Here is a 72,089-nt window from a genome sequence, read left to right as displayed (position 1 = left end):
TTCTTCTCATCAGGTTCCTTCAAAGACGCTTTAGCTTTGAAAGTAGATTCAATACTTTCAGATTTGTAATTATCAAAATTGGATAGCTCAAAAGTAGTGAGTCTACCTACCATACCTTTGAGTGATAGATCATTCCATAGTATGAATCTTAGTTCTTGAATTGCAGAGACTCTATGTATTGCATAAAATTGTAACCAAGATTATGCAAACCTCAAACTATGAACATAACAATGGAGAGTATGTTCGGTATGCTCTTAGGAACACAAAAATGGATGAATCTCTTAGATGTGTGAATGCAAATGGAATGATGGAATATGTACCTAGAATAGATGATGTGAGAAATCAAAATGGTAGAATGATGATGCGATGATAAGAACTTATAATGGACTTCGAATGACTCCTAAACCCTGCCAGTATCAGGCCATTGTCTCTTTCTTCCTTTGCTTCTCTCTAGGAAAAGCTTGAGACAAGACATCTATTTAAAGTGGATGGAGGAAGCATCTAGAATGTTCTTAGAAACCACTAGGAGATAAGGATAGGGATTGACAACTAAGCACAGGAGATAAGGATAAGAATTGACAACTAAGCACCTTATCTCACATTCTAGATAGATAGATAAGACTAATGAGATAGCATGTGTGTGTAGAAGATTCCTATGGTGTAGACAACATGTGCTTAAAAGATGTGATGAAAACTCATATGAATGCACATACTTCTAGGTAGTTTGAATAAAGATTAAATTAAATAAAATTTAATTTAATCAAAGTCTAGAAGAATTAATGGGAATATGGAGGATTTTAAATAAATAAAATTTATTTAAAAAAGGAATATGTGGAGAATCATGTGTTAATTTAAATTAACACATTAGAACTAGGAAGTATTTAAATTAAATTTAAATACTTAGGCAAAAATGAACCTATTTAATTAAAATAATTTAATTAAATAAGTAGAGGAATGTGACTAGTATTAATTAAATTAATAAAGTCATTCGGGACAATTTTTAGTGTATACATTTTGCCCCTCTTTGATGTGGTGTCGGCACGACATCATATCAAAGAAAATACAGGTTGCCCCAGAGAAGATAGGAGAGGACTGGTGATAATGACAAAGGAGAAGGGTGATGGAAAATGATAATCTAAATGCAACTTAACTACATGAATGCAAGAGATTCAATTGTGTTCATATGGAGAGCAAACCTTATTTTAATATTGCAAGAGGAGTTATGCACAAAATGCTATAGAAGCATAGCTGACAAGATTCTTTTGTGTATATTAGACTCTTAACACAATGGATGCAGGCTTCAGAGTCATGAGGGAACAAATGACATATACGCACTGGAGAGGTCTGGGCACACCCAAAGTCTTTTTAAGGAGCTTGGTGGAAAGTGTGCTAACCCGTTGCCCCCAATGAGAAATGCATTAACATAACTTGAAACTCACATAGATGTGCTAAAGAATCATGAAAATAGATCAAATTTCAAAATAACATGTGTAATCAGGATAAGTCGTTCAAATGATACCAGGATATGGAAGATCGAGGCACACTAGAGGAGGCTATCACTGACACACAAAGATAAAATTAACAAAAAGACATTATAACTAAGTAGTCATTCAATTCACCATGCCTGCCATGAACCTGATAAATTTGTTAAATTTGTTAAGCCTGTGTAGGAAGGATTCATCCTGTAAGGCAAAAACTAATTGATTGATTGAACTGAAATGAGATATTTGTGATTGGTTGCTGGCAATGACAGTAAAAGGAATGATATTCTCAAATCATTGAATCTAAATGTGAATTTGTGTAAGCTTGTTTGCAATCACTATTTCATGAGGTTGGTTTTATGGATGGAAGCTTAGTGTTGTGCGAATATGGATATGATAAGATAATGGATGGATCTAATTTGAATGGAATGGAAGGAATCGATTATGAAAATAATAAATATTCTGTTAAAGGAAAATGTGTTGAATGGAAGACTAGAAATTTGATCAAGGTAGATGCAAATAGAATGAAGGAATTGATCATGGAAATGATGTGAATGAAGTGATTGGAAGAAGAGAATATGATGAGATTAGAGGATAAATGAATTGATTGAATAGATTGGGAGACTTGGATTGAATTTGATATGAATGAATAAATAGAATGGATAGAAATGAATTGATTGAATGATTGCGGAATAGACATGAATGAATGTGGAAGATTTGGATTGAATTTGATTATGAATGAATGAATAGAAGTGAATGAATGTGGAATAGAATGGATCGAGACCAATGAAAAGGGAGAGCCACGGTATTTATAAATGGATAGGAAGGTTGGGTAGATATATGAATGGAGGAATAATATGGATGACCAACGGATATAGTGTCAGATAATGGAGAACCAAGAACCATATTTCAAAGGAGTAACCAACAATGCCCCATTCTAAGGATATGAAAATGGAAGGAAATAATGGTGGGGAAGGATTGCATGAAAATGGACAGATGGTATGAAAGCTTGCATATGGAGGAAGAAAAGGCATGTGCTCTTCTTAAGCATGTATGAGCATTTTTGTTGTTGTGCCTCTAATATTGATTATGAGCATGGGTATGAATGTGGAATGAAGGAAGGCATGAAAAAGGGATAATGATACGAAGGATATGAAGAAAATGCGTGATAAGACATGGTTGAAATGAAAGGGATAACCAAGATCAAGGGCATATGGAAGAAGGATAGATGTGCGTAGGATTATGGATGGAAAAGATATGAATGAACATGAAAAGAGGATGGGAATATGTATGCATATGGATGGAAAATGGATGCATGAACATGAACGTGACAAGGACTATGGAATGCAAGATAGGGATAACATGTAAGGATCAAACATATGGAAGAATGTAGGAAGTATATAGGATAATGTATGGATAATGGACATCAAAGGATAATGAACAGTAAGATGGGAGCATGAAGCGCAAGGGAAAATGGAAAGTGTAAGTCAAGATCAAAGATGGGTATGACAATGGACGATAGATGGAATATGGAAGATAGGTAAGGAAGAACAATATGGATGGAACTTGCCCCTAGTGTAGAGTGCAAGTGGAAAAAAGGGAAGTTAATGGATAGGTAAGTGAAAGTGGAAGACATAGTAGAAAATGAAAGGAGGACTCAAGCATCTAGGCATATGGATGTATCCCTTAATATTTATGCTTCTTTAATTTTTTTTTAATTTTTTTAATTTTCAAGGAATTGTTGGTATTTTCTTGTAGATGTTGATAGGGTAAGGAAAAGAATGCTAAAGTGAATTGGGGAATAGAAGACAATGACCTATGAAAAAGTTTGGATTAAGGGAGTTGAGTAGGTAGGAGGAAGACGTGGTTGATGGATACTAGATTGGAAGACTTGTGAAGGAAGTGGAAAGATCTTCATTGGCACACACCTTGAAGGGTGGTGGAAAGGAGTAAATTGTGAAGGATGTGTAGGAGAAAGTTGGAATTTTGGGATATAGGGACCCAAAATGGATGAAGGAGATGATAGAGTTGGGATGGCAGATTTGGGTGTATAAGGATCCAAAATGGATTTGGAAAATGGAGGTTAAGAGAATTTATGAAGGAGGGAGGCCTTTGAACTAGCATTGGATGTCATTTGGAATCTTTCTTTGAGATTCATTGCTACATTAAGTAGCTTTGGTATCCACATAACATTTACACTTTTGATTTTTAGCCTTTGTGGCTTTTTGATTGCATTTTGGATCTGATTTTTCTTTTCTTGAACATGTCGCTTAGATGGGACATGTTGATCCTTACGCTTTTGTGGATTTTTGACTTTGTTTTCTTTTTGTTTGGCATCCAATTTTCTTCCATTGGCCATGGTATGGGTGCATGAAGGTAAATAAGATGGAGAACGTATGGAAGGTGAACGTTGGAAGGAATTCAAGGACATGCGCCTTTGTTGATCTTTACCAGGACTATGAGGGGATAAATTGGAAAACATGGATAAGGTAGAAGGATGTATATAAGGACCTAATATGGAAGGAAGGGAAGAAGAGTTTGATGATGGAACATAAGGACCTAGAATGGAAGGACTATAAGAACCTAGAATGGATGGACTATAAGGACCTAAAATGGACTTGGAAGATGAAGGAGGAGAAGTTTTAGGTGTGGAAGGAAGAGTTTTGGAACTAGAAAAAGTGGAAGGTGTACCAACATCTTGAGGAATTATTTTTTTAAGGGGATACTTAGTATTCTCAACCCAAGATGCGAGTCTAGGTGTATGGGGTTCATGAGGAGATTGGATAGGTGTAATAGGATCAAGTGAAGGAGTAGGGTTATGAAGGGGATCATGAGAAATAATAGCATCATGAGATGGAGAGGGATTGTGAGATATGGATGAAGGTGTGTATTGATCTTGACTTGGAAGAGGATCATTGAGTGGAACGAGTGGATTGTGAGATGGAATAGGTTCATGAGATGGAATGGAAGGAGTGGAACTATGAGATGGAGTGCTTTGATCTTGACATGAAAGAATATCATATAGCTCAAGGAGTGGATCATGAAATGGACTAGAATCATATGAGGATGTGGAAGGAATGGAATCATGTGTTGAAAGAAGATCATATAGCATGGTAAGTGGATCATCATATGTAGGCATGGAGGAAATGGAATCATGAGATAGAGTAATTTGATCTTGACATGGATGAGTATTAGTGAATGGAGTGGAAGAAACTTTTTCATGAAGGGGAATATCTATGGATGCTAATGCTGGAGATGGAATGGAATCGGTAATGTGCGTGGTAAGTGTAATGTGTTGATCTTGATTAAGAGGGAAATCAGAAGATGGACTAGGAGGGATGGATGAGTGTTGAGGGATAGTGGAATGATGGGATGGAGAAGTGCTCAGATCTAGAGGACTAGAGGAATCAATAACATCATGCTTTGAAGGAAGGTCTTGAGATGGAACTGGTGGTGTGGCTTTGGGTGTTTGGCTCATAGTATGCTGAATTTTCAATCTAGCCAAAAGTGATGTGAAATACCCCTGACGAGGTGGGGATGACATTTTTGGAGGCTTAGGAGATGATGTTGTTGGAGGATTAGTGGATGATGTAGTTAGAGGACTAGAAGATAATGTTATTATAAGATTAGGATTTTGTGGAGGTGGAATTATGGATAAAGGATTTAGATTAGGTTCATAGTAAGGGGGATTACATGGAGGATTAGGTTTTGATGGGACATGAGAACTAATGCCTTTGAAATATGAGAGATAATTCTTCATTTCCTCCATTTTCTTGGCAAGTGTATTTACGTCTGAGGCATTGTATGGGCCATGAATGGAATTGTATGGAGGGATATGAGAGCTAGAAAATGAAGGACACATAGCAAAGAAAATGACCTTTTCCTGTGGACTTATTTTGTCCAAGAGTGTATTCTTTAGTTCCTCAATTTCTATGGTGAGGTCATTTATGACGGAGGAATTATATTGGCTATGGATGGAATTGTCTACAGATTGAAGGATAAGGAGATAGATTTCCCTTGTCAAAGGTAGGAGAATGATGAACATGAGATAGATTAAATTGAAGTGTTGAGAAGGAATTTGATATGGAGGAGATACGAGACCATGTTGTCGTGCAATATTGTCAATCATTAGAAGAAGTAGATTTGAATCCATGGATGCAAGATGAAAGTGATGAAAAGATTTGAAGAGGGAATATGAACTTGGAATTAGGAGCTTATGCTGATTGGACTTTGATTTGATTTGATTTGAAATTGATTGCACTTGATATGATTTGATTTGAATGAATTTGAATTGATTTGATATTGATTTGGTTTGAATTTGGATTGGATGAGGGTTCGATTTGATTTGATAAGAACCCTATGATGGTGCAAAAAAAGTGAATGTTTTGATTTGAATGAAAGTCCAATGATGAGGCAATGCTCCTATGTCTGAAGTAGAATATGTGATGTTAGATTGAAATAGAAGAAGATGTGAATGAAGTTTTTGAAAGATTGATTATGACTTGGATGACTGAATTTGACAAGGAATTGGATTAGAAGAATGTTGATTTGAAGGATCGAATTAAGAATGCATGATGAGCTTGACTAGGGAAATTGAATATGAATAATGATGAATCATGACTAGGATGAAGATTAGGAATGTGATTGAATGACAAGAAAATGATTTAGATAAATAAAGAGGATGAAGATGTCAAGCAACATTTTGAATGATGAAGGTAAGATATGTAAGAGGGAACGATGTCTTGGATGGAAGGAATATGTTACGTGAAATGATTTGGTATGATGATTAAGAAGAGGTGTTTTTTTTTTTTTTTTTTTTGAAATGTTTTTTTTTTTTTTTTTTTTTTGAAATTTTATGATTTTTTTTTTTTTTTAGGTTTAAGATGCAAAAGAAAACAATGAAATTTATACAATACAAATGTGTTTCAAACACACTAACAGTCCTATAAGGTTGAACTAGGTTGTACAAGGCTCAACTAGGGGGTGTCCTCGATATACGCAAGGTACGTGAGGCCCAAATCTGTAGATGAAAGGAAATACTACCACACAGCTGGGGGAAGACAGTAACCCAATCTCCTCCTTCACTTCCCAAAGGTATAAAGTTCTTTGGGGCTTAGCCAAGAGTGACAATATTTACACTTCCAAGAGAGGTGTCTTTCGATTCACCTCCCAATTTTTATACTCCGCCAGAACGCTGGAGTTGAGGTCATCCCAAGGGGTGATGAAATCCCCAAGCAGGCCTCCTAATAAAATGAAAAACAAATCCACTTATTTCTTGTGCACCCAAGATCACCCAAAGGCGCGAGGGGAAAGAATACGTAAGTGGACTTAGGTTTAAAAAACACACATTCGTTGCCAAAGAAATTTTAAGTTTTCTAATCTAATTGAAGACACATGTGATTAAAATGTACAATGTTTGTTCAATGTTGTAAAAATCAGGCACATAGAAAGCAAAAAAATTTTTAATTTTTTTAATTTTTTGGCTAAAAGGAAAATAAAAATAAAGATCTAAATGCCTTTATGCACAAAAAAAAAAAATTGATTCTAAAAGGCCTATTTGAAGGAAATAAAAAGCAATTTTTAAAAAAAAAAAATTCTTAAATTTTTATTTATTTATTTATTTATAATTTTTTATTTATTTATTTTTTTAAGCAAGCCGGAGGAGGAGGTTGTCGAGGTAACAGTGACGGCTGTGGGTGGTTCGGGTACCGGCGGAGCTATGCATGGGTGCACAAATGCCGGCGGAGCTGTGCACGGGGTTCGATTTTGAAGAGGGATCCTAAGAAATGGCTACCACATCCAAGGATGGCAGCAGGCAGACCAAGCGACGCGATGGCCGCGGTGAACGGGGGACTATCGACGGCAGCGGGTGACCATGAACAGAGGAAAAAGATGGGGACGAAACCAACAGGCCGCGATCGTGGGAGAAAAATAGCACCGTGAGAGGAAAATAGCGGCCGTGAGGAGGAAGAACAGCGCCGCGGGGAGAAAGACAGTGGCCGCGAGGAGGAAGAACAGCACCGCGGGGAGAAAGACAGCAGCCATGAGGTGGAAGAACAGCGCCGCAGGGTTTAGTGGTTGGAGGTGGAGGCTAGAGTTAGCGCCCGAGGGCAGAGCAGCACGATCGGCAGTGAGGGGCGCGAAGGTGAGCTTGGCAGCGGAGAGCATAGGATGCGGGTGGAGCCGCTGGCAGAGGCGACGGCGCCGAGAAGAAGCCGCTGGTGGAGGCGACGATGCGGGGAAGGAAAAGAGAGATGCTAGAGAGGCGACAGTGCTGGAAGGAGAGGGAGCCACTGGAGAGGCGACAGCGCCAGAAGTAGGGGAGCCGCTGGAGAGGTGGCGCGGGCCAATGAAATTCAAAAATTTTTTTTTTATATATATTTTTTTAAAATTTTTTTTTTAAAATTTACATCCTCCTTATATATATATATTTTTAATTTTCTTCTCCCCTCCACATTAATATGCACTAACAAAAAGAAAATAACCCCCCTATTAATGCAGAAAGTAAAAGACAATAACCTTTTTTCTTTTTTTTAATAACCTAAATGGCATAAAGAAAAATGAAGAAAACCTACCCCAAGCCCCTATACTTTATTTTTATTTTTTTCAACAAAGAAGAACAAAAATAGGGTACTCACCTCATGTGCTCCAAAGATGGTGACTGACCTCGTGGCTTGATTAGACGCTCATTATGCAAGTTAATCTCCAACCGCAAGCCTCCAACCTTAGCTTGAACCAATTTGAACCTGCGAAGTGGGTCCCACCGAGCGTGCCAAAATGTATTGCATAAAATTGTAACCAAGATTATGCAAACCTCAAACTATGAACATAACAATGGAGAGTATGTTTGGTATGCTCTTAGGAACACAACAATGGATGAATCTCTTAGATGTGTGAATGCAAATGGAATGATGGAATATGTACCTAGACTAGATGATGTGAGAAATCAAAATGACAGAATGATGATGCGATGATAAGAAATTCTAATGGACTTTGAATGACTCCTAAACCCTGCCAGTATCAGGCCATTGTCTCTTTCTTCTTCTGCTTCTCTCTAGGAAAAGCTTGAGACAAGACATCTATTTAAAGTGGATGGAGGAAGCATCTAGAATGTTCTTAGAAACCACTAGGAGATAAGGATAGGGATTAACAACTAAGCACAGGAGATAAGGATAAGAATTGACAACTAAGCACCTTATCTCACATTCTAGATAGATAGATAAGACTAATGAGATAGCATGTGTGTGTAGAAGATTCCTATGGTGTAGACAACATGTGCTTAAAAGATGTGATGACAACTCATATGAATGCACATACTTCTAGGCAATTTGAATAAAGATTAAATTAAATAAAATTTAATTTAATCAAAGTCTACAAGAATTAATGGGAATATGGAGGATTTTAAATAAATAAAATTTATTTTAAAAAGGAATATGTGGAGAATCATGTGTTAATTTAAATTAACACATTAGAGCTAGGAAGTATGTAAATTAAATTTAAATACTTAGGCAAAAATGAACCTATTTAATTAAAATAATTTAATTAAATAAGTAGAGGAATGTGACTAGTATTAATTAAATTAATAAAGTCATTCGGGACAATTTTTAGTGTATACACTCTAAAAGCATATAAAGGTAGTAGTATTCTTAAAACATTGCTTAGCACTATATCATCATCTATTTTATGATTGGGTCCTCTTATTACACTAGCAACTTCTTTTATCCTTGCAACATACTAACCAATATTTTTGCCTTCTTCCATTCTCATTTCATCAAACTTACCTCTGAGACTTTGAGCTTTGGCTCTAAGAATATTGGTGTCTCCTCCATAGATAGTGGCTAAGGCATCCCACATTTTCTTTGCACTATCAATACATTTGATATCATCAAATTCAGCATAACTTAAGGTAGAGGCCATCTCCAACATTTCTTGGTTGTTTTCTTTCTTATCATATCCTCAATAGTTGGGGCTCTAGTAGCATCAACATGCTCAATGGTAATGGTAGATTGTGTATGATCTCAAAGTCCTCCAAGGTATAGCTTCATCAACCATTTTCATGCAGGAAAGTTATCTTTGTTGAGATTAGGTACTTGTCTTTTTGACATCTCAATCTTTGTGCTTCTAGTACCTTCAAACTAGTCCTCTTAAGTAGATGGCTTTGATACCAATTTTTGGAATACTTTTAGAATAACTGGGATGAATCAGTTAGCCAAGGTCTAGATGTATAAAAAAAAACTTTTTATATCTTAGTGAACCTATAAAAAATTTATCTTATGCATGCATCCATAAGATTATGCAATTACTTAAAATTTATAGGTTACTATCAAATCAACTTGCATAAATGTAAACATGAAACAAAATAGATTCATCAACACACTTGACACAATGATTGTTGAGATAATGGGTGTTGCACACATTGCATAATATTGTTATATTGTATTATTTTATTTTATTATGTAATTTCTTGCACCTAGATGGACATGAAACATATAAAGATTCCCATGGGATATACTTGATGAGTTGTATTGTAACATTGTGATAATATTTCATGTAATTATTTAATATTGAGAAAAATAATTAAATTTCCAATATTAAATGTGAGGTCAATGGGTTAGGTAGCACATGGTTTTAGCATATGGTTTATGTAATACCACTTGGTTATTTTGTGGGACTTGCTACTATATAAGCAGCCACAAGGGTAGTTGTTGGTGTGAGAAGAGTGAGAAGGAGAAGACAAAAGCCAAGAGTTGAGAAGGACAAGGCTTGATAGGTTAGCAAAGGGAACATTTGTGAAGGTTGGAAGCATAGCATGGGATGTGTAGATTCATGCTTGTTCACATAGATTTATTAGTTGTGGCTATGGCTTTGAAGGCCTCCATGTTTATATTGCAATGGTATTTTTGCTGAATAATACTTGGTGATGGATGCTTCTGGAGGTTGGATTTTTCCTCAATGAGGGTTTCCTAGGGTATAACTTGTGTCACAATTTTTGTGGGTATGTTGTCTATTCTCTTGCATGTGGGTTTTAATTACATATTTATTTTAGATCTATTCTAGGTTATGTGGAAATAGTTATATTCTTTGTTGCAAGTTTCCTTACAAGTGGTATCAAAACTATGGTTTTATTATTGTAACCCTAGATTGAGTACAGGAGAATGCATGAGAGGATAAAAGAAAGGGAAAGATATGTGAATTGTTGATTACATATCTAATGTTTTTGGGTTTTCTGTTATGATGGGAAATTGGTAGATTTTTGGGCATGTGAAATTGTTTGACAAATAGATTTTTCAGATATTTCATTTAAATGAGGATTTTAGGTGGTAGCTTACAAAAATGACCTTCTAGGAAAAAAAGGACCTCACCATTGGATATGGGTTGATGTTTCCATAAATTTTGATATATAATATACCCTAGTTTGGCCATGTTTAAAGGAAATGAAAGAGTTTTTTAGTTTCAGCCCGTGATAGCCATCAAATTTAATCCCATCAAAATTATCATCACACAAAAAAATTGCACTAAAAATGGTAAAAAGACTATATTATTAAAATGGCCATAACTTTCTCTTAGGATATTGGATTTCAAACTTCTTATAGGCATTGAAAAAATAATTAAGGGTACTACAACTTGGTGTAGGTTTGGTTTTGTGGTTTGGACATTTTATCAAGTTTTAAGAGCCTGAAATTTAGATGTTGTTTATTTTGAGTATAAATTAGGGCACAACTTGGGCATATAGAGTCAGATTTTGGACTTCAAGTAGTCAACAAAAAGCTCTTGGAGAGCTCTACATAGTTGCTAAAATTTGGTGTTGGTTTGGCATGATTTGTTTGGTGATATATTAATCTAAATAGTTTATGATATATATTGATGGGGACACAACCCAAGCACAGAATGGACACAACAGAAAAGGGGAAATTATATTAACTGAAAAATAAGCTAGTACATTTAGTATAGAGAAAATAAACTTCAAAATATGCCCTAAGGGCTTACAATAGCATAAATGTGGAGATAATTTCTCCTTTCAGTACCTCCTCCCAAACTCCACTCCCAACTGCCTTCTACAATGCCAGGAATCTCCTTAAATAGACCCTAGAGGGTTAAGGACTAGGAATACATTCTAGAAAGTGCTAGTAGGCATCCACCGACCAAATAGAAGGTTCTAAAAGCTGCGTTAGAAGTTGGCGCAAATCTAGAAGAATCCAAAAATGGTAACCGAACTTTCGAGAGGCATAACTTTTGAATCGTAGCTCCGATTGACAAACTGTTTACATTTATGAGAGGCGCTCTATAGCCCTATGGACAAGCTTTGCTTGTCCCCCATTTTTTGGCCCTTTTTGAAGTCATTTAATGCCCCTAACCTGACTTTGAAGCATTCTTAGGAGGTCTCCAAAACCCAAAAAACTGCAATAACTTTCAAACCGTGGGGCTTTTTGACTTGATTCTTTTTTTGGAATGCTCTAAATCATAATTACATTCATCTGGCCAATTCACACCTTCTAGTTTACCAAAATGATGGCCCAATTACATACTCCTATTTTTTCAAGATTTACTAGCACACTGATAGTGGAACTGTGAGAGTTGGAACCTTTATTTGACCCAAATGGGTGTCCAAAAATGAAAACACATGAAACAGAAACTAAGTCTAAGTACATTTTTTGGGTGACACAGGATTGCCCTTATACCTCTGGATGTTCCTGCATCATATATTGACTATGGTAACATTGTGAGTTTATGACATTGTATGTTTGGAGATTTAGGATTTGATGTCATTGTATACTTAGTTCATATTTTAGATTAGCCTCATGATGATATAGTTATCGATATTTTGATTTGGATATGTATGATGACTTGTTGGATCTACAAGTTGTGCAATGTTGTAAGCAGTCTATACTTATAGGTTGCATTTATAGCTTGGTTATGGGTTGTCTTTGCCCATTGATCTTTTATTATTGAGACATATTAATATTTGTGGCTTGGATTTGGGTTTTCTATGCCCTAAGTCACATGATTTGATGATTTTTCTTCATATAGAAGCAATGAGATGTTGTTACCAGGTATAGTCATGGTGGAGGATTGTAGTTGACTATTTTATGCTAACAAGTTAGACACTATTGAGAGTTAGATGCTCAGTTCATGGATGTGATCATGGTGCCATGGATTTTGGCATTACATGATTAGATATATAGGTACATTCTTGATGTTTATTCATTTGGATTCCTAATTTGGTTATGGTAGTATATCTTCTTGGTCGAGGATCATAGATATTCGACTTCTTTTGAGGAGCTCATGATGTGCACTTTGAGTTCTCTAATAGTTTGATTCTTTGGTTGATTTTTTTTGTTAGAGGATGGTTTTTTCATCATGATGTCATGGATAGCTTGGATACATGGTTTAGTGGGAGCTTATGATAGTGATGGGGTGATAGTGCAAGATTAACTCCTAGTTTGGTTTGTATCTTCTTGGTTTGGAGATCTTCGTTTCACTTGGTATTGACACTTTAGTTGTGTGAGTGTAGACTTGGAGGATCTTCATGTATGAGATGGATTTATGATGCCATAGGTGACCTAGTACCATAGTTGCATGAGATTTTCTTTTGGCATTGATATACTTATTGAGTATTTGCAGATGTTGGAGGTTTTTCTTAAATCCTATTGCTACAAAAGAATCTTTGACATTTTCATGGTGCACTTTTTATGTTCTTGGTGTGTGAAGATGGTTAGATCTTGATAACTAATGGGTTTCTTAGTTATCTTCATGGTGTGTGGAGATGGTTCTTCATGGTATGTGGAGATGGTTTTCTTCATGATGTGTGGAGATGGTTGCATCTTGAGGACTACTGGAGTTCTTGGTAAGGTCTGGTTTATGCTTTCATTTGACATATTATCTTTAGTGTGAGGATGGTTTTATTTTCATTATTATGTCATGATATACTCTTTAGTTATGTTTAGAGTTGTGACATGTTATAGTATTTTCATATTGAGCATGTTATCTCTTTAATTGAGATGGTTTTAGATCATGTTGTCATGTTTATGTCACTAAGGCCATGATTAGAACTTTGAAAATGATCTTGGTTTAGTTTCTTCATATTGAGTTCACTAATCATAAGTTGCATACTTCATTTTATTGATATGTTTCATTTGGAGTTGGCATAGATTGATTCATTATAGGTGCTCATAGATACATAGAGACAGTGGTGGTGTTGATTTATCTTGGATTAGAGAAGTGTTTTTTGGGATGGTTGATGGTTTTAGTAGAAAATTTGAGGGGCATTAACCTAATATGGACTTGAGAGGATATTGTTCTTGGATGAGTCTTGTTTGGAGACTTGGATATCTTGATAAACATTCTCATTCCTCGCTATTGGTCTACTTGATGGTTTGCTACTTGAGAAGACATATGTCCCATTGTTTCTCTTAGTTGCATTATATTTATGCATGTCCTTCATGGATATGGATCTTAAGCTATAGTACATGAGTTATTTCTAGAGGGTTCATTTGATAGATGGTTTAGCATTGGTTATCTCCATTTTCATATGTTGTTATGTTGGTTAAGTTTAGGAGATTGTTTTATATTAGGCATATTTCTTGGTTTAGGAATAGTTTTATGAGTTTGATCTTCTTGTGAGAGGCTTACACCCATGATTAGTTATATGGTATGGCTTGGGTGTTGTTGAGGCTTCTTATTTGGGTTTTATGGAGGAGATCATACTTGCATAGTTTACATTTGGAAGTGTGTGTAGAAGGACATGATACAGGTTATGATTTTTGGTCTTGGTTATCTTCCTGGATGTTCAATTTTTCTTACATTGGATTTGAGATTGGTTAGAGATTGTGATCACTAGTTTGTGCTCATGTATGTCATGTGAGAGATGACATGGTTATTCCTTTTATCTCTTTTCTCTATTGGTTATGGAGAACTTGGAAGAGTGATGGAGACTTGATATGGGAATTGTTCTTGCAGGTATTGGTGTATGTGTTGTTGATGTCCTTGAGACTACATGGATTCACTTCTCTGAGATGTTGTGAGTGGATTGGTTACAGATTTCGCATTATCTTTTGTAGTGGGAGCTTCCTGGTATATATGTTGTAGGTATTACTCTTGAGGCTTGTGATTGCAGGTTACAGATTGGATATGTTGTTGATGTGAGATTCGCTATGATATCCCCATTTTGACATATAAATTAACTAATAAATAAGTATTATACATAAAGAGTATAATATTAATAATCGATGATTTATATAAAATATTATAATTATACTAAGATTCAAATATAAATTTTTATTTATTATAATAATATAATTATAAATATTAATTATTATATATATATATATATATATATTATATCTCTATATATAATTAGATATTTAAATGCCATGCTATAGATAATTAATATATACTTGTATGACAATAAGTATATGATATTATATCTTTGTTATATATTAAAATAATATTATAAATAATTAAAATGACTCATATATAATATATAGTCATATATAATTAATATAATAATATATAATATAAATACCTTATTAAATATAAGTAATACTAATGAAAGGACACATCTCTATGAAATGTTGGATATATATAATATCAAACATTGAAAAGGATATCATAGAGAATATTATAGAACTCATGCAAATTGAAAGGGAAAATAACTACTATTCTAATATGAGACATTACAAGTGGTATCAAAGCTGATTTTCCTACAAGCGTATGAAACTTTATCAGAAATAAATTGCAAAAAGTTTATGAAAAGGAGTTAAATATTGATAATTGTCTAAGATATTTTATGGAGAAATGAAGATGATTTAACTCCTGCAACATGGTGTATTGGGTATCAAAACTAAAGAAGGGGGAATGTTTAACATGATCCAATATTTTGAAAATGACAATAGTGTTCGACAAATATTGAACAATCAAGATTCTCATGTTTTATATGACACATATATGATCAGGCCATTTAATTTATATGATTGCTTTGGTATGAATTGGAAATGGGTTTGAAAATAATTAAATTTTTGTACGGAGGTATAGCTTCATGTTTAGAACATGCAGAATCAAGAAAAATAATTTTACCTTAGTAAATGAATGTAAGATAATGGTTATTTGATAGGAATAGTACATAGACACAGTAGCAGTGGCATATAAGACCCATCCTAGATGGATAAAGCAATTAGAACCACATCTGAAGGAGTTCACATAGGCACCACACAATGAAGTAGCAATGTTATTTGTATCTCATTGAGAAAAGTATCTAAATGTGAGGAAGTTCACTAATTAATCAATTAATAATGATTCAAGAGTTGTTCACATAATAGTAGTGACTTTCATATTGATATTGTGGTTATGGGGCACTAAGGAATAACATGGCAACCCAAGGTAGATCTTTCTATTGCATGTAAGAAATTACAAAGAGGTTACCTTCTTAGTAATTGATAAATCATTAACTATTGGCACAAATTCATCACCACTTCATGACCTTCCAACATTGTTGTCAACATTACAATTTTGATAATGAAACATTAATTCATTAATACTTGTTGTCAGCATGAAAATAATATTGAGAATAACAATAAGGTTTATTGTTTGTCATCTATTTCATTTGAGTGTTTGATTTGGTCTAAATAGTTTATTCAAAAGATTCAACAAAGGTTGAGTATGAGATGTCGTTCTCCCTGATGCAAATTTTTCTGGTTCTTAGCCTTCCTTCCAACAAGTCAACTACACTCATGAGTTGCAAAAATATGTTCCACATGAAGAGTGGAAAATATAGTTGGAGCAAAAAATATTCTGACTATTCTCACCATGTGCTACAATGCATGGGAATACCAAAATGAGCCCAAAGCCTGGCAAAGTCTGGTTATGGAAACACCAAAGGAAATAAAAGGATTTTAGTATAGTCTTCATTGTTGCTGATCATAACACCATATACCTAAATATTTTGCAACATGAAAGGAGTTTAACATTCCAAAATATTTTTTTTGGCTTATTTAACACTGCATTTAATATTCACCCTTCCTAAGTTGACATTCATCTCTACAAAATACACTATTGTTTTGTGAATCAGATTCATGGAAGAAGTTATAGAGTAACATACAAAATGGAAACATCCACCTTCAATGTCCCTATCTTTCAAAGAATTATTGCTATTGGCCAACAAATTTGAATTTTTGATCTATTTTTGTTCCCTCCTATCATAATTTTAGGAATTGCATCATAAATGTTGCCTAATTGGTAAATGAAAAAGGTTCAGACCCTAGATCTGAAGAATAATAGAAAAAAAAAAAGCCAAAGAACTAGCGTAAAAAAATGACACATGAGGAGACAATTACAATTAATCAAGAATGAATTGGATCATAGCATGAAATCGAAGTAACAAAGATCCTCAATCAATTTGAATCCCCATCTTTTCCCATGGCCTCCGAATAGTGTGTTCACAAATCATTATATGAAAAATGATTTTATAACGTTATAAAATATAAATTCAAGTAAAAAAAAAAGTCCTAAAAGGGGACATTAGAAGTATGGGATGATTCCAATGTATTTCAATGCATTCCATGTGATGACATCAGATCAACATTGGATAAGGGACTTTGGTGTAGAAAGGGATATGAAGATCACTTCATACTCCTAAATCACCACTTCAACACATAAAGGTATGAGGTAAGCTATATATATATATATATATTTCATATATAGTTATTATGAAGTAATTGTTAGTGTCTTTCTTATTATTGACACATTTTGTTACCGTGAATAATATTGAATAGTCTAATACCCACTATCAATGATTCTAATCAAATAATTACAATTAAATGAAATTGATTTTTAAGTTGATAAATAATAATCAAAGAATGTCATTAAGTAAAAGTAATTAAATTATCTAAGACCATCATCTTCCAAGAAAAGATAAAGCTGGTAGTGGAATGGGTTGGGTGACACCACTTGAAGGTACTAGGTAAGGCCTGCGATAAGATAGGCATTGGGCTACATCATCCAAGGGTACTAGGTAAAGCCTACAGTGGAGTGAATACCCTGGGGTACATCATACAAAGGAACTATCTTGGAGATGATGATCGAAGAGAAAATACGATAATGAGGGAGAATGGTGAGGTCCATGATTGGGTAACAAGGAACCCTATTATAGTTTCTCCTCCCATACTTAGAAAATGATGAGTTTATAATGAACTATACTTTTGATTGATAAATTTCTATGTATTCTCTAATTAAGACTATAAATATATTGTTAGGAGATTAATATAGGGAAATCCTAAAAGGGGAAATTTATATATAAATGTGTACTAATGATTTTGTGGTTGCAGGTTCACAATCAAGGAATTGCATAATGTGTGTCTTCATCTATCTACATCGTGTTTGCTTTGAGTCTTCATCTATCTGCATCATGTTTTCTTTATGTCTTCATCTATCTACACCATGTTTGCTTCGTGTTTTCATTCCATATGATGTATATTTCATTAATCTTTTAGGCCTTTTGTATGTAAATATGTTTTGTATCTCTGAAGGAGTTTGTGTGTAATTGATTTTGCTTGAGGAAAAGAAAATTCGAGAGGGGAGGACTGTGATATCCCCATTTTGGCATATAAATTAACTAATAAATAAGTATTATACATAAAGAGTATAATATTAATAATCATTCATTTATATAAAATATTATAATTATACTAAGATACAAATATAAATTGTTATATTTTATAATAATATAATTATAAATATTATTTACACACACACACACACACACATATATATATATAGTTAGATATTTAAATGTCATGCTATAGATAATTAATATATACTTGTATGAAAATAAGTATATGATATTATATCTTTGTTATATATTATAAATAATTAAAATGATTCATATATAATATATAGTCATATATAATTAATATTAATGAAAGGACACATCTCTATGAAATACTATATATATATATATGTATATATATATATATATATATATATATATATATCAAACATTGCAAAGGATATCATAGAGAATATTATAAAACTCATACAAATTAAAAGGGAAAATAACTAATGTTCTGAAATGGGACATTACATTCACTTGGTATACCTTTGGAGGTATGGATAGTTGGATGGTTTTGACACTTGCTATGAGTGTTATTTCAGCTATGGATATTTTGGCAATGACATATACATGTGATTACCTTTAAATCAGGTTTTTTGTGCTTGGCATTTTAGTTGGTACAAGATTTTAAGATCTTCTAATGTGGTGGGTTGGGTGGCTTTCTCTTTGGATGGCTTCCATGTATGTCCAGTAGTAGTGGCATAATAGGAGGTGAGATCATTCATGTTTTAGATGCTAGATACTTTGATTTTTTTGTAGGTATTGGGATGGAGCACATGGTGTACTTTGATCCATGATGGTGATGTGCTAGGAGGGATTGTTCCCTTGTTCATTTATGTGGATACAGATTGACCCTATGCAACGTATACAACAAGTGGGAGATTGTTGAGATAATGGGTGTTGCACACATTACATATATTGTTATATTGTATTATTTTATTTTATTATGTAATGTTGCATCTAGATGGGCGTGTAACATGTAAAGATTCTCATGGGATATATTTGATGAGTTGTATTATAAAATTGTGATAATATTTCATCTAATTATTTAATATTGGGGAAAAGAGTTAAATTTCTAATATTAAATGTGGGGTCAATGAGTTAGGTAGCACATGGTTTATGTAATACCACTTGGTGGTTTTGTGGGACTTATTACTATATAAGCAGTCACAAGGGTAGATGTGGGTGTGAGAAGAGTGAGAAGGAGAGGACAAAAGACAAGAGTCAAGTGGGACAATTCTTAATAGGTTAGCCAAGGGAGCATTTGTGAAGGTTGGAAGCATGGCATGGCATGTCTATATTCATTCTTCACATATATTTCTTAGTTGTGGCTATGGCTTTGAAGGCTCCCATGGTTGTATTGCAAAGGTATTTTTGCAGAATAATACTTGGTGATGGATGCTTTTGGAGGCTAGGTTTTTAGCTCAATGAGGGTTTCCCGAGGTATATCTTGTGTCATAATTTTTGTGGGTATGTTATATATTCTCTTGCATGTGGATTTTAATTGCATATTTATTTCAAATCTATTATGGGTTATGTGGAAATAGTTATATTCTTTATGGCAAGTTTCCTTATGATGATTTATGTGGAAATACAATTTGGGAAAAACCACCAGTAACTTACTACTCTTTTTCACTATTCTAAATTGATGTCCTATGAAAGGCCAACCCTATTAAAGGTTACAATACACATAATTAAATGTGACCCTATTAAAGGATTTCAATCACCTTGTTAGGAGTGAGCCTTATTAGAGAACTTTAGACCATTCACTTGGAATGTCACTCAGTTAAAGAATTTACAAATGATTTCTAGGTTAACCTTAATCTAAAGGATTTACCCTAGACCAATACAATTGTTAGAGGGTAACAATAAGGTTTGATCTGATAACAACTACCAACTTCATTTACAGATTACAGATCACTATTCAGTCCTCCATTCTACTTGGCCTTCATACATTGCAACTCTGATAGCTTGTTCACCCTTCAAGCATTCATATCCTTAAGCCTTCTTGCTTAACATGCCAATGCAATCTCTAGTCTTAAGTCACTTGATGAAGCATAAACCTATGACTCCTTATCTTCCTTAAGTTATTGCACATTAACTCTTTTGCTTCTAACTAGCCATTCCTATATATAGGAAATTAAGATCTTTTCCTGGTCATTTTCCATCATCCAAATTGGGGTTGGGATAGATTAGGTACGATATAATGAATCTATCCCATAGTCCATATCTCTTCTAGAAACTTCTCCTTGAATCCTCTTTAAATTCACCTAAAAATTGTTTATCTTGAATTCTGTGCATCTAGCTCATCAATCTTATCTTCTACTTGGTTCACAAATTCTAAGAAAACAAACTTTTTGGCTTTGATCCATCAAATTCATGATCTTTTGAATAATGCAATCACTCAACATTATCTTGTTTTTGATGCTCAGTACATACTACATTGCTCAGCATCCTCTATAAAATCATTCTACATGAACTAAAGTTATTTGGTGCTTGGCATCAACTAAACTTTACTTGGCATCCACTATTCTACTTAGCATATACTACAATGAAATTTTACTTGGCTCCAAATGATTTTTTTCTTGGCTTGCACTAGCTTTGCTCAACACCTACTATCCATTCGGTCAGGCTTGGTAGACAACCTTTTTGCAATTTTTTCTTCTAAACTTTCTTAGTGTAACCAGCGTTTGTAACCTTAAGTAGATTATCAATACATCATGTTATCACTATCTTAAATGATTCTTGTACTTCATTATATAATCATAACTTAACCTTTTCTCTAGGTGCTATTGTTACATCTTTTGATCAAATCCTCTTCATCAATCAACTAAGTGATAGTACTTAAATTGTATAAGCAATTATCTTACTAGAAAATATTAGGTTTTACATTAGTGACAAAACAATGATTGAAACATGCAATATTCTTCAAATATCTTCTTCTTGTAATCTAATCACAACAGTCTCCATCAGTAATGATCTTTTTCAGTCTGATCTCAACAATTACATAGTTACTTTTGGATCTTACCTTAACACTTTGTGTTAAAGATTTATTTATATTCATTTCCAGATCTTATACTTATCATATCTTTTCTTAAAAACTATAATGTTCTTCCACTTTACATTAAGCTGCATTTACATAATCCTTTAGATTATCAGCAAATGCAAATTGGAATATAATTCAAAATGAATTTTAACTTAAACTTTAATAAAATTTTACTATTAAATCTTAGAAAACAATACAAAAACATGAAAAGAGACAAGGTATAGGATGAAATCAACTCTTTGTAATTGTATTAATTTATTTAAAACTATATATAATTTAGTTATCATCTCTATTTAGACAATAACACATATAGACTAGCAACTATTAACTTTTGTATTCAATTCTAGAACAGATATATAGTATGCATGGACCAACTCAAAATTTGCATAGACTAATACAATAAAAGAAATTCAGACCATCCTATAGCCTTGGGAGCTCACTTATAAAGTGTGATTTTCAACAAGATTCAAGCATAAAGGTAAAATGATATATTTCCTTCAAAAAAAAATGATTTACAAAAGGACATAACTTTAACAATCAAAAGTTACAAAAGAAGAAACAAAATTGGTGATCTTCTACCTTGGTAATAGAATAGCTTCTTCATTGGTCACTTCATGGTGGGGCCAATTCTATTTTGGAAGTTTCTTGTGCATCCACTATACTTGATGATTGATTTTCCTCATTTTTTTGTTCCTTAGGCTATGGGACCACTTTCTCTTCTTCTATTATGCCAGGCTCTAACATTTGGACATCTGTTATAAGTTTTTGATCATTTTTCAAATCATCAATTTGGGTGGCTATATTAACTATTATAAATTGTTGATCCTTTCTCTAGCATCTATGTTGATCTCATTTTGGTTTTGACAAGGTAGTGACAAAATACTTAAGTCATTACTTATCATAACTCTGTATGTGTCAAATAAGTAGTGTATGCTAAACAATATATGCAGTTAGCATCGTGCACTAGTATGTGTCAAGCAGATTGTATGTACCAAGTCACTAAACTATCAAGAAAGACATTTATGTCGAATCATACATATGCCAAGTAAAATAGTGGATGTTGAGTCACTCAAGAGTCGAGTCCCAGCATTGAAGATTTAGTGAATGTCAAGCATAAGAGCTTGCAGGTGTCGAGTAAATAGTTTTGGACATAGTTGTTTGTAATGGCACAAACTTCTATGTAAACCATTTTTGGGCCAACTTAAGGATATTTTTATGATTCTAGAAGATATATATGAAGGTATATTGTGAATCCCTATGTTTTGTACACAACCAATTAGATTAGGGATGTTTTAAGTGAAAAAATGGGTGAATCAAAACCGTTGATTCCTACCTAGCCCTAGCTCACCTAAGTCTTCTTAAGGAGGGAAAAACCTAAAGAGTTTGTGTGTGTGGATGAGAAGTCAAGGGTGAATGATAAGTGTAGAGAGCATTCATGGTGGTTATGGAGGTTATGATCATCTTATAACTACTAAATTAGTTAAAAAGAATAGAATAGAGAAATTCAAGGACAAAAGAGATACATCTAATTAGGAGGATCAAGGACACATCAGGAAAGAGAAGATCTGATATCTAGTAGAGTGGTGCTAACCAAAGGATCAATGTTGAAACATTCTGATAGGTGAATTAGTGAAAATATCTTAATAGAGTAACCTTGATAGGTTTCAAGTCCTAATATTATTTTGTGTAAATCTCTTAATCAAGTGCTTGATTTATTGCAAGTTTAAGTCCTCTAACAAGGCACACTTCTAGTAGGGTGTTTAAATACTTTAACAAGGTAGACCTTTCATAGGGTAGATCATAGTTTATGGTCAAACTTATTGTGACCTTCGTTGGCTAGACTTTACAGTTGCAACAATAAAGATTTGTGGGTGTCATCCCCACTCCAATTTTACCTTCTGAATGGAGGGTTTCTGGGTAACAAACTTATTGGTTCATGTGCTATTTATTTCATGTTATGGATGAACATGTGTAGCTAGCTATTTTAATTTACATGATAAATTATGAGATGCATGTGTGGTGAATGTTTTTATGGTTAAATTTTTGAAGTGTTGAATCACCCCCCCCCCACACCCCCAAGAGTTTACTTTCCCATTGTTAATTCCAAGAATTGGTATCAGAGATTTGTTCTCTAGAAATCAAATATTTGTTATGTTGAGGAAAGATCTTGGATATGGAAATCTACGAGTTGGGAAAGGTTATTGAGAACTTGAAGATTAAAATCTAGCTTTCCCTACACCAACTCAATGAAGCAAGAGATGAGTTGAAGCACTCATTAAAGAGAAGGAAAGAGATAGATATTGAGGAAAATGATACACATTATCAAGAGCAAGAAACCACTAAATTTTTTGTAGATGGAAATATTAGCCATTTTTAGCCCTCCTCTTTTGTTTTTTCCAACATTTCTAGCCTCGTCAACACCCAAGTTGATTGTCATGTCTATATCCATTGACTATTCATGTACTGCCATGAAATCCTATTAGGGATATGAAAAAACCTTAATCATTATTTTATATCCCTAAGTCCTTTAATTCCTTGACATTGTATGAAATAATTTAAGTTGTAATGATGTGATTCTTCCTCTATCACTATATTGCTCTAGTTCATGACCTAACTATCATAAGGATCATGATTGTGGGATATGATCAATTTCAGGGTCAATGCAAATTTTTGCAATAGTTAGGGTTAATGTTCAAGTACAAGTTGCAAAGAGTAAAAGACTATAGATTGCATGATCATAGAGAATTTTTACTTTTAGTATGTTTAAGTTGTGAAGCTGCAACCAATGGTTTTTGCATCTTCACATATAGTTAAGGTCATCTTAGTGGTGGTGACATAATGGTGGAAAGGTGTCAACATTCCAAGAGGTTATGGAGCATCAAAAAGGAATAGAAATAGTGAGGGCTAGGTAGATCAACACCTGTCACTTCCTCAATTTTCAAAGTTACACAAATGATAGCCAAAGAAAAAATTTGAGCAATTGACACATGTCCAGAGACTCCAATTCATTGGATCCTTTATAGCATCATTGTATCTAGTGGTATTCTTAAATTATTTTAAGTTGTGATATTGTGATTCAAGGAAGAAGTCAAGTTGAGGGGCTTCACATCTTCACACACAATTGAGGTTAATCTAGGGTCAACATGTCAAAGTTGAGGAATATATTTTTTGCACTATTTTAGAAGTTAAACATGAACTCTAGTTAAATTTCTTCAAATTCTTTTTTTTCACTATTGCAAGGTTACTTACATGGTTAGTGATCTAGGTTGGGAAGGTGCGATAGTAGTCAGCCAGGTAGGTATCATCATTTCGCAATAGTCTATGGAAAGAAGATGTAATCAATCACAAAGTTATGATGACATGAGATAGTTAGCTCTAGGAAGTTATCAAAATTTCATGGTTAAAGGACTTTGAGCCAATTTTTTGGTTGTGAACTTACAAACAAAGAAATATGAAGTAGTTAATGGTCTTTGTAGCTTCACAAGGATTTACTCACAGTTATAGTTTTTAGTCATGAAGCTACAAAATCAAAGATGACAGTCATCAAAATAGTGGCTCATTGATGGAAAATTAATTTCTTGGCATGTACAACCACCTTTTTGAGTGTTCTCCATGCCTAGTAATTGAAAAAGACATTAAATCACCACCATGGTGATCCATCTACCCAACCATGTAGTTATGGCCTCCATTTCTATCTCTTTAGGGCTCGAATTACATGTAAAGATTAGATTTTTGCATATGGATGTGCACCTAATCAAATATTCCTAAGTCAATAGTATTATCCTCTAAAACTTGAAGGTAGTAGTTGAGTTTTAGCTTCCAATAGAAGTTTTCTTAGTTTTTCTTGAGCTATAAAAGCAAGTTTTGTAACCCTTCCAATGGTCTATCTTTTCTCTGATTCTATAGCAATTGTATTGCATGTTTTGCCACTATAATTTCCTTTTGTATTTGAATTAATATAATTCTTTATTGTATTTCTTTCTTCCTTTTAATATATTGTGCAATATCTTCTTTCCTTATATCAATGTATTGCTTCCATTCTTCAACTCTATAATTGTATCTACTTGGCCTTCAAATGATATGAAGTGAAATTCCTTCCTTATAGAATTCTACTAGTTTTCTGATCTTCATATGGTTGTTGAATTAAGCAAGGATTGAATCTATATATTTTGAGATTATATTAATGAACCATGCTTCTCTAGGAAGAGGTAAGATTGAGCATACTATTTTTGTGTATCACCCCTTCTAGATTAGATTAGGTAGTTATATTTTCATTCATTTCTTCCTCCTGTTTCCTCTAAAGAAGTAGTTAGTTGTGCTCTATCCAAAGAATCAATCTCATTGTTCAAGTCCCACAACTTGGAGATTGTTTCCATGTTTCACAAGGTTACATTTAGGTTAAACATTAGGCAAGGGTGCAAGCTTTTTTGACAACAAGAAACTCAAGTGAGTTTGAGGCAACAAATGGAAAAGAATGGTGTCATAGCTGAAGAGGTCAAAAATCTTAAGATACAACAAGAAGTTCAATCAGTCTTTCTATGTGAGGTGAGTAAACAGAAAAAGAAAGTTGGGGAATACAAAGTCATGATTAAAGATGATAAAAGAGCATTGACCAACAAACTAGAAAAAATGAATCAAGTGATGATTGTCAATCATGAATTGAATGGAAAGGACACTAAGATCACAACCCTAAAGTTATAGAATGAAAAATTGAGGAATGTGTTGGCCTGGTTTTTCACCACCCTTGTTTTGTTGTATTCAGTAGTGAAAAACCCTAAATGTGCACTCCAAGTAATTTGAAATTTGGTTTTAAAAAAATCCCTAGGAAAAACATTCACCAAATAACCTTGTGCCTTGCCTTGTTTGGTCCTAGCCTTTGAGAACTTTAGAAAGTATTGTTTCAAATTAATTTTGGTGGGACATTTTTATCCTAAAGATTTATCTATGCAAAGATGCCTTATTAATATTTTGATAAACTTTATAAAGTTTTCCTAAGTTACATTATTTTATTTGAAAAAAGGTCCAAGTTGCGATATCTTTCAAGCATCACAGATCCTTTTAAGATCAAGGGTTAAGGCTTGCCTGCAATATGGAGCTATGAGGTCTTTAAATATTGTGGGCAAGCACCTTTTCAACACATAGCCCCTACTAACATTTCAACCTGAGTGCACCAAAAAAGGTTCGTGGTTGTTAGAGCTAGTCAGTTGCAGGTTCATCAGTACTTTTCGTACACATTCTAGATTTCTTGCGATATCATTGGTTGAGTTACTAACAGAGATATGCCTTTATCACCAAGAAGCATCAACCATTGATTTCATTTGAATCAAGGGCTAGCACTTTCCCACAAGAAGGAGATGCTCGTGAATTAAATAATATGGGGAAATAAAAATGGACAAGTGGCACAGTTTGACAAGATGGGCCCACCATTCTCAAAGATGATGATGAGATGTCTTCCGTGGAAAATGTCAGATGAGTCAGCATGGATGGAGATATTTTATTCATCACTGTAGCCAATGTGGTATTTAAAATGCCTAATTCTATAACTATTGATCTGTCAAAGATCAAAGGCTAGTGCATGCCCGTATTTTGAAGTTGCAAGAAAGATAAATAATGTGAGCAAGTGGTTCTTGGACATGTGGAAAGGTGGGGTCGAGAAATTTTAATTGTATGTTGCAGTGTGACACACTGTAAAGTGATTGCTGACATGTACTACCAAATGTGCCATTGAAGAAGTTTTTCTACCAGATGGAAGTGAAGCCTCATCTATCATAGATCTTCCAAAGATCGAGGGATAGTTCAATCCCGCATTATGAAGCTGCTAGTCAAATAAAGAATGTGGGTTTGCACCTTGGTGATGCATGTCATAGTGGGACCAAATTACAAAAGAATGCTGAGTTATGCCATGTGGTTTGCCACTTGTGCTTAGTTGGAAGTACTTATGCTATGCGCATGAAAATTTTTAGAAATTAATGCAATAGTCAAATCAGTAGAGCACACAAATTGAAAGCAGTCACTTCATTGGCCCAAGTAGATGATGCAAGTATAAAAAGTAGAATTGATTCACATCGTTGATCCTATCTTGATCAATAAGGGATGCTTGCCTACATTAATAACTTGAATAAAGTTTAAACAAAGTGGGAATTCTCCATGAAGACACGTGTCCATGGTAACATCACTTTTCTCATCCTATAAGGTTTATAGATTTCCAGCATTACCACCGTTGATCTTTCAAAGATTGACCTTTGGCACAAGCCCACAATTTGAAGATTCTTGATCAATAAGTGAAGAGGGAATGCGCCAGCTTGACACATGGAAATAATGACGTCAAGCACCTGCTCGCTCAGAAGAAGAAATGGGACCCACTAGCGTGGAAGTTGTTAGAAGGCACAAATGCATATAAAGGCTTCTTATTGGTCAGTATAGCTAACTAGACCTTATTCAAATATGAATTGATCTAATCGTTGATCTTGTCTTGATCAACGAGTGGTGCTTCCCTGTAATTCTAAGGTGCAATAAATTTAAGAAATGTAGGTAAGTGGTATTGTGACATGTAGCCTTGTTTTTAAAGCCATAAAGCTTCTTTCCTTTTAAATCAGAGTCATTCGATCTGATGAAAATGTACAGATAGGATTCAAACTTGGTTGTAAATTGGAGGTAATGGTTACAAGACTTAATATGATTCAGAGTTCCTTCATGTGACCTTAATGCATGGGTATAACATAAGAATTTTCCATTACTGAATCACAAAGTTGTAGATTTTCTCAGAGCAAAAGGATTTCCAGAGCAAGGGCACAAAATTTCACAGCGGTTTTAGCAAAATTATAGAGAAAGAAGGGGAAATTTAGTGGGTAAGTAACCTATAACCATAAGAAATCCAGAATTTGTTGTGATAAGAGTTTAAAATTTTTGAAAGATGCCTCCACAGAAGGAGTTTTCTGGGCAAATTGATTACTTAAAGAGGGTTGTGCATGATGACTTCCTATAACAATTTCCCTTATTAGTAAATGAAATAACTAAAGGAAGAGAACTCATTCCTAAGAACCTTAGGGTAGTTGTCGCTAAGGGTTTCTATGATAGGGAAAACTGGGTAAGAGATGCCCAAGTATCTATGGGAGGTTTGCGATTGTTCAAAAAATGGTTCTCAGAAAGGAATTTAGATACCCCAATAAGCAATGTCTAGGAATTCAACATTGGAAAATTAATAGTCCCTACAGTTTTCTTTGATAGTGATCTATTGACTGACCTAGCTAAAAAATATGATCCTATTACGGGTTGGGTGAAGAATCATTCTAGAGTTAATCTTTTTAGGGTTTTCCCTGAGTTGTTTAGTGAAGTTTTTGACCTTAACCCTAACCATGTTGTACATGAAATCATTGATATGGATGATTTGCAAGCAAGATATGATGCACAAAGAACATACTTGAGGACAAGGCCATTGTAGGAGCATGCTGCTAAAGTTGGAACCTTGTCTGTGATTACTACTAGCACACCCGAGCCATTACTGAAAAGACATTTTAACCCTAGGGCTCAGGCATTGTATGTTTCTCTTTGTAAGATTTTTGGGATGGATGAAGCCGAGTAGATCCCAAGCTCGATTGTCCTCATAATGGCTCAAACTCTTCAATTTGGGATGAGTACTATTCTAGATTTTGCTACCTTCCTTGCAAATGAGATTCACAATGGTTTTGTGGGAATAGAAAGGGGGAAAGTGAACAAACCATTCTATTGGTATTCATTGCTTATGCATGTATGCTTGTATAAGGGATTTACCTTCTTCTCCAAGGGTATGGAGTTGGAAACAACTAGAATTAAAGAGAGGAATCCAATACAATTTTGGATTGTGGATATGACCTCAGAAACCATAGATGCCAGTTATGTGAGGTTTGATACATATTTTGCATCAAAGCTTAGATTGCTTTTGAGAGGAGACAGCCCTAGAATTCCACAAGCACTATTAGAATTGGTCAGACCCAAGGACCATGCAAAAAGGCTACTTGTTAGTCATAATTGAGGGGATATAATTCCCTATAATGTTTCAACAGTAATAAGAGTATACGGCTTTTTGGAAAAGCCTCATGTTCTACCTTTCCATGTGCCTCTGAAGATAGGAATAGCTAAGCTGTTATGGTAAATAGGCACTATAGATGAGAGGGAGTTGCCTAAGAAAGGTACATTTTTTCCAATATTTACTGTAGCACATGATTTTGTTTTTGTAAGGAAAGGGTGGAAGCATTTGAATTTTTTCCTAGATAGATATAACATGGAAAAGTCTCGTGCCAAGTTTATTGATCCTGAAGGATTCTATGACCTCTTAAGAGAGAGAATAAAAGCTTCTCACATGGTGCAACAAGTGTACTATCCAGAGGATGTGATTAGAAATGTTTTTACTTTGCAAGAACAAGAGTTGAGAAAGGAGAAATGGATAGTATTTAGTAAAACCCTAGAATTCATTAATACTTTTGACCCCCATTATGATCCACTAAAAGAAAAGAAATACTAGGGAGCCAAGATCTAGGCATTGATGAATAATTTTTCTATGATAATACAAGCCATGAATGAGAAGAAGGACACATATGTCAACGCTTATCTAGACAAGGTTGTAGAGGTGTAGAAGAGAATAAATAGTAGAAATGTGGTTTCTCCTGGTCAGTATACTTTTCAAAGAAGGGAAGGTTATGTGATGGTTCAAACTATGCAATAGGCACCCCTTCATCAAAGGCCAAGACTATAAAGTCCACCTATAGCCAATGCTCAAAAAAGGCAAAAGTTAGAGCAAGGGTCTTCTTCCCAAGTGGCTAAATATTCCCCAAGAAAATCTCCAATTAGGATTGATGATGAAACATCTCTAAGAGAGCATCTTAGACAAATTGGTGGAGAGGGAGATGTAATTATTATCTCCATATATTTGGAGATTGGAGAGCCACGAGAACCACCTACACCTTTCTTAGATTTAACTATGGCTAATTAACAAGGTAAGAAAATTGATGCAATAGTTGCCTAAGCCTCTGAGAAATTTATTAATGATGAAAATTTTGTGAAATCTAGGGCATTTGCTCAATTTTTATGGAGGATAAATATAGGAAATTTTGAGAAGACTTGTGAAAAGATAAAGTTAGAACAATCTAATAAATTGGGCTCTGTTATTAAAGAAGAGGTGAAGTCTAAATTTTTGCATGATTTTTCTCAATTTACCCTTGAGGCCAGAAGGCAAATAATTAGATAGTCAGGAGTGCTTATTTTTCCTGAATGGGATATAATTAATGTTATAGTTTTTGATTCAGTAAGGAAAAAAAAGGATGTCCAATTTAAGACTGAGGAAGAGATATTACAGGCTCATAGGGGAGTCAAGTTTAGTGATGACCACCAAGCCCTTGTTATTTGCTCAATGGAAGAAAGAGACAAGACCAGAATGTAGGAAATCTCTACTGCACAGCATACTTGTGCATTGATAGCTTTTAGGGCTAGTGAGGTAGGCAATAAGTAAATAATAGGAATGGCCTTAGAAATGCTAAAATTTGGTAGTGTTGTATTTGGCCAAGAAGAAGATAGATTTTCCCAACTCAATGCTAGGTTTGAAGAAGTTTTGAAAGCATATGAGGAAAGGGGCATGCAGATATAGTCATTGGAAAAAAAAGAATTGTTGTCACTTAGGTTTGCACCCTTGTCCAAAGCCTATGCATGAGGAAAACCTAGTGAAACATGGAAACAACCACCAAGCTGTGGGACTTGAACTGTGAGGTTGAGTCTCTAGAGAAGGCCAGCTTCCTTTTACTATCAGGATGCACCTAACTACTCTTGGAGGGGAAAAGGGAGAAGGAGAGCATAAAAGTAAATCTACCTAATCTAATCTAAAGAGGTGATGCACCAAAATAGAGTGTTCAGACCAATCTTTGCCCATATATGTACTATTGAACTAGAATGAAACTAAGGATATACACATTTAGACTTGCTTTAATCTAATAACCACATGCAGATCAAAAAACCAAGATGAATGACACAAGGAGAGAGAGATTCACTTATATATCATTCATAGGCCAAAAAAGATATAGTCATGCAGATTATAGACTTTCACAAAACATTGGCAAAGGTAAAGAGTTCTTGCACTTTCATAACAATGGCTGAAGGAGATAAAGTAGAGAATCATACAGTTCAGAGGCATAGGGAAATTTACATTGGAATTGTAGAGCAACAATAGAAAAAATAGAGAAGGGTTCAACCTAAACAAAATCTACAAAATTTGTCTTTATAGTGCAAGCATAACTGAGATGTCCTCTCACTGTAGTTATTCTACAATAACTGCATTGAAGTCTTACAGAGAACAATCATGGGGATCCAAAAGAAAATTCGATCTGGGTATAGATCCAGACATAATGATATCTGATCCTCTATGTTGAATAATGCCTTGAGAAGACAAAAATGGTGCCATTAAGCCACTCTGACCAGGTAGATGGATTGAATTGGAGGTGGAGTGTTCTTCCTTATCTCACATTCACTCTAGGTTGGTTGAGATTGATTACAAAGCTCAAATCACGTGGCAAAACTTAATTTCTTATCATTTTTGGGTGTATGGATCAGCAGAGTCAGCAAGTCAACCTATCTTGGCATCAGGATGAGCCATGTGGGCCAACAGTATTTTATTTTTTTGTCACCCTATAAAGTCTTCCTGAGTTGACCATCTCTTTCTTCACTAACTACGCCAACTTGCAAACCCTGACTGCGACAGTCACAATAACTACCAGCTGCTAACTATCAATGCCCACACTGAACCCACTGGGACACGTGTCACTTAGGTGCTATGTCACTATGCTTATGCTCTAACCACTTTCTCATAGCGAGATAGCACCCACCATGGATCTTCCTTAATCTGATGATTGTAAAGACTCATCATATTAATATGCTCTATCCTTAAACTTTAGGGCCCATGAAACACCTCAGCACACCTAGCATCTAACTCAGCCTAAACTAGTACCATCTCCATAGCTTTATAACACTCAACCCCAGTGATCCATGTGGCAAAAGGGCATTATGTCACTATGGTTAAAATTCTTGTAGCTTTCAATAGTGACATAGCACCAACTGTTGATCTCCACGAGATCAACAGTCGTGGAAGATCTGCGCTTACCTCTATAAAGTTTCTAATGCATTAATCCACTTGGCAACCACCTAACACAACTTGGCATCCAACTAGTGACCTAGAGAGAAATTGGTCCCGCAAAAACATGTGGTAGCTACCCACTTTCTTGTAGTTTTTAATTTCCTCGCATCTTGATAATGTGAGAAAGTCTCAGCCCTTGATTTGCCTGCATCGAATGGTGAGCATAACTTGTACTTTATTAACCTTTAAGAACATCTACCATGACATCACCTAGGACACATGTCACCAAACCACTTCCACATAATATTTAATCTCCTTGCATCTCTATAATGCAAGGAAGCACTAGCCCTCGATCCTTGAAGATCTGATGGTGAACATAACTATGCAGGACTACATACCTGGTCAATTGGATGGGCCAATAAGATCTGCCTTCGTACTCTAACCTACTTGATAGCTGCCACAAAAGACAAGCCACCTGTTGATACCTTCTAAGAAAGTGGGCCCATGATGTCATCTGTGCCACATGTCACCAAGGTGCTATGTCGCAATGGATAACATCCTTGCAGCTTTCCATAGTGAGATAGCGCCTACCATCAATTTTTTGAGATCTAACGGTCAGCAAGATGGATCTAGCTTCTCAACATACCAACCAATGAGAACTAGCCACGTGCCAACCTGCCTGAAAAGTCCTCGCAAGGCCCACATTCCACATAGTCATGCCTTAGCCAATGAAAAGACTAATCAACTGTCGATATGTCTGACAAATTTATCCCTAGTATCCAATGGAGCATACTTGGGACCCACCTTCCTCCTGATGTTTCCATAATGTTATTTTCTTTCTAGGTGCTATGTTGCTAATGGCAAGAAGAACAAATTTCCTGATAGCGCCATAGCACCCTCTATTGATTTATCCAAAACTAGTGCTAGAGAAATAACCAGGCAAAGAGGGACCCACCTGACATGCGGCCGAATGGTGCTATGTCACTATGAGTATCCAATGTGCAACTCCCCATAGTGAGATAGCAGCAACCGTAGATCTACCTTGATCTGATGATGAGGAACTTGTGGGCCTGCAAAAATATTAAAATTCACAAAGAAGAAATATCATAAGGTTAGCGTTTAATTTTTTTGATATTCTCAAGGATGTTTAAAATAATATTAAATTGGAGAGGTGAACATTGGCAGGCAGGTATTCAAAATTCAATTATTTGGCGAGGGGGCATAATATGCAAAATTTTTGGTGACTCATAGGGGATGTGAGCCTGCTATGTATAAGACCAGTGGCCTGAAGCATCCATTGGGCTACAGAGTCAAAAGATGTAGATCCTGTATTCACTGTGAAACCCTAACCCCACCTCTGAGAGGAAAACCTTGAAACCCCTATCTCTGCAACTAGAACCAGAGACCAAAATTCCTTTTGCAACCTTCAAAATTTTGAAAACTGGCTATCTAATAGAGACACAGCCTATGCTCATGCACTTCTTGGAAAAGAAAGGAACAAAAAAGGAAAACAAAACTAAGCTAACTATATACATGGAATCTCAAACCCTTAGAAACATGGCTTGAGATAAATCCCATTGACTGGGATGCACAGAATTTCACCACTAGGCCTACTTAACTGGAAAGCATTGACCTATTTACAACTTTCAATCAGGTAAGAACCACTCCACAGTGTGTTTCTAAGTGTCTTCCTATTTTTTCCCTATCTATGTCCCATTTCAGAACCAAATCTCCCTCCCTTAAGATCTTAGCCCTAGCCCTTTTGTCAAAACTCTTTTTGACCTATTGCTGGGGTGTCTCTAGGGTTTGGATGACCTGATTCCTTTTCTCTTCTAGCTCCATCAGTTCTGCCACTCTCACTGTCATGGCATCATCTTCAATTAGTTCCAACTGATGAGCTAACTCTAGGGCTGGGAACTCTAATGAAATTAGAAGCCTTGCTTCTCTACCATATACCAGCACAAATGGTGAATTCCCTATTGATCTTTTAGGTGTTATTTTATCAGCCCTTAGTGTAGTCTTCAGCTTTTTATGCCAACACCTTTGGTTATCCTCTATTTTCCTTTTCATGATCTTGATTAGGTTCTTTTTGGAGGACTCAGCCAAACCATTACCTTGAGGATAGTAATTTGAGGATGTGCTCAAATAGATATTATGATCCACTGCCCATGCAAAAATCTAAGCTCCAACAAAAGACTTTGCATTATCTAAAATAAAGGTTGAAGGTGCACCAAACCTGGTCACAATTCTATCAAGGAACTCAACAACTAAAGATTCAGTGGCATCCTTCAATTCAACTACCTCTGTCCATCTAGTGAAGTAATCTATGGCAGCTAAAATCCACTTGTGACCAGAACTGGAAGAAGGATTGATAGGGCCTATGAAATCCAATCCCCACTCAGCAAAAGGTTGATCCACCTAGATAGGATGAAGGGGAATAGCTACAAGTCTTTGTTTTATAGAGAAGAAGGCACATTTTTCACACTTCCTCACATACTTATGGCAATCATGAAATAGAGATGGCTAGTAATAACTAGCCCTCATGATCTTCATTACATTTGTTCTAGCTGAGAAGTGGCCACCATCAAGACCATCATGAAGCTCCTTGATCATTCTTTTAGCCTAATCTATATCAAGGCATCTTAATAGGGCTCCATTAAAATATTTTCTAAAAAGGATACCATCAACTATGACATAAGGAATTGACTATAATCTATATTGTCTCCTCTTAGCTTTGTCTAATCCCTGAGGGTATCCATTGCCTAGCAAGAAACTCTTCATATCATCCATCCAACTCCTTGGGTTGCTATCTCTTACCTCTTGTTGCTCTATCAGTATCATAGTAGCTTCCTCATCAGGTTCTTGAGATGATAACATCTGTTTACATAACCCCCTCCCTCTTACCAGCTTGGTAATCTGAATGTCAACATCATATTCCATTACTTTAGTAATCCAGCCAGCTCTTTTCTCACTAATATCTTTTCTCAAAAGGAAATCCTTCACATTGGCATGGGGTGCTAACAAATGGATCTTATTATGAGATAGGAGGTGTCTAAATTTCTTTAAAGCTCTAATGACTACAAGGGCTTGCTTCTCTACATAACTATATTTATCTTCATATTCTTTAAGCCCTTCACTAAAGAAAGCTATAGGGTGCTCTTCATTCTTGTCATTTCTTTGAGTCAAGATAGCAGAGATACTTGACTCACCACCTAAGGTATAAAGAATGAAATCCTCCTCAAAATTTGGATTCATGAGAGTAGGGGTTGAGGCTATGGCTATCTTGATCTCTTCAAAACTTTCCTTCCCTTCCTTGGTCCATGCAAAGACCATACCTTTCTTGAGCATAGCTATAAGAGGTTTCACCATGGTAGCAAGATTAGGGATGAATCTTCTCACAAAATTTATCCTACCTAAGAAACCTTGCAGCCCTTTCTTGTGTTTACGAAGAGGGAGGGAAAGTATTGCTTTTTTTCTCTCTGGATCAATGGTTAAGCCATCATTAGATATAATGTGTCCTAATATTTTTTCTTGGTTAGTAGCAAGGACACACTTGCTTGGGTTAAGGGAAACCCCAAACTCTCTGCATCTTAGGAATACCTATCTTAGATGATCAAAATGATCCTCTACATTCTTTGAATACACAATGATATCATCAAGGTAAACTAAGACAAACTTGTCAATCAATCTTTTGAAGGTCATCTCCATTGCCTTCTGAAATGTAGCACCTGCATTGGTTAGCCCAAATTGCATCTTACAATAAGCATAGGTACCCCATTTGGTGGTAAATGCAGTCTTGTATCTGTCAGACTCTTTAAGCAGTACTTGATTATAACCAGAGAATCCATCAAGAAATGAAAATCTCTTTGAACCACTGACTTTGGACAAAATCTGCTCCATAGAAGGGAGAGGATGGTGATCTTTAAGGGAAGCTTGGTTAAGGTGCCTAAAGTCCACACATAATCTACTTTCTCTATTCTTTTTCCTAATAGGGACAAGGTTTGCTACCCATGATGAGTGCTTGATAGGGAAAATTATATTGGCCTCAATCAACTTGGATAACTCTTTTCTCATTAAGGGTTCAATCTTGGGAATCACTAGTCTCTAGTTTTGTCTTACTAGTTTTACATCATCAATTAAATCTATGGCATGCTGAAACAACCTTGGTTCGAAGCCCTTTAATTCATCATATGTTCAAGAAAATAAATCATTAAATTCTTGACATAGATGAATAAAATTTTCTTGTTCAATTTCAAAACATACCTTCCCCATGTTCAAGGATTTTCCATCAGCAATCATGACTAGAGTATAGTCACCTTCATCAATAGCTAGGTTCATGGCCTTGCCTCTTGCTTGGTCATCAGGATTAAAAACACTCTCTAGAGTAATGAGACCCTTAGGCAATTTTTTAGAACTGAGATTAATGATTTGGTCACCATATTGATCTTGCAGTCTTGATTGATTCCTCTCTTAAATTCTACCTCATTCTGCAAGAAGCTCACAATTTTCTCATCAGACTCAAACACTTGCCAATGGATGTTGTTATTAGGGATGGCAGGCCTTACTACCACTCTAATTTTTTTCTTCTTCTCCTCTTCAATATTCCCTGGCACATCATAAGATGCACCTATTGCTGCAAGTCTATCAGCATGTCTGTTTTCCTTTCTAGGGATGCCTTAAATATTAAATGCATTGAAACCTTCAAGAAAATTGCATACCCTATTTTTATAAGACTTGAGCAAACCATTCTTAGTGTTATTCTAATTTCTCACTTGATTAACCACCAACTCACTGTCTCCATATACCCTTAAGGATTGGATTCCTCTTTTTTGAGCAAGTAGGAGACCTTGAATCAAGGATTCATACTCAGCCACACTATTAGTGCAACTGAATTGGATCCTAAAGGAGAAGTAATACCTTACTTGTGTAGGAGAAATCAACATCACACCAACTCCTGACCCATTTTACTTCCTTGATCCATCAAAGTACATACTCCATATCCCACTCATTTCTTCTTTAGTCTCCATAAGATTGGGAACTAACAAATCTTTCTCCAATATACAGTATGTACTAAGACCTATCTCAAGGGTTTCTAACATGGGGTCAAATTGATATGCATTATCCCACTCATCCAAGAAAAAATTAGGTATCTCTTCTAGGGAAGTGGTGGGCTCATTCACTATGTCATTCTCATCCCTCTCTAGGATAGGGCATTTCATGTTGATGGGATTAGGGGTGTAAGATTCAGTATGATGGAGGGCTTAAGGCTCTACTTTGATTGAAGCATTGACTCCATATCTCATCTTAAAAGACATATATGACCAATCAAAAGATATGAAACCAACTATTTGGGTAGTAAAGTCTCTTGACAGACAGATGGCAAAATATGGCTTGACCTCAACAACAGAGATTTCTTAGGTTACAATACAACCAGGGCATGCATGCAAGTCCATCTCCACATTCCTAAGGATCCCTACAATCTTGATAGTACTACCATCCAACTACAATACATCCCTAACAATGGGCTCATATTTCATTCCCAAAGCATCAGCAACACACCTAGGAATTACTAAACTGCTAGCCCCTGAATCAATCATGCAATTATGGACTAGCTTGCCCCCTATGATTAGAGAAACATAGAATGGAGGGGGTCTAACCTTTTTTCTTGTTTCTACCTCCCTATCTAATGGTTGTATCAAGCTTGTGGTACTTTCCATTCTAGGTGTTTGATCCTTTGGTTCAATTCTTTCCAATTCTTGTTGTAGCAACCTCTTTTGCATGGGTATAGTAGTAATAGCATCCCACATGGAGATATTCACATTTTTCTTCTTCATTTGCTCTACCACATTGAATGACATAGAAGGTGTTTTGGTAGAAGCCTTGGGAGCTACAATTGTATGGGGTTGAGATGCAGTAACCTAAGGATTACTTGCATCCTTTTTGCCATGGTTTTTCCTTTGCTACTGAAAGCTACTTGATTGATTATTTTCTGCTTGCTCATGAGATGTCGCATTTGAATTTGAGGCCTAATTAGAAGGAGGAATAGCATCTTCCATAGCTCTTCTTTTTCTTCTAGTGTTATGAGCAATGGAATCCTAGTTTTCATTACAATGCTCCTCCATTTGATGATTCATAAAAGAGCAATCACCCTGTCTTTTCATATCTGAGGCATCTTTAACTTGGTCCTCCTTGTATGATTGTTTCATTGCAGTTTCTTGGACTATCAAAGCCATAAAAGATTTGGCCTTCTGACACATACAATAGGCATAGGAGTAGTTATAGGAGGCAAAAAAATCTTGATCTTGAGCCATATTATTTTGAGGGACTATGGCCCAACTTTGGTTTACATTTGAGGTTGAAGCATGGCCACTCTACCTACTCTAATCAAAATAATTGTTCCAATGATTATGATTTGGAGGCCTACCACTACTTGGAGTTTGATATTGCAATTGATGAGGCTTACTACCTTGAGCTTGTTGTCTTTCTAAATTCACCACCTTGTTGCTCATTTTCTGCATCATAGAGAAATTATCCTCCAGCCTCTTTCCTTGATCTTCTAACTTCTTCCCATGATCTTGCAAATTTTTATCAAGGTTCTTCTCTCTTTTATCCATGTTATGCATTAGAGATTGCATCATCTCTTTGATTTCATCTATCCCATTTGAAGATGTGGAATCTTGAGGGACTAGGACAAGGGACTGTGATGTAGAAGTTGTGGGAAGAGGAGCCATTTTTGGTTGATGATTTGGAACATCAGGGAACAAAGGCATAGGAGGTCTTGGATCTAGTTTACCTCCTTGTATTAGGATGTTTTCTGCCCTTATTGCTATGTCATAAGCATTAGGCAAGGTATCTCCTCCCATAGTTTGGATTGTAGTATCAATATCACTGTTAAAATCTCTAAGGTAATGCAAGAAGGCATTACCAGGGGTAGGCTTCACTGAATTAGGTATTCTATCCCATGTCTTTTGAAATCTATAGTTAAAATCAGTCCTACATTCATGGGGGGGCTCTATTTATAGTAGTCAACTGCTCTAAAAGTGACAAATAGTCACTTTTATCCTCAAAATGTTTGTACAATCCTGCTCCTAATCCATCCCAATTTGTTATAGAACCATGAGCTAAACCTATATACCATTGTAGTGCTTTTCCTTTCAAGGATTTGGCTAGGAGCCTAATTGCAACATCATCCTCTATACTACCATGGATATTGCAAACATTTGCAACCTCTTGAATGTGTTTTGAGGGAGAGATAGAAGTTTCACTAGTAAACTCTGGTATACTTTTGAGTGTAGCTATTGGTATGTCATGTCTTTGGGCTAATAAGAGAGGGCTTCCACCATTAAAGGAGGCAAAAGTATTAGCTCTAGGCAACTCCATATAGACAAGTGATCTATTGATATGTATTGATGGCAGTCTAGGCTGAGATCTAATAGCAGGAGGAGTAGAGATAGATCTTGTAGGTGTATTTGTGACTACTGCACTCCTAACTGGTGATAAAGATATTCTAGTCCTCCTTCTTCTAGGGTTTGAAAATGAAAGCTCTTGATACTGAAACTTACCTATAGAAGATGCTCTTGTTTCAGCTTTGGGCATGAATTACTGTAGCTTTGATCTGGAACCAAATGTCCTTGAGGCTTAGAGTCACCAAGTACTTGAAGAATGAACCTCTTGAAGGCTTGAATATTGAAGCCAGTACTATCTCTTCAATGTTAATCTTGAAATCCTCCTTTTCGACACTAGTAGGCTTGAAATTTTCTTTCAGGTGGGTCCCACCGGGCATGCCAAAAACTATTGTCACTTGGGTTTGCACCCTTGTCCAAAGCCTATGCATGAGGACAACCTAGTGAAACATGGAAACAACCTCCAAGTTGTAGGACTTGAACTGTGAGGTTGAGTCTTTAGAGAAGGTTGGCTTCCTCTTACTATTAGGATACACCTAAATACTCTTGGAGGGGAAAAGGGAGAAGGAGAGCATAAAAGAAAATCTACCTAATCTAATCTAAAGAGGTGATGCACCAAAATAGAGTGTTCAAACCAATCTCTATCGATATATGCACTATTGAACTAGAATGAAACTAAAGATATACACATTCAAACTTGCTTTAATCTAATAACCACATGCAGATCAAAAAACCAAGATGAATGACACAAAGAGAGAGAGAGATTCGCTTATATATCATTCACAAGCCAAAAGAGATATAGTCATGCAGATTACAAACTTTCACAAAACAATGGCGAAGGCAAAGAGTTCTTGCACTTTCATACCAATGGTTGAAGGAGATAAAGTAGAGAATCATACAGTTTAGAGGCATAGGGAAATTTACACTGGAATTGTAGAGCAATAGCAAAAAAAATAGACAAGGGTCTGACCTAAACAAAATCTAAAAAATTTGCCTTTATAGTGCAGGCATAACTGAGATGTCCTCTAACTATAGTTATTCTACAACCACTGCATTGAAGTCCTGTAGAGAACAATCATGGGCTTCTAGAAGAAAATTTGATCTGGGTAAAAATCCAAATGCAATGATATCTGATCCTCTATGTTGAATAATACCTTAAGAAGATAGAAATGACACCATTAAGCCACTCTAACTAGGTAGATGGACTGAATTGGAGGTGGAGTGTTCTTCCTTGTCTCGCATTCATTCTAGGTTGGTTGGGATTGATTACAGAGATCAAATTGCATGGAAAAACCTGATTTCTTATCATTTTTTGGTGTATGGATCAGCAGAGTAAACAAGTCAACCTATCTTGGCACTGGGATGAGCCACGTAGACCAACATTCTTTTATCTTTTTGTCACCCTATAAATTCTTCCTGAGTTGACCATCTCTTTCTTCACTAACTACACCAACTTGCAAACCCTGACTGCGACAGTCACAATAATTGCTAGTCACTAACTATCAATGCCCACATTGGACCCACTGGGACATGTGTCACTTAGGCACTATGTCACTATGCATATCCTCTGAGAAAATTCTCATAGCAAGATAGTGCTCGCCATGGATCTTCCTTAATCTAACAATCATGAAGACTTGTCACATTACTATGCTCTTTCCTTAACCTTTAGAGCCCACGAAACACCTTAGCAGACGTGACATCTGAATCAACCTGAACTAGTACCATCCCCATAGCTTTATAACACTTAGCCCCACTGATCCATGTGGTGAAAGGGCATTATGTCACTATGGTTAAAATTCTTGCAACTTTCAATAGTGACATAGCACCAACCATTGATCTCCATGAGATCAATGATCGTGGAAGATCTGTTCTTGCCTCCATAAATTTTCTAATCCATGAATCCACTTGGAAACCACCTGGCACAACCTGACATCCAACTGGCAACCCATAGAGAAATTGGTCCCATAGAAACACATGGCAACTACCCACTTTCCTATAATTTTTAATTTCCTCGCATCTTGATAATGTGGGAAAGTGCCAACCCTTGATTTTCCTGCATCAGACATTGAACATAACTTGTACTTTCTTAACCTCTCAGAACATCCACCATAACATCACCTAGGACACATGTCACCAAACCACTTCCTCACAATATTTAATCTCCTTGCATCTCTATAATGTAGGGAAGCACCAGCTCTCGATCTATGAAGATCTAACGGTGAACATAACTGTGCAGGATTGCATACCTAGTCAATTGGATGGGCCAATAAGATCCACCTTTATACTCTGACCTACCTGACAACTGCCATGAAAGAAAAGCCACCTATTGATACCTTCTGAGAAAGTGGGCCCATGATGTCATCTATGCCATGTGTCACCAAGGTGCTATGTCGCTATGGATAACTTCCTCGCAACTTTCCATAGTGAGATAGTGCCTACCATCAATTTTCTAAGATGTGATGGTGAGCAAGATGGATCTAACTTCTTAGTGTACCAACAAATGAGAACTGGCCATGTGCCAACCTACCTGACAAGTCCTCGCAGGGCCCACATTCCACACAGTCATGCCTTAGCCAATGAAAAGATTGATCAACTGTCAACGTGTCTAAAAAATTTATCCCTGGTATCCAATAGAGCATACTTGGGACCTACCTTCCTTTTGATGTTGTCGTAATTTTATTTTTCATCTAGGCACTATGTTGCTAACAACAAGAAGAACAAATTTCTTGATAGCACCATAGCACCCTCTGTTGATTTATCCAAAACTAGCACCAAAGAAATGACCAACAAAAGAGGGACCCACCTAACACGTGGTCGAAAGGTGCTATGTCACTATGGGTATCCAATGTGCAACTTCCCATAGCAAGATAGCACCAGCTATAGATCTACCTCGATCTAATGATGAGAAACTTGCAGGCCCACGGAAACATTAAAATGCACAGAGAAGAAATATCATAAGGTTAGCATTTAATTTTTTTGATATTCTCAGGGATTTTTTAAATAATATTAAACTGGAGAGATGACCGTTGGCGGGCAAGTATTCAAAATTCAAATATTTGGTGGGGGGGGCACAATATGCAACAAGTATCTCAAATGGGAAAAGAAAAGTAGAAGAATCTAGCAGACCCATGATTGTATACCCTCCCAGGCTACCTGTTGAACCTTTCAAGTCCACTCCAATTGTTGAAGTACTAGACACCCCAAAAAGGCCATCATTCTACACTAGAGAGGAATTTGAGGAAGATAATAATAAATTGTATGCACTGCATGTAGAACTAAATAATTAGTTTGAGGAGAAAATAAGGCAAGGTATAATGTATTTAGTAGATAAGATTGAGTGGCCATCATTTTTTGATTTGTTATTAGGGATTGCAACCATCAGGGATGAATTGAAGAAAAATGAAGCTACATTCAAACCCCTCATGTAGAAATGGATAGAAAGAAATAGAGATATCACTATTATGTTTATATCCATCATTCAACTACCATGTCATCAAATAGAATAGATCTTTGATTTTCTCAATAAATTGCAAGGTTTTGATGAAAAACAAGATTCTTTTCAAAAATAATTAATTATTTATTTTTCCCAATATATTACAGAGAAGTTTGATTTATTTCCTTGTGCTTTAAAGACTATTGATGATGTAATGCAAGGCAGGGGAGTCCCCAAAGGAGATGTCCTAGCCCCCTACTTTAAAACCACATGGTGGAAACACAATAACATGAAGCAATAATATAAGATCTAATACCAAATCACAATAATATATTCATAAAATATAACTGATTACATGCAATGTGCCAGGCTATAAGGCCTTCTTGATTATGGCCAAATACAAAGCAAGTAATAGTTCTACAAGATCCCTCAAGATCCAATCCCAAACCCTAGCTAGTCCAGATCCACACTTTGGTAGAAACCTCCAAGGAAGATCTCAACTTGTGCTCACAATCCCACCAAGAAATCTCCTTGTTTTCCAAGCCATAGCTACTAGCTCTACTCCAACTTCATCCAAGATCCTGCTGTAAACTGCCTCACATTTAGCGCTCTGTTCATAGACTTAGGAAAACTTGCTCTTCGGCTACTTCCCACACCCACTCCTCTTCTAAGTGAATGAAATAAAAATGACTAAAGACTTCCCCACAACCCCTAATTATACCAATCTAAGCCACAAGTTGGCCCAAAACATAAATTAAATGCAAATACATAAATTAAATGCCAAAGTGTGCCTCCTACAACAATTAAATTCCCAAAATTGACGTCTTAGTAAAATTGTGATATCTCCTAGCTCTAAATGAATTAGAACTCGATCTTTGAACTGTAGGTAGAAATCTAGGTCCTCTTCAATTCCTAAAATTTTCATCTTTTAATTAATTTTAGAAAATTAGTTATATATCTTGAAATAGACACCAAATTCCTAGACCATGTCGAGCAACCAAAGACCATGCCAAGCTCCATAGACCATGCCAAGTTCAAAAGACCATACCGACCAACCAAGGACCGTGCCAAGCTCCCAAGACCATGTCAAGATAAATAGACCATGCCTAGCTCCATTCCAAACACCCTCCAAAGAAACTACTGAGCCTCCTCCCATGAACTCCAAAGTAGTCATCAAGTAAATCCAAGATGCTCCTACATCAATTGATAAAGTGAAGGAAAAGGAAGAATGGAAGAGGGAGATAGATGAACTCTTTTGTGAAGGAATAAATAAGGTTGTAAATGAAATGGGCCATTTTTTATGGGCAATGACAAATGAGGAGTTGATTAAAGTGCAAATATTCTACAACTCCATCAGAAAAGACTTGGTTGATATAGAGGCAGTTGCAAATTCTCTAGTAACTGTACAAAGGGAGGTTCTAAATTTTCATTGGCCAGATGACACTACTTATAATGAGTGGAAAGATAAATTCATGTCTATAGAACAAACAGAAGGAGATGATGAGGTTGAGGATGATGATAAAGAAGAGGGTACAAAAGTAGAAGCCACCTCTGCCATTGATGATAAAGACAAAGAGGATCCTCAAGTAGCAGGAGATGACTCATCACTATCACATTTGATGGCCACCTATCCCAAGGAACCTGAACACTGAAGGAATCCAACCATATTTTTTTTTCTTCCCAAAGGGAATAACAGAAATGGACCCACAAAAGGAATGTTTGATGTATAAGTCTTTTTGTTACTCTCATTTTTTCATCTTGTGATAGCTGTATGTAAATATTTCTTGTAAAGGACACCTGTCAATTTCTCTTAGCCTGAAGCTTGTTGCATCTCACACTATATAAGTGAGATTTCAAGGCTAGAGAAAGGGTCTGATTTCTATTTTTTCTAGGTGATGTACTTAGTCTATTTTTCAGTCTAATGTTTGGAGCAAGTTTATGATGTATTTTCTCTGTTAGTTCCTGAGAATACATGAATAAGAATGATCTCTATGTTTCTTCCTAAGGTCATTCTGAGTTTACTATAAATGTATACAATTTTTAAAGAAAATGAATACAAGTTATGAGTTGTCCCCATATTAGTTCTTTCTGAATTTTTTCTCCTTTTGATTACTTGGTTATCTTGATGTTGTATGAGTAAAGGCTTGTGCAATTGAATGCGATCTAGTTAGGTTGTATATCTGTTCATCACTACTATTAGTTCAATGGATTAAGTAAAAGCTTTGATGAATTTGATAAGGTTGCTATAGTATTAAGAAGGACTTTTGAATGATGCATTTTGGTAAGAATTGTTGATAATATTTGTTGTAAGGCAACAAATTAGATCTAAGGATTTGTAGTAGACTCTGAGCCCTAATGGATTAGGCACTGGTCAAATTGATTCATCTGGAAGAGAAATGTGTCATAAATGGTTTTAAAATGCTGAATTATAATCAATTTTACTTTTATTTCTTGAAGATCTTCAAAGTTGGCCAGTACTTGTTTGCATGGAATGTTTTAGCTTCAATTAGCCACTATTGTTGAGAACACGTGCAGACCTATAGAAGAATTTTGGCCAGATCTGTTATATGGGATGTGTTTATCAAATTGTCAAGAATTATGCATGTATTTGAAGATTTGAGATGAGAATTAGAATGAAACTAAAATAATTCTCATACAGTGTTTCCCAGTCTTGAATCATCCCTGGGTATACCCACCCTTGTTTTGCGGAGCCTAAAGAGTAGAAAACCACCTTTGGTTTCCTTGAAGTTGGGTCAAAATGGTTTGCACACATAATTGTTAATAGGAATTGGCTAATCCTTAGATTGTGTGAGTGATATAACTTTGGTAATGAGCATTTTGTTTCTTAGTAGTTATAAAACACCAACAGAATGAACTAAGAAAAGAAAAGGAATTTGCTGAAAGTTTTAACAAACCTAGTGAAGCCATGAAATAATTTGATAAACTGATGAGATCTCCTAAATCTAACAATGATACTACTAGTTTACAATACACTAGCACTAAAGAAGGAGAATCATTTAAAAGTGGTGAACAAAGAAAAACCAAAGGTGGGAACTATAAACCCACTTGTCATAATTGTGGAAAGTTAGGCCATACAATAAGTGTTTGCAAGAGAAATAATGAAAATCAGAACCCTAAGCATAAATTTATGGGTTACTATCACAAGTGCAACAAGAAAGGACATCAGGCACATGAATGTAGGACTAAGACCTTTAGCACACAAATATTTGAAGGACATTACCTCAATTGTAAGAAGTGTGGACATAAAGCATATGGATGCAGATTTAATCGCAAGTGGGCATCAAAAAAGTAGACAAAGATACAACACAATGGAAAATCCTACATTTAGGATTACAACACACAAGGTATAGTTGTCACTATTGTCAAGAGTATGACCATGTTCCTAAGAATTGCATTAGAACTCATTTCCAAGACAATTATAATAGATGGTTGAGTGAGATTATATACTTTAGTTGTTTGAAGATTGGTCATATCAGTAGAAAATATCCAACCATATCACTAGTGCCTAGTAATAGAAGTAATAAAAGAAAAGAGAAGGTCAATGCTAAGAAGGTCAAAGTGCAAATGAACAAAACATGGAAGAAGAAGGAAGATTTTAGTACATCAAGTTTAGATGAGGTCACTTCATCCAATGGATCAGGTGATCACATCACTCCCAACTAGGCAATCAAAAGGTATGTGTGGGAATGATATTTCAAAGTTATTTCACACATTAGTTCCAAGAATCTAAGCTCTGAAAAGATAATATATGCATGAATTAAGATGCAATATATTGGTTAGAACTAGGAAGAAATATATAGTTTTGTTTAAGTTTTCATGTTTTTTTCAAGTGATGGAAATATGTTAGTAGTTTTTGAGCTTGTTTAGTTTTTTGAATGTAATGGAGATCATGTGTAAGTTGAGTGAGTGGAAATCCTCTGATAACCAAGCTTACAATTGTATAAGCATTAAGCATTTATTAATGAATATCAAGGCTTATATAGTTATTTTTTACTAATTTTCATTCATCACAATTTGAAGACTACTTATTGAGCATAAGCAAAATTGAGGAGAAAAGATTGAGGTGTTTGTGAACTAGATTCAGCTATTACTCATCATCACTCATAGAATTCACAAGGTATTTGTCATGTGCTGAGTTTCAATTTTTGTATTTTACAAAACCCTAGTTACATAAATGGTGTCTAGCTCTTCTAAAAATGTTAGGAAGGAAGGAAAAGAAGTTTTCAATGTTTCATCAATCAATAATGAGATTAGTCAACCACCCTTTCGAACTATTCCTAAAATAGCATACAATGGAGACCCATCTGGTGTGTTATAAATGATACCACCATAAGTTTCAATGATACAAGATGTCAGATGTTATTACATTGAAAAGATAGGAGATATTGGAGATATAGAAATAAGACACGCATACAGTAAATTATGTGATAATGGAGTCTTGTGGTGGTATCCAACCCTAGATAAACCTAAAACTATATGAAGTGATGCAAAAGAGGTAATTGAGAGAAACATAGGGCAAGTATGGATTAAGAGAGGGGTGTATAGAAATAATTTTTGATCCCCTAATTGACTTTTTAGTGAGTAATTTCTCACAAGTTCTTTCAATCAAGAGGATTAAACAATGTTTCTTGCATGGCTATGGATTTGGGTGAAAAGATGGTGAAGAAGGACCACACTTATGACCATATTGAATTACAACTTCAATAGTTATCAGAAAACTTGGAAGCCATAAGGGAAAAAATAGTGTGCAATGCAAATTTGGTTCACTTCTCATCTACATATTCTTCTATGTGCATAATCCTTTTCCTATATTTTGTCAAATAGCATTGAAGACCAATAGACTAGTGATAGTGTAGATTTTAGAGTTGGTAGAGAAACCTGGAGAGAAATTTAAAACAATAATGGCTAGTTACTTTGAAGCTTTCAAGAAGTCAATGAAATAGAGACTAATGACTATAGTGTCACTAGTAGAGAAACATAACAATTATGTTTTCTTCTTAGTGGATGTTGATTATACATACATACATATATATCTATACATGTGTGTGTGTGTGTGTGTGTGTGTGTGTGTGTGTGTTGTATGTATAGGCTACAATACCTAGGGTTAGATGGCTTAAGTCACTACCTTATGAAATCAATGTGGATGAGGCATCTACATCCATCACAACACTATTGGAAGAAGAATTTGATAAGAGTTCCACCTCATTTGGAAACTATGAGGAAGCCAAATCAAGAATCGCTATTGATTGAAGATAGCTATTATAATAAGGAAGAAAAATATTCTTGTGAAGAAGCTACAAGAGAGATTTGGTGAAGGGGAGAGAAACAAGAAGAAGAAGAAGAAGAAGAAGAAGAAGAAGAAGAAAATGATGAAGAATAACATCAAGCTAAAACCTGATTGGTGCTCACTCAAGGCCAAAGAGAAGATCAAGAAGAGAATGTTGAAGGTGTTGAGGGAGAAGAAGTCATGGAAGTACCTGAGCTATCTAAAAGGAAGAAGAGGAAAATAAAAGAGATTGAAGTGGAAAAACCATAGAATAAGCTTTTGAAACTTTCAAAACAAAATCCAACAACACCTGTATCTAGGTCATGCATAAGAGTAGCCACCAAGAATGCAAAGAAGATAAACCAAAAGGTAAGAGATCTATTGTCTCAGCAAAGCCAAGCCATCTTGCAAAGAAGAAATATGAAAGAAGAAAGTATGTTGCTATAGTTGAGTCAAATGAGGAGAGGAAAAAATCATGACATTAGTCAATTTTGGGTGGTAAGCCACAATCCCTCATTAGATATAGACAACTTGTGTGAAAATGTTAAGAATAATGCAAATTTGTCTAGTTTTGCACATGTTGTGTTTGATAAGCTAGGAAAGATTGATTTGAATAAAGTGGAAGAAGTTGTATATAATATGGTTAGTACATTTGAGTCCACACTTGTAGATATTTACATCTTACTTCCAAAGAGTCTTTATGACCAAATTAAGCAGAAGTGGCAATATAGTCTGACTACATAAAGATAGATTAGGGAGACTACACTTGCCAGAGTAATGTCTGCTTTTGATCAAAGCAATGATGATGAGAGCCATATACAAATTCAAGGGGATATTTTCCCCCATATATAGAGCTTTTAATATTTTGCAAAATAATGTTGAAGATGTTGTCAGACAAAGAGCCCAAATATGGAAATTTATCTATGGGTTAACAACAACAAAGCCAAGTGACCAAGTTCCTAAGGAAGTAGGAGATAAGAAAGATGAACAAGGAAAAGAAGTACAAGTCAAGGATGGTCATGTGGGAGCTACTAAAATAACAACAAAAATAGAGGCCACAATTGATAATGAGCAATATGATGATTGAAGTGTACCTAAGGTACAAGTGTTGAGTGCTAGCCATCCACGTATAGACCAACTGAGTTACTAGGACTCAATACAAATTAAGGATGTTCTTGAAAAATATTCTAATCACATCAATTCCTTGATAGAGGAAGACATGAAGAAACTTTTGATTGACTTCAAAAACACAACAAAATTATGCAATCAACTTGTATTGGAGAGAGTAGATGAGATTGAGAAGGCTAAATTGACATCTATAGGGGAGATATCACAAGAATCATCCAAAGTGCCACCTCCATCTACAAAAGCACAAATTGCAATACCCATTGTAATATATCAAGAAAAGGGTATACTGACACCAAATGCCAATAAATTAGTGTTAGACCCTTCATTACAAGCAATGTTAACTATTGAGAAAGATGGGACATAAGTCTACATAGGTCAAGAAGCTAGCCTTGCACCTACCTCACATTTTCGAGGTGAAGACTACAACATGGAAAAGGAGAAGGATGGGACTAAAGAGTTAGTGTTGACTACTAAGATAGAGGAACATATTTCTATATAGACCTTGGTTACCCTACCATCTTCTGTATCACCTCTTACTGGTCAAAATCTTCAATAACCGAGTATAGATGCTACACCCTTACAAATATCAAGGCCTAGTCCTAGTACATCTAATTTTGTTGAAAGTATATCTTATGGAGATGTCAACTTATTTGAGGTGATTGAACTATGAAAGTTTGATCTTACATCAATCACCATAGAAAAAGTGAGTATTTTACATGAAATTCTTAAAAGGAAGAAACAACAAGAGTTTCTTAGATGAGAGCATAAGTAGAAGCAAGTACTTGACAACATCAATGAGATATTTCTTGATGCATTTAGTCTACTAGAGTTGAGTGAAGAGAAATCATTGAGAAACTAGTCAATATAGTTGATAAGGTTAGAGATGAAGACCTAGACTACAATGTTAAACTTCTAGAATGGTCTAAAAAGAAGTTTCACTCTAAGGTACTTGAAAATATTTCTAGTGATATTGCACTATAGTAGGTTGACTTAGCAACCAAAATGGAGGATGTGAAAAAGATGTTGGAGAATATCTTTTCTCTATACACAAAGCTTTGTGATGTGAATTTATTCACACAAGGAGCACAAAGGGCTATTGCCTAGTTGCAAGGAGATCTACAATCCAGAGGTACAACATTGAAGCTTTCTCTTGGTTAAAGCTAGACTCATTTTCAGAACTTACTTTCTACTCAAGGTCAGCTAAAAACATTAAATTTACAAGATGAAAACATCAGGGATACCTTGATTAGTATCCAATCCATTTTGACCCCACACATGGATATATTGCATAAGGAACTATCCTTCACTAAAACATTGTTAAAGAAATATTATCAACTTTCTACACATAATACCAATCTCTAGAGGTAGCATGTAATAACTAGGATGTAGCATTGAAAATAATCATGGATGTTGACAAAACATTTTTAGAAAATACACTATAAATGTTCCACCCAAATGACATAAGTGTCACAAAAGGGGGATTATAAGGTTGTTGCAAGAAAGGGGAGTATGGTTTTGAGATAGGGATAGCAGCAATACAACACATTTACTTGGTAGGAGTTATAGAGAATTCAAATATAGAAAGAAATATTCAACTCAGGGGGAGTTATAAAAGTTTGGAGAGGTATGATAGTTAAGTCATAAGTTGTGGAAAATTTTGAAATTTTGAAATTTTGTATAAGATATAGATTATCTAAGTTATGCACATAATTTAGGTTGTATATGCATGACAAAGTTTTTTTTAACTCATGTCAAAGGGCAAGATTGTTGATCTCATTTTGGTTTTGACAAGGTAGAGACAAAACAATTAAATCATGACTTATCAAAACTCTATATGTGCCAAGTAAGTAGTGTATACCAAAAATATACATAGATAGTTTTGAGCACCAGTATGTATAGAAAAGATGGTGTGTGCCAAGTCACTCAAGTATTAGGAAATACATATATGTTGAGTGATACATATGTCAAGTAAAATAGTGGAAGTCAAGTCATTCAGGAGTCAAGTTCCAACATTGATGATGTAGTGAATGTCAAGCATCAAAGCTCTCAAGTATTGTGTAGACATTTTTGGACATAGTTGTTTGTAATGGCACAAAATCCTATGCAAGCCATTTTTGGGCTGACTTAAGGATTTTTGTATGATTCTAGAAGATATATATGGTGTATTGAGAATTTCTATGTATTACGTGCAACCAGTTAGATTAAGGGATGTTCTAAGGTAGGTGAATCACAATTGTTGATTCCTACCTAACCCTAGCCCACCTATGTCTTCCTAAGGAGGGAAAAACCTAAAGAGTTTGTGTGTGTAGATTAGAAGAGAAGGGAAAATGCTAAGTGTAGAGAGAGAATTCATGGTGGCTATGGAGGTTATGATCATGCTATAATTACAAAATTAGTTAGAGAGAATAGAATAGAGTAGTTAAAAAATATGAGAGATACATATGACTAGAAGGATCAAGTACACATCAAGAAAGAGAAGATCTCATATCTAGTAGAGAGGTGCTAACCAAAGGATCAATGCTAGAGCATTTGAATAGGTGAATCAATGAAAAACTCTTAATAGAGTAACCTTGATAGGTTTCAAGTCCTAATAGACTTTTGTGTAAATCTCTTAACTGAGTGCTTGTTTTATTGCAAGTTTAAGTCCTCTAACAAGGAATAGTTCCAGTAGGGTGTTTAACTCCTTTAAGAGGATGATACCTAATAGTTTTTGTAAGCCTTTATTAGGGCATACCTTTCATAGGGTAGATCATAGTTTATGGTCAAACTTATTGTAACCCTCATTGGTTACAATTTACGGTTGTAATAGTAAAGATTTGTGGGTGTCATCCCCACTCCATTTTTACCTTTAAAGTCATTGGAGGGTTTTTGGGTAACAAACTTATTATTTCATGTGTTATTTATTTGATGTTATGGATAAACATGTGTAGCTAGCTATTTCAATTTACATGTTAAATTCTGAGATGGATGTGTGGTGAATGTTTTTATGGTTAAAGTTTTGAATTCCTGATTCAGACCCCCTCCCCCCCCCGGCCCCACCCCCACCCAAAACTCAAAGTTCACATTCCCATTTTTAATTCCAATAATTTTTTTGAACAACTTCATTAATGAATTTTATTTCCTCTATGGCAATTGTCTTGTCAACAACTTTTTCTCCAGCTACCATTTGCAAAAATTGTATTAGTAGGGAATAATCTGCAATCCATTTGTTGAAAAGTGTGTCATCTGGCTAGTTGAAGTTTATTATTTCCCTCTCTCCCTTTAGAGTATCCTTCTCCAATTTCTTTATTTCAACAAAATCTTGCTTGAAAGAATCAAATAATAGTTAGCCTTCAACAATTTCTTCTATGGTTCTTGCACACCAAGTATAATTTTCTTTATTTATCACCTTCTTCATTTGGATACTCATTAATTATTTTCATTTCATTTCCCCATTCATCTTTATTTTGTATAATATCCATGCCTTTGAGTGCATGTGGAAAAAGATCAAAATATTTTCTAATATATTTTGAGAAGCACATTTTTAGTCTCCTCTGTAGAAAATCCCTTTTCTGATAAAAAATCAAAACATCATTAGCCTAACCAAAAGTCCTCACTATCTAGTCACCAGAACTATTTATGATAGAACAACATAGAGTAGTAATGACATCATCTCTATTAATCCATTTATTCAAAAATGGCCTTAAGGTGGCTTCATTATTATTCAATTATTTCCATATATCCATTAACCTTGACTTTTCTAAGTAAAAGAGAGGCTAATTGACTCAATCCAATAAATACAAAATTGTATCTCTAACCCTATATTCATGCCAAGTTTTCAATTCTACATGTAGCTCCCAAAGATTTTTTGTTGCTTCTTTACCTATTTCATCTAAGTAGAACCTCCTTGATGTTGAGGTGTGTCAAGAATCTCAACTATAAGCCTAGGCAGTGGTGGAGGAGCTAGGGATGAAGCAATCAAAATTTGGCTTGATTCTTCTCCCACTTTTCTTTTATCCTGATGCATTTGAAGGTTTGAGATGATTTTCTCCATCTTATTTTTTTTTTGTCTCTTTCATCATAGGATTCAAGAACCTTTTCAATTTTTTCATTTAAATTAAGGAACTTGTTCTTATCCTTAGTACCTACTACTACCCCCAAAATTAGCTACCTCTTCACTAACTACTTCCTCCACCCTATACACCATGAGGCTCCCTATATTTTTAGAATCTAAAACATCCTAGATTCTAGCCTTGTCTCATTTTTGGATTGACCACATGACTAGCGCTTCATGGTCATCACTATTTTTTACACTTTATGTGCTTGTATTACTTCCTCTTCAGTCCTAAATTTAGTTTCTTTCTCCTTCCCCACTACATCAAAAATCATTGCATTAGCAATGTCCCACTATATAATTATTAGGAATCCCAAATATTTCAATAATTTTTTTCCTCGACCTCTTCATCAATATCAAATTTATGTCTAGTAGGTTACCTTGTCTTGATTTTCTCTCACTTGACCTCAAAGGTCCCAATGTTATTTCTCCACAAAAAATGAATGAAGGCCCTAGACTTCACAAAATTCTCATCATCCAAAAACTTATTTGATGCCTACTTCATGATAGGGTTAATCTCCTTTCCCTTGAGATCTTCTACAATGAAGACTAGGAGTGGCATGAGAGGCTCTGCAAGTGCTCTTTGTTCTACCTCTAATGTGGTTATTACAATATCATCCTAACCTCCCATTTTTTTAATTTCTCTCTTAAAGAATATTTATTATCAAAATGGAGGGGAGTCTATAAGGGGGAGTACTCCTTGACTCTAGATGATGATCCTTGCTCTAATTTCTACATTTTTAGTAGAAGGTGCTAAAGGAGGGCTTTCTGAGAGTTGCCTTTTATATAAAGGAATAGGCTAAATGTTTACGCTTCATGCCAAAACATATCCTACCTTCTTCTACAAGATATACTGACATGTTCTTATGAATTCTCCACTTTCAAGCCTCTTCTCAATTTCTATGGTCTAGTCTGGATAGGCTTGTATCAAAATTGCCTTTTTTATCATTTAAGTTTTACATGAACCCAAAAAAATTATTCATAATTTTATTAGTTTTATCTCCCTAATATTTGATTGCAGCAAGCGGATCATATTTTCTATCTAATGCATTAATAAACTCTAGAACTCTACTATACACTTTCCTTTTTTCTTTTCTTACTTTCTATTCTTGTAATGAAAATTCATTTATACTAATATCTTCAAGAAAGTAAACACAACATTCATAAGATCTAGCTTTAGTTCTATCTTTAAAAATATCATAAAAACCCTTAGGATCAATAAAATGATGATGGAACTAAGCCATTTGATATTTATCTAACTGCCTCCATCCTTCCTTAGTGAACATAAAATTATGGATGACTATGAAGTGAGGGAAAATTGTGCCGTTGGATCTACCCACTAGCTATTTTTCTTCCAATCCTCCTATTGGCCATAAAAAAATTATGCAATCCAACCTTTATAAGCACTTTATAGGGAAGAACATGAGGCTTCCCTTGGAAACCATACACTTTGGAGATAGTGTAAACAAAGTATGGGATGATATCTCCCTAGTTGTGGTTCACTTTCAATCCCTTGGCATGATCCATAGGCTTGATAAGCTCTAGTAAGGGCTATGGTATTCTAGGGTTAGTTCTCATTAACAAAATTCTCAACTTTGAAGAAAAATATCTATCAAATTGAACAAAGATGACATCAGTAACTACCTAATTCATGTCATCACTCCACAAGTGAATTGGTAGCTTCTCCCAATCCTTCTCCAACTCCAACTTCATCTCCTTAGAGAAAGTAGAAACCCCTTTGTACAAACACACACACACACACACACACAAATATATATATATATATATGAACTTATCCTTCAATATATGAGGCAAAATTAAATATGGAACTCGTATCATATTGAAAATTTTGGGTAATAATAAAAACTAGGGATCCATGGATGTGATCTTGCTCATCTATCCCAAAAAGTCTAGAGAGGTAGAAGTAAAGTTTCTGTGCCCTAGGGTTAAAGTATTTTTTCAATAATGGCTCAAGGGTATTAGCTATCACTAATTGAAGATGTCCTATCTTCACAAAATGTTCTTGCAGTGGTCCTCTCCTTATGTATACACTTTGAGCATCATATTGTGCTTGTAAATCATCTAGGTCAATCTTTTCATGTAATGCATGGTTAGGTTTTAACATGAAGACCTCCCTCATTACCTTATGTGTAACCCTAAAGAGGTTTTCTACTACACAATTCTTCACTACCTTCAGTACTGGATCATACCTCTTGGTTATCATTATCAAAGAAGATGTCAGGGACAACCAACTTCTAGTATTAGGCTACTAAACATTGCTCAATGGAGTATTATTTTTCCTTTTTGAAAACCATTTCCTAAACAACTCCAAACCACTAGTAGATGTTTCTACATCCCTCACCCCATTTTATTTATTGTAAAAACCCTCACTAACTAGCAATCTAGGATTTTGGGGGACTAATTCTTTCACTTTGACTATTTTGTTAGTGGAAAAGGGAAATTGTTCCAAAAATTCATCATGCACATTCCTATGCTAGTAATCCACCTTCCCACATAAATCTAAGCTTTGGTTCTCATCACTTGAATTCTCTTTTGCTTGGTAACTAATTATGCATTGAATTAGGGATTATGTCTTCTTAAGATTGTAGCCTCATAAACAAATCTCAATGAAGCAACAAAAAAAGAATAATAAGTTATCTCCAAGATATTATGAACCATACCAAATCATGCAAAAGATTGGTAGTGTTTCCTACAAGCTTGAGTTGCCACAAACAACAAATATACATCTAGTTTTTCATGTTTCTTGTTTAAAGAAGGTAATTGGGTAGAATATTACTATTCAAATAGTACTACCAAAGCTTGATGAAGAAGGAAGAATAATTTTGGAACTAGAGTGAATTCTGAGGAATAGTACCCTCACTCAGTATCTCATCCAATGGAAGAATTTGCTAGTTAAAGAGGCCACATGGGAGGATGAGGAGTTCATTTAAAATAATCCACACTTGGTTAACATTGAGGAAAATGCTTCTTTCAAGAGAGCGGGGATGCCAGGCCCTTAATATTGGTGTATATAGTGTTATGACTAGTCAACTTGTGGCTATCTTAATCCTTAATTAAATCATGTTATCATTTTTATATTAGTATTTAGGTAGGTAGGTCAGCCTAAGTGTTATATTGGGTTGTGTCTATTCAACCTAAGCATAATTAAGTATATATAGGAGGTTGTGAGTCTTATTTCAAGATCATATTGAAAAGTGTGTTCTCATTGGAGATATTTGGAGGTTGCCCCCTCGAAGTGGCCTATTACTCTTAGTTATTATCAAGTATTTATATAATATTTTATATTATTTATTCTATTGTGTAATTTATTTCATTACACTTAAGTTGTACAATTCAATTTACTAACGTACCATATTCTACTCTATTAATTACCTATACTTGTAATTCCTTTGTAACTAATTTTTTATTGTCCATATAGACCTGCACATTGGCATATGTCATCATGACATTGTCATGGATTATTCCTCAACTAAGCAAGAGCTAAGTCAGACTCTATCATTTGTACATATAGAAAGTATCTTTTTATTTCTATAAACTATCTAATACTTATACAATTTTCTAATGCTGATTACATAATAAAATACCAAAATAAATATATGTTTCCATAAATAACAACATTGCCACATCTATGTAGCCATATTGTCAACAGTCTTCCCTATAGGCTTCAGATCATCATAAGACCATGCAAATACATATATAAACTTCCTTAATAGATCAACTAAGGATTTTCTTATTGCAGGGGAGAGAGTCTTACCTATATACACCTTTTTGAAAGACTCATTTCTTCCAAGGTTAATTTATTCCAACACTTTTGGTGTCTTTTGTTTAAATTTCAAGTGAACTCTATCTTGATTGTCAAAGACACTCTCCAATATTACTAATCCTTTAGGTGCTTTATTTTTTTTCAACTACAATATCTCTTGACCAAAAATAGTTTCTTTCCCATTTATGTTCTTAACAAAGGTACTGCAATCTAATTCCTAACCATGGTATTTATCTTCATTCAAAAGAAAATTCATTATATCTCTATTATCTTAAAATATGTGCCAATTCTTTATATTATTAGGAATTAAGGACCTATTGTGAACTTCAATCTTTGAGACCACAACAAAAGATATATCATCAATTTTGGTGGCCATATTAGCTAGTAGATCAACCATTTTATTATTAGTCCTATCCATCCAAGTGATTCCAAAAGCATCAAATGCTTCAATCTCATCCCATACAAAATTCATGTATTATTTTAATCTCTTTTTTTTAATACATAGGACTGCATAATCTAAGATACCATTGATTTAGAATCACCAATACCATGCAACTACTTTTAATCCTGATAAAAGTACTTCATATTCTTCAATGTTGATCGTACAGGTAAAGTTCAACATAAAAGAGTGCATGTATGTGTTCTTTTCTAGTGAGATAAAAACTACTTTGGACCCTAACCCTTTTTTGGAACTAGCCCCATCAAAATACATTTTCTAGACATTCTATCAATCTATACACCTTAATTCTTCTTGTGAAATCTATAAGACTATATTTTCAATTATTTACTTTTGTATCTAAGAAACATGTAGAAATACTATCAATATTGTCTTCAATCATATGAATCACTCTTTGTTCGATATTAACCTTGATATTTTTATCATTTATGTGAAATGTAGTGAAAGATAGGTCATGTAGTAGGCTCCCTCCTATTACAACTCTTCATTTTATTGAGAGTAGCATTCCATAGTTAGGAGGAATATCAACTACTAGGAAACTCATGATTAAGTCAACATCAAGATAAGAAGCTAACCTATGTGGAAATGCATTGAGGGTACCTATAATAGGGACTTCCCTTGCATCCATGGCTTTACATCTACCCTATTTTGTATCTTCTTTTAGATCAAGGGACTCCATGATCTTAAAGGCATGATAGTATTAGAGGCTCATAAATCAATCATGCAATTTTTTAAGGTTTTTCCATTTATAATCATGCTAAGGAAGAAAGGTTCAATATTCTTTATATATGTTGCTAATGAACTATCCAAAAATATTTGGGATATTTGGGATAAAAATCCCTTATCTTCCTTTGCTCTTACTAAAACTCATACCTCCTTTCCTAATGATAATTCTCCCTTACTAACATTATTGTTTCCAATCCCTCCTAACCATGAGAGGGAATTTATTTAATTTTCTTCTATCCTAAACATTTAAGATAAAGGAAATTTGATAGTAATTTGTAATAACATAGAGATCATATCAATATGGTCACAAATAAGGTGTTTGTATGAATTACCTTTTGTTACTTGTATTTGAATAGGAGGATCCTCAATTTTTTTGACAACATCGGGACTTAGCCTTCTTTCTTCTATCTTTTTCTTGATTGTATCTACACCCTGAGTTTGCACCTTCTTCTTGGGTTTTTAATTCTTAACTTTATTATCCTTAATCTTCACAACCATTTGATCCTCTCCTTTTTTTCCATTATTCATCTTGTGGGTTATATCAATAACGAATATATCGATGCCTTATTAGCAATATTATTTACTATTCTACTCCTTAGATTATAGGTATTGTGAACTTGAGCAACCATCTGTGTAGTTATTCTATTGATTTCTTCCTTGGAAATTTTTATCAAATTCATATGTTCAACCCCTAAAATCATGTTGCATATCTTGTCATTGAGTTCATCTTCATCATCTAATAATATTTGGTAATGGTATACCTGATACATGTCTCATTGGCTACTTATATCCATTTTAGACTCTTCTTTTTCAGACTCTTCATAATTATCATGGGAGTTAATCATGTTGTAGGCCACATCATCATGATTGTTTTCCTCCTCCCCTTCTTTAGGTTGTGTCGATTGAGATATAGAAAATGATTGGGAAACTATACATTAATCAGGAGAATGATGATATTGGAAAATAATACACCAAGGCATTTCTTCCACCATGTTCAAAAAACTCCTTTGCAATGGATTCGTTGTAATTTTTTTCATTTGTGCCTTGTACAGGTTTATTAAGAGGCTTTCTTTCTTTCCATTGTGTGTTGTATGGATAGTTTTGTAATCTATTTTTCCTATTATAGTTTTTATTGAACTGTGGCTTTTCACCAATGTTAGGCTTATTTGCATTATTTACTAGAGGTTTCATATTCTTAAGAAAGTTAACGACATGATCTATTTTTTCTTCTTCTAGATTTTTGGGTATGTTAGGCTTATCACCTTCCTTCTTATTTTCCCTAGGATTAAACAATTTGGGATCATATCTCCTTCCAACTTTTCTAGATGCTCTCTTATTATTTCTAATGTTGATAGCTATCTTGAAAGCATCCCTTAATGTCTTGGGATTTTTGTTTCTCAGAATATAAGCCATCTTATTGTTGAAAGCATTGAAGTTCTTGGTGTAGATAAGTATTTACTATTTACACTTTACTTAAGTTTACTTTGGATAATGCATATTCATATTAGTTGTTATGTAGACACCTAGGAGTTTGCATATTCATATGAGTTATCATGTAGACAACATATTTGTTTACACTCCAATTGAGCACATGTTGTCTTCTACATCTCTTTATGAGATACACCTTTGCATTCTTATCCTCTCATTGTTTCACATACATTCATGTACAATGGAGGATAATCGACTCTTGGTAGACATGTACTTAGTTGTTATGCTTGTCTCTTTGTTGACTCCTAGTCATAGCAGTTGCTTTTATACACAAGACACTTCTTTGATGTATTCATCCAATTATCTAATATCCAATCATCTACTATCCATTCTCATTTGATCATCATTTGTCTCTCTTGTGCTATCTACCAAACTTCTTGATCTTAGTGTTGAATTATTGTCTTAACCAAATTCTTACATGGTACCAGAGCTATACCAAATTATTACAGAAATAAGTAGTAAGGCATACATTCTCACCTAATCTCATGACTATGAATAACTTATACAATCCTTTTTGGAACCTCGCATTCAAATCAAATGTAGAATCATTTTTATTTTTCTTTATATTGTTAAACTTGTTGGTGTTTGAAAATGTTACCCATTTCCAATTACCCTGATGAGAACAAGATGCATCTAGGGGTAGCTAACTCCCATTATCAACACATCCATTCAAACACGAGGCCAACTATAAGGTTGTACTCCTTCTGCACTTCAGGCTCTGCAAAACCTAGGTGGGTGAACCTCTTTAGATCTGACTATGTGACCGGTGCAATAACCATATTCAGGATCTATAAAAGAAGATAAAACCCCTAATCCTTCTATGCTTAACCAGGAGATCACAAGCATGAAATAGCTAAGGACATGACTCATAAAACTGGAAAGCTAAGTACGGGTTATACTTTGAATACCTTTCAACAATAAAATGAAAATGATTTAATAGATTGATATCAGCAAGAACCAAGTATGAGCAACAGAACTTAATGATCCTATCTCTGACCAGTGCCTTATCTGTTGGGCAATTAAATGAATCATAACCATACATCTCCTGGAAACCTCAAACGTATCTCTACATTAAGATCCCTGATCTATCTTTCACCTTATGAATAGACATCTGCTACAGAATGAATCTCATACTCAGAACATCCTATCATGAAATCTGCAAACCCTATGACAAATATCAAGCAATTACATGGTTCTTTGTTCCATAAGCAAGACATTTTAACCACATACATTTCAAAATGTAATGCAACCTAATTCATGCTCTTTGATCACAAATTAGAAGAAATAACAGAGCCATAATCAGGAGACAAGATTCAAACTAAACTTCAAACTTTTGCTGCACTTTATTTTTTTTCCTTGAAATCAAATACATGAAATGTGCAGAAAGTAACTCAAAGATCACCTAACAGAATAGAACTATCTGCATAAAACTTTAAAAGCTGTTCAATACAAGAAGAAATGCTGAAGAATGGTTTCTCAGTACAAAAAAATTGGAACCCTTACAATGATAGAAAGAAAGAATGATATAGCCTAGATGAACTCCCAGATCTGATTTCAGAATGACAAGTGTCCACTTGAAAATCAATCTTCTAGCAACTAAAAACTTCTTTCTTCCCTCTCTCTATCAACTGGCAGATCAAATCTTCATCATTATACCTCTCAAAGGCATCAAAATATCTAAAAAAGTAATGATGAAAAGATGCAACTGATTCCACTAAAACTGTCCTCTAACCAATCTTAATCATCAATGAAGAACTCAGCCTGTTCTGTTACCAATGCCTTGGATTTTAAAAATTGACCTGTAACTCAAAATGATGAACACCTGTGTAAGAACTGACTTCATATTTGGAAAATTCGTTTCTTCCCGGTTCCAGCGATAAATAATATCGCATATCTAGCCTCCCAGAAAACCATTTAATCTCGATCTGAAAAATGACTCCCTTGCCTAAAAAAAGCTTAGGTCTACACACTTTGTTTTAAAACTTTTTGAAAAAATTAAAATTACTTCTAAAGTCAAAACTTTAGAATATGCCCCTTTTCAATTAAAAAAACTTGAACGTGATTTGAAAATTGGGAAACAATAAAAAAATACTATTTTATTTGCCTTCATATTTCCCTCTCCTTCCATCCGGGTCAACCAGCTTCTGCCACGTGGCATCTTTTGATTCGCTCAGGCTATGTTGTCTCTTGCCAGATTCCTGAGATTTTCTAGCAACCTCGCTATCTCGCCTGCCAGAATTTCTCACCACTTTTCGGTGGCGAAGTAGCGAGTTACTAGATTTGTGACCTTTCCGGCAACTTACCTCCTTGCTGACATCATTTCTTGTAAATGCACGTTCTTCTATCAAAATTTATCTTCTTATGGACAACTGACATCAATTTTCTTTTGGCCGAATTTGGGGGGTCCCTCGCACTTCCCATGGCTTCCAAAAGCCTCGAGTCTTTAAGACAACTTCCAATGTGATTGCTTTAGTATTTGAACATCTAAAATTCTTTCCACAGAACCCATGTGGGATAAATCCCTTTTTACTCCCTGCTTTGCGCTTTTTTCCAAGACATTGATGGTGTCTTCATTGATCCTTTTGTTCTCTATGTGGGGCAATCACCATTTCTTCCTACTGACTGCGGACTTGATTGTGCTTAAAGATGCGTGGAGATCTTCTTTTCAAATACAGGCTCTTCTTCATGCATTTTATCACCTCCTTTGGTTTGCTGGTGTGTGAGGATTGCTCCAGACGAGTTTGCAGCTGCTGATTATGCTATGGTGGGCATCTTTTAAAATGTGTGTGCTCATTTTTAAATGTTGGCAGATTCGGCTTTAAATTTGTGGGCAGCTTCATTTGTCTTTTACTATGGCGTCAAGCTCCCCATGGTGTCCTCCCTGTAGATTCATCCACGTGAGTGGGCATCTTGTGCTTAGATGGCGTGGTTTTTGTTCTTTGCTATTACCACATTATGTGGAGACCCCTGCCTCCAAACGGCTCTTCACCATAGGATACCCCACTCTAGCGTGGGCTGGCTTTTATGCTCATGGAGATCCATCTAAGATTGCCCCAATATAGGTAGATAGAAGATATACCAAACGAAATCCCTCAAATTCAGTTGCATCAGTACTGCACAGAATCAGCCCCACACTATCAATAAAGTTAGAGCCATTGACTATTTCACTCTGCTCAACATTGGAGTCACTGCTAGCCATTCTTGTTAGGGTTCTAGATCACCACAGAAAATTTGCATCTCAACTTTGTGTGCATCATTCCTCCGTATTAAAATGAATGCGTACAAGAGGATCCATGTGTTCATTGAAAGTCTTATAGTAAATTTTTGCATTTGACTTTAAAAAAGTTCAACAAAAAAATTCCTTGTAATACTAGATCATGGAAGGTTGCTCAAATGGCCAGTTGTAAATCATGAGCATCATCTTTCCTTTTCTCATAGCTTATCATGTCCACTCAATACAATTTTAATCCACAAATATTACTTCGCATTCTGAGGAAATTAGTCGGGCCCAAAATGGGTTTGGCTAAAAAAAATTTTGCATTTCAAACAATTGACTTGCAAAACTGATCCATTAACCATCTGGAACTTATCAGAATCAAGTTCGATTACTGAACTAATTGTTAAAAACTCATTTTATCATTTTTTAATCCAACTATCATTTTTTGCGCCAAGGGGTCCATTGACTGCCCTTAAAAATTGACCTGAACCTCTGATCGGGCCCTGAAAACTGGAGCACTAATTCTCTGTTCTGCACCCTTCTACCCCGCCGGATCTTGTCTCATGAAAAATTCTCAATCAAAAGATATTTGCTGACAAAGTTGACTACTTAAAACATCTGCAGAAAACACGTTAGAAATCAACAAATTGGGCTTGGAATTGGCCTTGGAAACTAGACAGACAGATACTTGGGAAGACGAGAACTAGGGTACTAATTTTCTGTCATGAGGACATTATGGATCTGGGATTTGGGCTCATGAAGAATCACGAGGCATGAATGGCGATCAGTTAAAGTGGGCTACTCAAAAATTTTGCAACTGGGAACACTGTCGGAAAACATTTTTTTTGCGAATAGAATTGGCCTGGAAAAGTGTGCAAATGGATTTGTCATGACTTGCAAATTGACACACCTAGAGTATTTTTGGAGGACAACATAGTGGTAGAATCCATTTGATCTCACCAATCACTGATTAGGAGTTATAACACCATGAATAGGGGTACTGATAAATCTGCAAATGTTGACACCAGTAAAAAGTCATAAATTGCGTTTGGAATCGCGTTTGAAAACTGATCAAACGGATTCGTCAAGACTTAAAAATTTAAACATAGGAATTTTCTGACATCTACCATGCAATGCAACAAGAAATTTAGGATTTTAGTCAACTAGGTCAAAGTTATAGCACGTGAAACAGGGCTTCCCAAAAATGTGTGCAAAGTGCAAAAGCCTGAAAACAGTAACTGACCAACTTTGAGGGATTCAAAACCTATTCAAACAGACTCGAAAAGACTCAAAATCTGAAACATAGGTTCTCAGGTATGGACACTAGACACTCCCAAAGTGGTGGATCACAAAACATTTCTGGGTGTGAGATATTCCTTTACAAACAAAGCCTCCTTTCGCTATTTGACACTTAAGTGAAAAAGCAAAATTGATACTAGCTCAAAATAGAACTTTGCCAAATGACTTAGAAAGTCAATCTAACTTCACGAAATGCTTAGGCATGTTGAATGGAAGGTGTTGGAAGCATTAAACACCTTAGGGGTCTCAACTAGGTAGCCGGGTACAACCAGGCACATGCATTTTAAAAGTGTTTAAGGGCTTGATTTTTCAATGGTGCTCAAAATCGGGAAGGCAATTATGAGCGCCAACAAAACTCATTCAGCATAAAACTTACATTAGTATTATCCCCATACTACTCCTTTAAAAAATTCTCCAAATCATCCCATGAGCTAATACTATCATCAAAAAATCTCCTAACCCAATCTCTAGTATCTTCTGTGAGTGAATGCACAAATAAATTTATGACGACATCTTCATGCTCAAATTTAGAATCATTCATCATTTCAGTCAATTTTCTAAGATGTTCTTCACCACTAATGGCATTATTTCTAGAGAACTTTGTGACTTTATCTCTCAACTCATTGGGGTTGGGATGATGGAAACTAGAGATACCTATAAAGGACATATGTTTAAATCATTCCATATAGATGGGCCTTTTCTAAAATCCTAAGGCATTTGAAGAACTAGGTCTAGTCCCTTTGGTTTGTATGGGAATTTTTCCTTGTTGGGTTGCAACTAACTAACGAGTAGTGGTAGAAGAGGAAGTTGGTATTGATTGGTAAAATCCTTGATTGTTCATCACAGGTCCACATGTTGGGATAGAAGGTATAGCCTATGAAGTTTGGTTTTTCCATGTTGCTAAGTCAGAAGTGGATTTAAGGAAATGAATTTTTTTCCTTGTCTTTGTTGCCTCATCCTCATTTTCAACTTTGTTCAATTCTGTTGTAATATCTTTATGTTGGAAATATAAGGTAGGATAGGTTACTGAGAGGGGAGGTGTGAATCAGGAACCAATTAAACTTTAACTCACTTCACCAATTAATCCTTTATATATTATTCTGGTCTAATTGTGTGTATGAAAGAATAAAAGAAATAAAATATTCATAACACTTTGACACAACATATGGTGACCTGAAAACCTTCCAATTAGAAAGTAAAATTGGGGTGGGTATGATACTCAGAAGATTTATTTTTGCACTATAAAGTTATCCTATTAAGGCTTATAGTTGACCACTTCTAGTGATCCTCCCTGTTAGGAATAATAAGGACTATGAGGGCCACCTTGTTAAAGGATTTACTAATATACAGTAAAGTATACACTCTATTAGGATATTAAAAAAAAGACTGTTAAGTCCACCCAATTAAAGGATTTGACTAATGGACCTATTAGAATGAATTAGTGGCTAATCTCTGATCTATAACTATGATCTATTAAATGAGATTCCTTGAATTGCAATGATCACCTAACTATGATAGATAAGTCTCTAATTTACCATATAGTTCTCGTAGCCTTCTTCAATCTAGACACCATTTCTCTTACTTCTTCACATACTCATTGAATTATATACTTGGATATGATACAATACAATACACATATCAATTCAATTAATTACTTACTAGAGTCAACTACAATACTAAATTCATCATAATTCACAAAGTCATCCCATTACTGTAACTTAGGTTCAAAAGAAAAATTTGATGATGTTATGACACTTGGAAAACACTATCAATGCTAGGAAAACTCTTGCACTTGGTTGACATTTAAGCTTAGTCCATACTGATCACTTCGAGTAGCATGAACTTAGTAACCACTGTATGACTTGGTGAACGCTAAGAAAATCATTTGATATAGAATCACTCAGTTGACACTACATGACTTGTTCATGTTAGAAATATAAGGTAAGCAAGGTTACTAAGAGGGGAGGAGTGAACAAAAAACAATAAAAACTCTATCTTACTTCACCAATTAATCCTTCATATAATATTCTGATTTAATTCCAAGCATGAAAGAATGAAAACAAATAAACATTTATAACACTTTGACACAAGATATGGTGACCTAAAAACCTTCTAATTAGAAAATAAAATGTGTGTGGGGATGATACCCACAAGCTTTAGTACTACAATATAAATTTAACCTATTAAGTCTTACAATTGACTACTTCTAGTGATCTACCCTATTAGGAGCAATAAGGACTATAGGGTCCACCTTGTTAAAAGATTTACAAACATACAATGAAGTATGCACTTAGTTAAGATATTTAGCAAAGACCATTAAGTCTACCCTATTAAAGGATTTGACTGATACACTTGTTAGGATGAACTAGTAATTGATCTCTAATTTTCTTGTTGAGATTCCTTGTATTGTAATGATCACCTAACTATGATAGATAAATCTATGTTGTCCCTTATACTACTTGTACCCTCTTTTAATTTGCAATTCTTCTCATCACATACATTTCATATTCATACTTGGATATGATATAATTCATTACATATATACCAATTCAAACCATAACTTATTGAAGTCAGCTACAATACCAATTTCATCATAATTCACAAAGTCAACCCAACTATTGTAACTCAAGTTCTAAAGACAAACTCGATGATGTTCTGATACATGACAAGCATTGTCAATGCTCAACAATCTTTGGTACTTGGTTGAACTTGAAGCTTGGTCCATACTAATCACTTCCAAGTAGCTTGAACTCGGCTAGCACTGTGTGACTCAACAAATATTGAGAAACTTAGTAGTAACTAGATCACTTGGTTGAAACTGCATGACTCAATCAACATAGATCCACTTTCTTAACACTACCAACTTGGTAGACACTGTTGGATTTGGTTAACACTATGATCTTCTTCACTTCCATTGAATAGCTTGGTAGCCTCTTCTATGCTTAGTTTACATTTTTTATAAAGCTTAGTAAACACTATATAGCTTGTAAAACAATGCAATCTAATCCAAGTGCTTGTTAGACACTTTGTTCTGGCTACAAAAAATTGAATCACTTTGTTAACACTGCAAACTAAAAGATAAGGTCGGTAGCGACTATAGAGCTTAGTATCAATGAAACCAATTGATTAAGTGTTGAGTCACTGATAGGAAAATTGACCTTAATGTCAACAATATACCCCTTTTGCATTAGTGAACAAAGAATTAGTCAAAAAAAAAAATGATCTTAATTCAAAACTTCCTTTTCCATCATTCAATGTCTTCAACTCAATTTTGTCTTCCATTTGTTGTGGCTTGGTAACATACTCTAATTTCATGATTTTTCAAACTGTCTTTTCTAAAGGTATTTTTTGTTTATCCATACTACTCCCCCATACATATATCTCTCATATATAAATAAAAATAGAGTATAGTATATTTCTTCTCCTTTACAATATATTTCCCTCTTTACATATTACTACTCCTTTTTGACATAAATTCCAAAGATGTATAATATCTATATGTTAATACCAAAATGTGACAAGAATTCAGAATGTACCTTTGAAATAAGTACCACTGTCTTGCCCCAATTCTCTTATCGCACCTTGCTTGCATGTAATGCAATCTAAACATCTACTAATAATTACATCATGTGATTAGCTATGGAGAAGTTATTATCATGGATGAGTGTCTTTGCATGTGCAATGTGTTTCTACAATGCATCCATGTTTCAAAGAATCATGCCCTAGATTTTTGCATGTGTGGCCCTGATCTTAGCTTCTTCCTTCAATAATTATGCATGTATATTTTTCAAATATCTAATCTTTGAATAATGCATAGAGTTATGGATTGGGTCAACTGATAGCTAGTGTGCACTTTCCTTCATGTCTTCATCTAGCTTGGATAGTTTATCCTTAATCTCCTTTGTAATGATAGATGTGTCACTTAACTTGAAAAATAGTAAAATGACATTATTAATAGAGGTTTCCAATGAACCAAGAATAGTAGCTAACTCTACTTGATCTATTGCAATTCTTTGTGCAACTTGTTCTTATCCTCTATTCTCAAAAAAAAATCTGCTCTTTGTAGTAGTTTATCCTATCCATTCAAGTCTTCATTATATTTATGGACAATTTTTGCTAACTAGTCCAAAATGGGTTGTTTGACATCAACCTCACTATTCAAAACATCAACAATATGCTCTTTAGGTCTTCAAGAACTAGATTTTCTTCCTTATTTTCTTCTTTGAGCTTTTGTTGGTTAACTATCTTCTTTAGTAGTTCACCCATGGTATTCATTTGAGCAGGGGTGAGAGTAAAGATATCCTAATTTGGAATAACTATATCCTCATCTAGACCAACTACTTCTTTTTCTTTTCCCTTTTCTAGGACTTCAGTACTCAGTTGAGACTAGTTCTCAACTATAATTGCACTAGCTATAGATATACTTGGAATAGAAACAATTGTAAAAATTGATGGACTAGCAACAAATATTGAAATGACACTAACAACAAGAATACCTTGTTGTTGCTCAGTCAAGCTTGATGATGGAGGACCTTGCTATTAGAAGATTGGAGAGGTTGTTAGGAAGATTTCTTTGATTATGATATGTTATATTTATGATTGAGTTTATCATTGATGTCAACATAGCATGTTTGATGTCTTCTATGGTATCTAATAGAAGAGCAACAAAAAGATCAAGTTGATATAGATGGCTAGTTGAGCACAATAACCACCTGAGGTTATGGGAGAGACATCTAAGTATTTTGCATATGAAATTAATGTTGGAAGTAGAAAGGATAAGTTTGGAAGAAGTTATGTAAGTTTTGGTGATATCTATTCTGAGATAGAGTTTGTAGAGGCATGTATTGGTAAACTTGTGATATCTCTTAACAGAGTTGATATCTTGAGAATCAAGGTTGAGGACATGGAGAAGACATGTTGATCATGACATGGATAAACTCACTCATCATAATATTGTGTGTATAACAATTTATTCAAGTTGCAAGGTGGAAGATTTGTGTTACCGCTAAGTGTAACATGTTCTTAATGTGCTCCTATAATAATTAATTGAGAAGCACTAACAACTAACTCAAGGAATTGTTTAATGAACTTGGTATAAAGGAAGGATATTTTCCTTTATCATGGCATGGATATATGAAAACTATGAATGTTTGGAAAGAAGCAAAAAGTGTAGAATATGAAGTTGAGTAGAACAATGTAGAAGTGAAGGAAACTTCATTGCCAAGGTTTGTGACCTAGTCTACAAGGTTTGGTAGTGATTGGTCTAGTTGAAAAGATAGAGGAAAAGAATAAGGAAATAAAAAAATAATAGTAAACTATTTTTTTAAGCAGTGAGCTCTTCTTGTAGTCAAAATTGCATGTTTGGGAAATGAGCTCTTCTTGCCTACATTGTACTACAACTCCTAACAGGATTAGAATCTCCTAATAGGGATTCAAAGTCTCTTAATAGGGACTCATTGTACTAAATTTTGTAATAGACTCCTAATAAGGTCCATCCTCTAACAAGGAATATTCATGTTAGTACATCATCTTGTGGGCATCATCCCACTGAGGTTTTCCCTCTAATGAAGGGTTTCACTAGTCAACATATCTGGTGTAATTGTTTCTAACAATTGGTATCAGAGCATCAAGTCCTTGAAGATAAATCTTAATAGCTTTAGGAGATAAATGGAAAGAAGATAATCCTAAGTCAAATAGTGAAAATTTTGACACCCAAAAGATGGAGCTTCTTGGTGAAATATCAAAATTAAGCATTGAGTTTCTAGATAGAGGCATAAAAAAAGATAGATCGAGATTCAAAGAAAACATGAAGATCAAAGAAGGTATTGATCTAATTATGAAAAGAAAGAAAGAAGGTAGAAAAAAATTTCTTGTTGCATATGTAATGAGTTTGGTCATTATGTGTTTACATGCCCTAAGAGAGTAAGGAAAACTAGAAAGAGTTCACTTTCTAATGAAGATGAAGAATGTAAAGAAAGTATGTAAAGATTATTGAATGATTTGGATGAGGATAATTCGGTTAAGAAAGAGGAAGTATTAGAAGAGATATCTTTGGTAACTAGCATTTATCTAGAGGCTAATCATGAAAATGTGGAAGTTGGCATTAACAATGATTTGCAAAACGGGAATCACAATGAAGAATAGAGTTGACTTGAAGACTCCTAAACAAAATGGCATTATAGAGAGAAGAAATAGGTCTATTATAGAAGCTGCAAGAGCTATGTTAGCAGAGAATGATGTATCCAAGACATTTTGGAGAGAAGTTGTGAATACAACAGTTTACACTATGAATAGAGTACAAGTCAAGAAGGACACAAATAAGACACCTTATGAATTGTGGTTTGGTCACTCACCTATAGTTAAGTATTTCAAAATATTTGGAAGTAAGTGTTACATAAAGAGAGATGATGATATTGGTAAGTTTAATGCTAGAAGTGATGAAGGTATTTTTCTTGGTTATTCAATGAAAAGAAAGGCTTTATACAGATGTTATAATCAAAGAAATAAGACTATTATAGAAAGTGCAAATGTGAGAGTTGATGAGAAGTTCAAAATAAAAGAGAGAATAATTTATTACAATTCAGATGGTGATATTGTTACTAAGCCAAGATATTGTTACTAAGCCAAAGAATGATGAGATATTTATTGAGACTAACAATGAATTGTAGAATGAAGGACCAAGGTAGGAGAAAAGCTTAGAAACTTTAATAGAGTCAAGAGTTGAGATAACAAATCCTACTTTGAGAAATAATATGATAAAGAATCACCCATCCAAATAGATTATTGGAAGCAAAGACAAATTTCTAATGATAAGGAGCAGAATGAATGATGAACTATGCTTGATATCTCAAGTTAAACCAAAGAATATAGATGAAGAATGCAAAGATGATTACTAGAAACAAGCCATGAAAGAGGAATTGGATCAAATAGAAAAGAATGGAACATGGGAAATGGTCTCTAGACCACTAGACAATAATGTGATAGGAAGTAACTGGGTATTCAGGAACAAGAAGAATGAACAAGGTGAAGTTGCAAGAAATAAGTCAACATTGGTATGTAAAGGTTACTTACAGCAAGAATGAATAGACTATGATGAGACCTATGCTCTAGTGGATAGAATAGAAGTAGCAAGATTATTCTTAGCCTATGAAACACAAAAGAAATTAGAAGTATATTAGATGGATGTCAAGTCAACATTTTTGAATGAAGAACTTGAAGATGAGGTATACATTAAGTAGCCTAAAGGATATCCTTTGATAGATGACAAGGATATTATATGAAAACTAAGGAAAGTGTTATATGGATTGAAGCAAGAACCCAAAACCTAGTATGCAAGGTTAGACAAGCACTTGGCAAAGCTTGGATATAGTAAAGCTATGGTAGATAGCAATCTATATTGGAAAGAAACTAATAATGGTTTGATGATTTTGGTAATATTTGTTGATGACATTATATTTGGAGGTAATGATGAAGAAAGAAAGAAGTTTGTAGAAGAAATGAAGAAAGAATTTGAAATGAGTATGATAGTAGAAATGAAATATTTCCCAGG

This window comes from Cupressus sempervirens, chromosome 3 (assembly GCF_028749045.1).
Source record: "Cupressus sempervirens isolate cs-2001-9-10 chromosome 3, ASM2874904v1, whole genome shotgun sequence".
Taxonomy (NCBI): Eukaryota; Viridiplantae; Streptophyta; class Pinopsida; order Cupressales; family Cupressaceae; genus Cupressus; species Cupressus sempervirens.
Note: the sequence above shows the minus strand (reverse complement) of the source record.